The following is a 60,840-nucleotide window of genomic DNA, read 5'->3' on the forward strand; positions in this document are numbered from 1 at the left end:
TGTTTCTACTCTGCTGGAGAAAAAAATAAAGCAAGAAAAGAAAACACATAGAGAAAAAAATAGGTATAAACTAGCAGAATACCATCTATTCGCAAATTTTGGCCAACAACTCCCAAGAATAATCTTCGCATGCTTCTATTCTTTGTTACATTCGGGTCAAGACGACCTGAGTTGTGATGCGGTAGGATGCGTAGTTGCACTGGGAGTCAGATCGTTTTGAGCGACTATAGCAAAGTCAAAACCACATGAAGCACGCTGCAGTTGCGTAAGCGGTTGCGCAAAAAGCGGCTGGGTGGAGCGTAGTGGTCAGGATCAAGTATTGTTGAAGATTTTTTACCCTTTACACATATGGTCGAGCTCAAAACAATTTTAGGCAGGTTATCAGAGATAGGAATTTTCCTGACTTCGGAGCGAAACAAAAGGAAAATCCTTGTGATCTACGTTTCCTCGTCCCCGGTCCCATAACCTACGTTGGACTTATTCTCATCATCGTCATCAAGTGGGACATCGAGCAAATTTGGAATCCGTCGCGCATTCGATCTGCATCTTCGAGGCAATATCCTGTTAGTACTGAAATATACGCTGTCTCCCGTAACTGAGTAATCATCCAGAAGAAATATTGTGGACAGGCAAGGAACAGAGTTAATGAAATAGTGCAAGTTTCATGAACGGTAGAAAGAAGAAATGTGAACGGTTTGAAAGCATTAGAATAAAAAAAGAGCGTACTTTTAAAGTTTGTAATCGTTGCGACTCACCATAATTCAGTGCTGTTTTGAAATCAGTCCTCTCATCAACGCAGTGTTCGAATGTTGACATCGCATCATCATACTTTCCCATTTTGATGGACGCAACACCAATGTTATTCAAGACCATTCTGAATGTCTGGCTAAAGCCGGACCTCAGACTTTCTGTGATTTTAGCTTTGTTCCCTTTTACTGATCAATGAAAGTTCATAGTAGTGACATTTTCTGTAAAATCAGAATTCTCTTTCTCTAGCAACATTTTCTTCTTTCTTTTTTATTATAAATAAATGCAAAAGATCTCATAGTCTTCTTTCTAACGCGTCAGCTCTACATTTTGAGAATATTCGAATTTTAGCTTCAAACACTCCTTCGGTTTCTATATAATATAGACACAATTCTAAAGCATTACTCGATTTATGGGTGTTCTTCCTGTTTTCCCCAACAGCTATCAAATAATGATGTTTTAACATAAAATGACGTAAACAGCATCATCGTACTGATAAAGATAAGTTCCACATCAGATCATGTAAGCTGTTGGGTACTACTTAAGCAGCCGTTTGTGTGGGTGTTTCCACTTTTCGAAGAAGGCACGACACCAAGTTGAGAAAAACGTGCAAGGAAATAGACACGTGGAGGATTCATAGAGGTGCAATGCAACACGTGCAGTGGCCATGAATATGGAACGGTTGCAACGTCTAATTTACATCTCATCTGCACAAAGTTATTGCGCAGCGATTCGACGCCGTGGGATCCATCACACCCCATTTCAAAGCCACCTGGTGTTGGTGCACCAATTCGACGCCACTGGACCCGTCGCACCCACTTCTATAGTTATCTGGCGCCGGTGGACCCTTCACACCCTCTGCCTTGGGTATCTGGAGCCGGTGGACCGGTCACACCCGCTTCTATAGATGTCTGGCGCCGGTGGATCTGTCGCACCCGCTTCTGTAGGTATCTGACGCCGGCACACCCCCTTCTTTAGGTATCTGGCGTCCTTGGACCCATCGCACCTCCTTCTATAAGTATCTGGCGCTGGTGGATCCGTCGCACCCGCTTCTATAGGTATCTGACGCCGGTGGACACGTGGCACCCCCCTTCTTCAATTTCCTAACACACACACAGACACACACACGTGACAAAATAAGCACGTTTCAATATTATTTCGCTGTCCGGTGTCATTTCAAATTTCTTTTCTTTTTTTTTTGCTTTCCAGACATTCCTCTTTGCACATCTAGTTAAGTAAAAATGGCATCCAACGCCTGACGAGCGCCACTAATGTCTCGCAGACATTGCACCTAAAAGCTTATCTCACAGATACGGAGGTCTCTGTTTGCAACTAATACACCAAACCTGTCTTATTAATTTTATGCAGAGAATATATAGAAATGAAGCGGTAAAAAGGTCGAATGTTAAAAGGAGTTTAAAGAATGCATATAAAGTATTGAGAACTGATCAATATCCTTATCCTATCCTTTATTTCAAATCATTTAAGTCTTGTGAAAAATTAGGCGAAGGTGACCTGGTATAACTGGAAGTAATTGGACTTGGAAACTGCGGAGAATTTAAAAACGAAATATGTGGTAGAAAATTACTAGTTTTCTCAAGTGCCCATCATCAAATTGCATCGTATCTGCCTGGAATAGTGAAACTACCGTTCAAAAAAAAAAATGGTTTTCAGCTACTTTAATTGTTCTCACAGCACCTGTTCTCACCCTTAATCCTTTCCGACTTCAGGAACATTTTATTTTTTTTTTACTGTGATCTGATGTGATATCCATTTCGTTCGCTGTGTACTGAAAATTTATCAATCAGTAGATTAGCACCGAAGTGAAATCTCACTAGGACTTTTGTGCGAGGTTGAATAGTACTGCCAACGTGAGGTCAATACTCATGAATTCATCGAAACCCTTTTGTTCTCTGTATTCCGCTACCGCTCGCTTTCTTTTTCCAGCTTCATTTTCTTTGCCCAAAGTGTGAAGGAGGATTCCTTATGTGTAATTTGTACGTATAAGACATAAGTGCTGATCTCCCAAAAATGACCCCCTCATCTCGTTCCTGCCAGTATTGCTGCCCACACAGCAATCAAAATTTGGGTATAGTAAAAATAATTTAAAAAAGACAAATAAACGCCTAGTAAATAAATTAAAATAATACGATATAATAAACAAATAATATATTATTTTAAAAAATAGTAATTCTACAAGTAAAACAAAATATATATTGTAATACAGCGACATTAATAGAATAAATAATAACTAGAAATTATATGTTCATGTTAATTATATGTTCAATATGCCGCGTGACGTGTGCCAGATGGAAGAAGATCAAGAATAATAATCGAGGTAGAAAAGCATTCATTCTCTCGATGGACTGACCTAGACAAGGTTAGAATATTGTGTTTGATTTCCCGTAGAATTTCTGTAATAAGGTGTGTTCCAGGTAGCTCATATGGAGATGTGGAACAGTGCAGTGAGAAGACAAGAAGAGGAAGATGTTTATTGGAATTTACATATATAATAAATTTAATAAATGGTTTTAATCTTCTATTTCGAGCAGCAAGGACCTCGAGCGGAGAGACTTCTCGAGTAGCTTTTGATGTTCACGGACTTCGCGGTCACAATTCCTTTGCCGTTTCACAGCGTTTCGTTTCACAGCTAATCATGAACAGAAATAATGATAATAGCAGAAAACATTTTGAAACGGATTTCAAAAAGCTCACAAATAGACTGTAGGAAAAATAGGAAAAGAAAGAATAGGAAAAAAGTGTTTGCAAAAGAAACCCTTACCGCTAGCGCGATGAGCGTAATCAAAGCAAGGAGTCCGAGAATTGCGAAGAGAAGTGTAGAAGATTGATCAGATGGTGCAGCTGTTGTCGTCGTCATTGAAGGTTTTGGTTCAGAGTTAAATTCATCAAAACGCATGAAGCTCTACTCAGCAGAAAGGCGGAAATATCCTGGTACGTCTGTAAATACTGCAATTAGTGTATAAATAGATTCAGTAAATGATTACCATTAAGCGAGAAGATTAAAAAACGTGTCAAGATAATAAAGAAAGACTCAAGATAATAAAGAAAGACTAACTAGAAGGCAGCCAGATTGTCGAAGATGCTACCGGTAGGCCGCGGCAAATTGCACATTGGCTACTCACCAAAAATATCCTCCAGGTATATTTGCTCGAATCAGTACGAGGTAGACGTTACTGCAAGAATTAGAAGTGAGTCAGTACATATGTAGAATATTGTCCATGTTCGACTGTCTTTGAATCTCGGCATGTTGAAACGTAGTTTTAACTGATTTCCCTGAGCTGTGGCCAAGATTGGTATCGATCTTTATTAAACAGCGGCTAACGTTTCGGCGATATCGCCTTCGTCAGAGCCTGGAAAACTCGAAGCCATTAGTGACCTATCCCCTCAAGCGCCTCACCACCCTACAGAAAGCACCCAAACGGTAAGCAAACTCAAACAGCAACACATAGGCTAGTACTTACCTCATTAGCTAGACTTGTTAACTCAGCAGACCACCACGTACCACAACTACGAGTCACAAGGGTTTTATATAGGGACCTCACGGCCCGCCCCGTAGATCAAAATCCGCATAGGTCTTGATACGGGGATAACTCGTTTGTGATCGCAATGCAGTCATCCTTCTTGTTCATTTTTGGACTTTTGGCGGTTATCCAAAAGGCCTCTAGCGTTCTGCGTGCTGTGATTTCGGACTCGTAGGATAATATACGAACTTCTACCTCTACTTCGGAGTTTGGATGACATATTCTACGGTGTGCTCCAAGTGGGGTGAAGGTTTTTGATTTTGCGAGTCCATCTAGATGCTCCTTGACCCTAATACACAATGGGCGTCCCGTTTCCCCTATATAATCGTCACCGCACAACCTGCACGTGATACGATACACCACTCCCGATATCATGCAATCACCCTCTCTTCCATACGGGGAAACCACGCAGCTGGGAGTTGTGCAGAGTCGATCATACACACGGTTACGTACCAGCTGACCTTTGGGCAAGAGAACAGAATAGCTGAGCAAGTATCCTTACCCTCCATACCTTTCCCGCGTATGATGTATAAACCACCTGAACCCAACCCCACGGTAGACAACAAGTTTCGAGTGTTCGCAACATCGGTGTATTCCGTTTTGGAGCGTTTCTCGAGAAAACACGTAAATTTCAATCTAACTGTCGCGCAACGTCGAGGCCTACGTGAGATTCGCAATCTTATTACAGCTGGAGAAATCAAGGTTTCCGTTAGTGATAAGGGAGGCGAATTTGTTGTCCTATCACGTGAACTAGACAAGGCGATAACGAGACAACATCTTGAGGATGACAGTCTATATGTCCCATCTTCCGCCAATGAGTTTAGAAAGCAATATCGCCGCCTAAACAGGGTTTGGGTAGAAACGGCTGGAACAACAGGGCTCCCAAAAATCTTTATTACGCGTCTCAAGAACGACTTACCCGCATGTCCAGTCCTATACACGCTAATCAAAACTCACAAGCTCTCTGAAAATGGCCTCACTTCGAACGATCCACGTGACTTTAAAGTGAGGCCTATCATTAGTGGTATCGGGGGCCCCACGGATAGAATTTCCTGGCTGCTCAACATAATCCTAAATCAGCTGCTCAGATATGTCCCTGCCCACCTCAGCAGTTCTAGCAACTTCCTAAAACATCTCCGCAGTACCTCATTTGAGTGTGAATGTGTAGTAGAGACCTTTGACGTTACGTCACTCTATACGAACGTTTCAAACGATGTAGCGATGCAGGCTGTTCACGAACTGCTCACGCAGCGCCAGGCTTCTTTGAACATGTATGGATTCAGCATCAGGCAGATCATGACATTGATAAACGAATGCCTGAATTGCTCTATTTTCCGATGGTCGGGACAGTACTACCGACAACTTAGAGGCCTAGCTATGGGACAAAGGCTGGCACCCACTCTCGCCATTGTTTTCATGGCCAAGATCGAAAAGCCTATAATAGACCGCAAACCACTGCTGTATTATCGTTACATAGATGATTGCTGCGTCGTCTGCTCAACCCAAGCAGAACTAGACGCGTGCTTCAATCTTCTCAATCAGCAGTGTCCGCACATTAAGTTCACAAGGGAGAGACCGATAGACAACTGGTTGGCTTTCCTGAATGTGCACATTTACTTGCGGAATGGGATATGTAAGACTAAGTGGTACCGGAAACCCAGTAGTAAAAACATCTTAATCCACTATCTTTCAGCGCATCCTAGCAAAATGAAAAAAAAATCTGTTATAGGTAACGTGTACAGGACGGCGGCAAGAGTCTCATCGAGTAGCCAGGAAAAAACATGGTCTATAAATGTGGCCCATAAAGTAGCAATGTCCAATGGGTACCCAGCTGGAGATGGTGCTACCCGACAAGCACGGTATCCCTCTCGAAGACCCAACGTAGTGGATGGCCCAGAGAAGATCCCTTTCTGTTTACCTTATATATCTGATGATATGAGCAGAGCAGTACGGGGCTGTCTACGAAAAGCGGGTCTAGGGAATGACGTGAGGGTTGTGGAAATACCTCCAGCAAATCTCAAGGGTCAGCTGGTACGTAACCGTGTGTATGATCGACTCTGCACAACTCCCAGCTGCGTGGTTTCCCCGTATGGAAGAGAGGGTGATTGCATGATATCGGGAGTGGTGTATCGTATCACGTGCAGGTTGTGCGGTGACGATTATATAGGGGAAACGGGACGCCCATTGTGTATTAGGGTCAAGGAGCATCTAGATGGACTCGCAAAATCAAAAACCTTCACCCCACTTGGAGCACACCGTAGAATATGTCATCCAAACTCCGAAGTAGAGGTAGAAGTTCGTATATTATCCTACGAGTCCGAAATCACAGCACGCAGAACGCTAGAGGCCTTTTGGATAACCGCCAAAAGTCCAAAAATGAACAAGAAGGATGACTGCATTGCGATCACAAACGAGTTATCCCCGTATCAAGACCTATGCGGATTTTGATCTACGGGGCGGGCCGTGAGGTCCCTATATAAAACCCTTGTGACTCGTAGTTGTGGTACGTGGTGGTCTGCTGAGTTAACAAGTCTAGCTAATGAGGTAAGTACTAGCCTATGTGTTGCTGTTTGAGTTTGCTTACCGTTTGGGTGCTTTCTGTAGGGTGATGAGGCGCTTGAGGGGATAGGTCACTAATGGCTTCGAGTTTTCCAGGCTCTGACGAAGGCGATATCGCCGAAACGTTAGCCGCTGTTTAATAAAGATCGATACCAATCTTGGCCACAGCTCAAGGAAATCAATTAAAACTATGTAGAATATAATTTGAAAAATAAGTGAGCTCTAAATGTGCATTCGGCAACACAGTTGTACTGTTTGACGTTGATAAAGAGATGATCAAATGTTCGATCCCCCCCGGAACCATTATTTTTGCAAAACGAAAAAACAGCTGGAAAAGAAGGAGAACACCTTTTAAAACAATTTTTACACTATTTCCAATTATTAACAAACAATATTACTCATCGACAATGGAAATGAACGGATGAGAGTTCGATCCCCACAGGAATCTAGTTTTTTGCAAAACCGGAAAAAATCACTGAGGAGAACATTTCACCGGCAGTTTTTTTTGAAATTGTATTCAGAGCACTGCTTTCCACATACAAGTGTTATACAGAGGTTATTTAAGCGATTAGAACGAGGCCTTAATTGGAAATTACCGCTGGACTGGTCGGATTTTGTTACCTTGAAATAAACATGAATAACTCACTAACAAAAAGGCGCAGGAGGATAAAGCTGGCAGCTTTGTGTAGATGAAGATTTGCGCTACAAAATGGTTAAAAAATCTTTTTTAGGGACCCTCTTGTCTTTTTGAAACCTAGTTGAGAAAAAGTTGATAAATTTGGCGTTTTTCCCAACTTTTTCTCAACTAGTTTTTTTAAAGATGAGAACCACCTGTAAAAAATTAAAAACAAATTGTGTTAGCAAAAATCTTCCTCTACAACATGCTGCAAACCGACTTCGTCTTTATAAACTAAGAGCCGAGTTATGGAAATTTGTTTGAAGTCACACAGATTTTGACGCGTTGCCGAAAATCTGAGATTTCGCTCTTTTTCCAGTCGCGAGGATACGGTAGCGCCGTTGAAATTCGACTCCATATTTATACAGAGCACCAAGGAAAACCCTTAACTGCAAATTTTGGCCTCTGTAGGTGTTCTGGTTCTCTCAAAAACAAGTTGAGAAAAACTCGAAAATTTGAGGCAAAAATTGAGATTTTTCTCAACTAGGTTTCAAAAAGACTAGGAAAGCTAGAGGAAACAAACTTTGTAGAAATATAGAAGAAATCTCCCTCTACAGATCGCAGCCAGCTCTATTACATAAAATTCACTTTGAGCGTAGATATTCAGAAACTCGTGGAGCCTACTTTGTACTAATTTTAACCCTATTTCCGCCTGTAGATGTCTTTTTTTCGCTCACCAACAACAATTTTTGCAACAGAGCGTGTAATGGCCAATTAACAGGTGTCCTTATCGAAGCCTTTGTAATCGCACATAAATAAGCGATCAATAGTGAAAGGTCACGCATAATGCACTTTATCTGCACTACACTTACCAGCTTGAGCCAGCGTACTTGCTTTTCATTGCAGTTATGCTTCTACTTTTACTTAGTGCTCTTACACTTCGACCTTTCAACGCCACGTTTCCGTACCACTGCGGATCTTCAATATGTTGAACTGGCTGTAACGGAAGAGTGCCGAAGCAATGTGCAAGCTATGAAGATTGCCTCCTATGGTCTCCTAGTACTCAAAACGAAGTCACCTCTTGTTAGTTTCATTTCTTTCATATAAATTAGTAACACAATTTTGTAGTGTAGACTGTAATTTTGCAATTTTGTTTTGTAGAACTGTAATTTTGTAGTGCTTAGACCTGATGGGTTTGAAACAAGACGATTTTTTGAAGAATTTTTTTTTATTTTAGAAAGGATGCTATTGCCACTGGTACGTTTCCTTTGTCTACGAGCTTCTTCTTTCTCCTTTCTGAGGGACTTCCTCTTAGTTCAGGTAATGGGGACTGCCTTACCGCCTTGCACGTACGACGACATATGATTTTCCATGGTTTGTGCCACCGAAGCGACTCCGACATCATCAAGCATAAGTTGGAGCGTAAAAAAAACTAAGTCGTCCATCTTCAAGATTAGCTCAAAAAGTGCACTAGTTTCATCATCAGAATTATGAAGAATAAATTTGTTAAAAATCATTTTGTGGTTTGTGTACCCTCTTTTTAGCTTAATTATTTATGCTACAATAGTCTTCCTCAACCGCAACCGCGAGTCTTCTTCAATCATTTATTCAAATATGGAACAAATTTATTTTGAACTCAAGTACTGAATATGCATCATTGACGTTTTTTCTTCCTTGAGACAATTTTTCCATTTTTTAGTCCCAGATATCGGGACCTGAAAAAAAAACCTTAGAATACGTTTCAGTAGTGAATATATTCTGATATGCGGTGAAAACATAACATTCACTGCTGATCCTCCTTCAAGTTACAGCACTACGTCTGAAAAAAGCAGTTTTCACTTCTGTTTTTCTGCTGAATGTTGTATACCTAAATTACCCTAAATTTTGTATGCCTTAATATATGTTTATTTTAAATCGGCAACTCCGTCTTCCTTTTTTCTTTGCTCCTTACATTTTTTCTGATTTTCCGACCTCTAGTTTGATTTATTCTTAATTTTCCGACCTCTAGTTTAATTTATTCTTAATTTTCCGACCTCTAGTTTAATTTATTCTTAATTTTCCGACCCCCTCTTACGACCCCTTCCCCACCTCCTCCTCCCCTCTGATCCGACACTCCTCTTACGACACCCTGTTGGGAAATTCTCAACACACGCTTGATCCTGTTCATGACACGTTGCTATATTTCCCGACATTTTTCTCCGATTAGGAATTCAAAAATCAGCACACTCTCTCATGAACGGCTCCCTATCTCTAAAACATCTGAGCAGAGCAAGGATCGTAGCATTTTTTTTGCGGTAAACAACTCGACCAACTCGGACTGCAAACTCACGAGACCTTCATAGATGTGCTACAGAACCATGTTGTTGCATCAGACGCGTCAGATTGTCCGCTGCCTACGTCTTCTCGCGCAGTCGCAGTTTGAAGCAAAACCACAGAAATGAAATGGTTCAACATCTGCTGTGCTGCAATGATCTGCTCGTAGTCGCATGCCGCGGTTAAAAATTGCATTACCTCGAAGGCATCGGTAAACAGAATTTTATGCATCCCTTTGTGTATCGTTGTGTGAAACCAACATCGGAGGTCTCAGCATATTCAAAATATTACTTCAATCACCTGTGCTTCTATTGATCAAAAGTTTGCTTGAGCGCAAACCGGTAATACTCGCATTATTTCTGATTTTACGCAAAGGTTGCTCAGTGGTTTCTCTTCTCACAAGGGACTCGAAAAGCATCGTATCATTTCTTGAAGGACTTCGTGAAGAGGTCTGACCATCGGTTCGGCGGTCTCCCTTCCAGGTGTTTGATATCGTGTGACTTCCATCCGCTTACAGCCCTGCGATAGTTGTCGAAACACACTACTCAGCCGCCCTCTTACTTTCCTTGGCGTTTGCTACAGCGTCTCTTACCTTCCATCGTCGACGAAGGACTGAACTTCGTATCCTTTCTTTTACTTGCGGAAAGCGAGGTACTCCTGGGGTCACCTTTTCAATTGAGCTTTCGATAACTCTGGTCGTATTTTCCTGCTTCCGAAATGCCCAGGTTTTCCAAGCAGGAACAAGGTCAATTCAGGAAAAACGAGGGTGCTCAACATTGTTGTTGAACGGAAATATGTATCGGAACCACTCAAGTGACAGCAAGTAACCCACGATTCAGTGCTTTTTGGCCCTCAAGCAGCGGCAGTTTAAGCAGCTTGCACTGAAAAAAAATCTATACACCATAGTTCGAACCCAAATGGTAATTTGACATTTCTTATCTATCAACTCTCAAAAAAACTGCTTTTATTGATACTTTATGGAACATGATAAAGTAAACCAAGTCTAAGCTTGTAAGGATAACGCGGATCCAAAATGCTGGGGAGCACTGGTTCGGAAAACATAAGGAAATAGTTTAGATGCAATTTCTCTAAGTGTTGGACTGTCTTATGAAAGAAAGTCAAAAGATCGAAGAAAAAAAAAATAAAAAATAAAAATAGTGATCCATGGTTGTTAGTTACGGATCCACGTTCCTCAATAACACCCTACATTTCTGTTTTTCACATTGTGTTGTTTTGTGCTGTTGTCATAAATATGAGCCGTGGATAGGATAATTACAACATCCTCAATTTTGCAAATTCGGGATTGTATTGCTTTCAAAATACGTTGAAATCCTCCTTTCGCAACGTAATTTTTCGGCAATTGATTATTTATTTTTATCGCATTTATTGAAGATCAGAGTGTCGTTGTTTCAACTGTTCATAGTCCAGAACTGGTTACCAAAATCTTCCTTTAATGTAGAAGTGTAAAATGAAAGTGTATAGTTGAAGGAGTCGTGTACAGAAAAGCGCAAACAGATCATACAGATTTTATGTTTTTAAGTTGTCCTTGATAGTGCTGCATATTTCTTTCAAATCACATGCTTTTTAATCAAGCCGTTTGTGTGCCCTAAGAGAAAATATTCTAAAAATAAGAAAGGAGATCACCAAACGACCTGTTCTTAAGACGACCCTGTTCCTGAAATCTCTACATCTCGCCCTATCATTTTCTGAACATGTTATCCTATCTAATCTTCTCTTGTTATTCATCGTTATTTAGGGTTGAAGCTAACTCGAGGATTTTGGCTCAATTATTTATACCTGAAAGGTATACATTCTCTTAAGTTGAAAACATCTAGTTGATAAACAAAAAAAAGTACGAAAAGTTTTGGAAGTGCTTCAAAGAGTAGAATAATGGACGAACATTTGAAAACTGGGTCCCAAGCGAAGATGTGGGGTGGCCCACATTGATTGTAGCTTAAAATGTAATAAAACGATGTAAGTGCGGTTTTGGTCATTAGTTTTTTTTTCTTTTCTTTTTCTCTTCTTATTTCATGTAGTTACTATAACAGAGAATATTTTGGAAGTTAGGAAAGAAGATAAAAGAAGGACTTGCACTAGAGACAACGTTGTTCTTGAAACGTTCACCTCTTGCCTTATCATTTCTTAAAATCATGTACGATCTATTCTGCGCTGGTTGCTTGTGGTTATGTAGGCTTGTAGTTAACTCAATCATTTTTATTCAGTTTCTCAATTTTTGCTAAGCTTAAGTTATATGGTAGACTTTTCACAGTCTCTGGAAATCCCAATGTTCTGAAAAAAACCTGGGTAAAATGAAACACTAACAATTTCTTTTGGTTTATATAAAAGGATAAAGGATAAAGTCACTGGCGTATCAATCCACTTGGGATGCGCCAACGTCTTTTACTGCAATTCGTAATCGATGAGGTTTTGGAACGCGTGTTGGCCTATAGAATGACTTGCGGGGGCCAACCGATGATCAAGTCAGTGTTTTTATATTCCCAGACAAGTCTGGTGCCAATTTATCGACCTCGGAGGGATGAAAGCTTTGGTTTGCACTAGGGCGGTTTCGAACCCTCGACCGTGTGACTACAATGGCTACCGACTGCGCCACACCCGCCCTTTTGGTTTATATACAGGTATATATATCGTATTTCACTTGAAGACTATGGAATAAGGCCGATCCAAATATTCCCTCCTGCTTTATTTTTCAAATGTTTGCCCATTTTCCTCCTTTTTAAACATTTTAGATTCTTCTTGGACTTGCTCTTATTTTTTTCTTTGGATGATTTCACTTTGAACAGAACTATGACTATATGAATAAATAATTGGAAACACGAATAAATAACCGACCGAAAATGCTCGAGTTAACTACAAGCCTAGCAACCAGCGTAGAGTTTGATCGGATATGATTTTTAGAAAATGCGGAAGAGGAGAACGGAAGAGGTTTCAGATGGAGATTGATTAATTGATTGAGAGGTTGATTTGAGTTTTGATCTCCTTTCTTATTCCACAATATTTTCCCCTATAACAAACAAATGGTTCGATTGAAGAGAACGTGAATTGAATGAAATGTGCGGCATCATTAAACACTGTTCAAAAAACATTAAATCTGTTGGTGATCTGTTAATAATTCTCGAGACAGTACTTATCCAAACACACATTTTCATTTCGCACTTTAACAATGATGTAGGATTCTAGTGACTAGTTTTGAACTATAGATAGTTGAAACAACGTTATTTTAATCTCGAATAAAAGTTGCGAGCACAGTAATTAGCACAGAGCAAACCGGTAGTGACGACAGATTTTGAAGCAAAGTAACCCTTAACTATCAAAAGTGAAGACTTTGCAATAGTCCAGCCCTTGTTGCAACTGGCAACGCAACGTTAACAGCAGAGTTGTAGCCGAAGTTATCAAAAAAAATTAGCATGGACATTGTGTATTTATTGTCGAAAAGTTTTGACTGAAGAATAATGAGGAAGTTCTGGTGACAAAGCTAATTTCCAAAGACATTTTGCGCTCTTATAATCTTTTCCGCATGAAAAAAAACAATGTGCAGAGTTTCTAACTTCAGACGGTCATCTGGAGCCGGCTATACGAGCCTAATTCCTATTAACTCGCGATGGCTCTGCTTGTATTATCCTGATATTGCTGTGCTTACGTCCCAGCACACAGTCAAACTAACCGATGTAATGGAACGAGCATGAAAACTTTTGCCCGAACACTCTTCGACCTGGGCTACTCGGGTTTACCGATGTCGATAGGGAATTCAAGCGAGAGGTAAGTCTTGAAGGATATGCAACGGTGACAATTGGATGGATTATTTGCGTGCTCTAGCTGCAGAACAAAAGAATGAACAGAGCTGTTTTCAAATGGGAGGAACCTCCTGGAAGGTGCGGGCAACCGCGTCAGGAGATAATACGACACCCCTGATTAAGTTAACTCTAGTAAATCAAAGCAGTCAGTTTCAGCTTCAAACATGGGTGACCTATGAACGCTAAGAATCGCTAAGCACAAAAAAAAAAAGCCACATCAGTGGTCACGATAAGAAGGTACACCACAGACGTTCTAATCGAAAACACACTTCTGCACCAAATGTAGCCGATTGAAGGGTCCTTAATATCCCGAATGCCATAAATTAAGGAAGAAAGATCACGGAAGATTTTTTTTAAGAGGTTCAAGAAACTTTCAAGATGGTTCAGGTTTAAAACTCCGTGGATATCGACGGCCGTCAGCTAGGCAATGCAATTTTTGAACTTCTGAATGCAGTGGCATTTATTGTACTTTTTTTAGAGTTAAAAACATTCTCTCTTTATTTCCATCCGTTCGGATTTTATCAAAGGGAACACGTAACAAAATTTTTGCTGTTCGCGTCTCAGCAGATGTAGGTAGAGTAAAGGATTAAGCATACGAATACAAAAATTATCACACTCAGTTCTTCTCCCTCTTCGCCTTCCTCTTTTGACTCTTTGGATTCATTAATTGAACCCAGCGGATCTTTTAAAAGCAACTTTTGCACGGACATAACAACCTTCCATTTGATTTTGAGACACTCAGGGTAGGTGGATCAAATTTCATTGTTGCCTTCAAATATTTGTTCATTTTGCTCGTCTCAATAATTTAAAGGTTTACATTCCGCACTTGTTCTTACTGTTGTGAACTTGAGGAGCATCATAAGTATATTAGTTGAATAAGAATTTGAACTTTAACATGAGTCAGAACTTGAAAGGAAGAAGCTAATTCTGGAAGATAGAAGCAAAGAGGAAAAAAGAAGTGCTGTTTATTCTTTACAATTCATTATTCATTCATGCTTCGTTCTGAACGAGAATAAACATCACTTTAGGGAAAATGGAATTGAAACCTGAGATTAATTTTAATTAAGGGGAGTATATATTGTATAGTACACTGATTAAACCAGAGAATATGCTCCGTTTGCGAAGAAACATGTCGAATGAAAACAGTCGCATTACAAAAACCCTGCCAGCACAAATTATCAATGTTCAGCAAATCACTTTTTGAAAGAATGTTAGATTCAACAGGAAACAGGCAAGTTTCTGCTTATTTTGATCGGTATAAAAGGCGTGAAGTATTTTGAAAGCCAGACTTCAACAATGCACTTCCATCCTGTGGTAAGTTCTTTTCTTCGTTCTCTTACAGATCCAGGATCCACTTCAAATATTCAGAAGTTGCTGATCACCTTTGCCGTCATCGACGTTGTCAGTGGGTTCTTTGCTATTGTATTTCATAAATGCTCCTTGAATAAGTTAAACCACAAACTTGGAACATGGGTGAATTAACATCCGGTATTCTATAGAAGGTGTTAAGAGTTAGATTTGGCGAAGTAGATATTAGTAAGTTTACGGCAGCGGTGTAGTGGCAGTTTCCTATTGTTTTAAGACGGAAAGTTTTACAGCGGGACAATCCAACTCGCCTGGTGGAAGCGATCCTACCACAACCGCGGCAGGTGTGACTACCACCACGATTGCTCCGAGTGAGTACGAATTTTTCGGCCTTTCTCTGAAATTAATGAAGACGTTGCTGGTAAACTTTGCCTGCGAAGCATCTACACGAATTCCTTTGTACTCTTCGATGATGCAGCAGGACATCAAAAAAAGGGCAGTTGGCTTCATGTCTGCTTCTACAGAGCTAAGCCCGTATGTCAATGCTATTTCGGTGCTTTTCCTCCTCTCATATAAACCAGGAGGATCACCTGGAGGCTTTTTGGGATGAACGAGGACGTGCGCCAACGTAAACTTAAATCAAATAGTTTGATATGATATTTCATGAAGGACATAAACTGGAGAAATTGGGGAATACTTTGCAAATATCTGCTTTTTCTCCACTTACTTATTACACCGTGAATTTTGACAACCGAAATTTAACCGTGAATACCGCTCAAACTCTTATTCCAATCTTATTTTCAAGGTGAAAACACGATGTGCCCACAAAACCAAGTGATAACCGATGCTGTAAGGAATACATTCCTAACACGATTCAATCAGATAAGGTGTGCTGATTGCTGCAGCTTCTACCTTGATTGCTGTAACTTAACGGTAAATCCAATAGATCACGAGTTGCTCGAGGTCTTTTCGTCACTAGTTCAGGAGTGTATGCTCGTCAGGCATCGAAAATGATAAGGCTTGTGAGTAAAACCGTGAGATTTCTAAACGCTTTGTAGAACAAACATTATTTCCCATATTCTAGACCTACAGTTGCCCCGCAGAGACCAGTGCCAACAACTGGGCTGTACGGTGCCAGAACATGGACTCGGGGACAACTGCTTATGCTGAAACCAGATACATTTATCAGGGAACTACTGCTGTCTATGACACCGTCGCGAGAACGGTGGACAACTTCAGTTACATAGACAAACCTACCTCTCTTTTACATTCTTGTTCAGGCTGTGAACTCTTGGAGGGATGAAGTAAATACTGGACGTCTGCCCATGTCTGGGACGACACCACAGTATATTTACCAAACAAATCTTGGAATACCAAATTTTGCAAAGGTAAATCATAAGATTTTGACTCAGAAAAGAAGAAAAAAGATATTATAAAACTGAGAATATTTATGCCGTAACTTAAGATGGTTTGGGACACTGAGAGGCAAGTTGGCTGCTCGATAACAAGATGCTCTACATTTACGAACGTGGTTTGCCACTTTACTCCAAGGTGCGTTAAACTTCCGATTAAAATTAGATTTGACACGTGAAGAGTTTATTCTTCAGAGGAGGTATTGCTGGCACTCCAATGTACAAGGTAGGGCCTAACTGCAGGCGTTGCGCAAGAATTGCATTGCCCACCTGTTCTGAAGGACTCTGCAGCCCTTGAGAGGACTGGAAGAAACGGTGTCGAGATTTCTCCCACCTATCTACAGTACAAATAAAGTACTTGCAATGCGACTAGTGTATTGTAGTATTAGGGCGTAGACAGTTTTACAAGTCATCTCACATCTAAGTGTAATCACATCTAAGTATAAGTTAATACTTTGAGAAGCAACTCAAGCGATGTGCACAGGTTTTGCCAAAGACAATTGAATGTAAACTCTCCGTTCGCCGCGTGCAACTTTCTTAGCACACTGCTCATTTTTGTTATTTCTCAAGAAATGTGAAAATCGGGGGAGTAATCTGATATATTGCGCAGCACTACTGGTTATTATGTTGGTGAAAATTAAAGGTTGTTCCATGAGAGTAAGCACTCTTTGCTAATTCTAACTTTATTTTGGTTCTTTTTTTGTATAGAGCGGGTGTACCGCAGTCGATAGGATGTTAGGATGTGTGAGTGAACAATACGTTTTTTGTGGTTCGAAACCACCATAGTGCCTACCAAGCCTTTCATACCTGTGTGCTTGACAAAATATTACCAAGCTCTTCATGGAGGATAAAAACTCCGACTTGATACATCGGGCTAGTCTCCACAAGTCATTGTATAAGACAGACATGCGTTCGAAAACTGCAAGTAATGCTGGAATGAAGTGAAAGCTCATTATCGAACCGCAAGGGGATTGATTAGTGCCAGGCATATTGTCTCTTACTTGGTGTGGAGGACTGAAAACAAGCATTTTAGCGTTATTCAATCTCTTTGGGGTGCACTAGCGTGTCTTTCTTCGACTTCTGGGTAAATTGAGGAGGCTACACAAATTGCGGATGAATCCAGTCATTGTTTATTTATGTTTTTTTGTTATGCCAACGAGGTTTAGGTGAGACTCTATTATTAGTCTGACGTTTCGACAAACTCGTCTTTATCAAAGGACTGAAAACGGTTCGAGGTCTTTGATCTCATGCATATCTCATCAAACTCGTCCTCTCTTCTTGCCAAGCCTCGAGGTTCTTCTAAGTGCACCACGAAAGACCTCAAAACCTCAAAAAGGAAAACAAATTGACCTGTCTCCTTATAGGTTGACCCTAGGGTGAATAAGATTTACGCACTGTGCAGTATCCTGAAGAACTGATGTCTGGATAACGTTAAGGAACTGTATATGGGACAATCTTATAACTACAGAGAGCTACGGACGACATGACGTAACTAGCAACTGATAAGCATTCATTTTTGTTATTTATGGCTGGATTTCTGACGGAAATCCAGAATGCTTATAATGGCTTCCCAGCAGTTATTTCTTTCTCGTCCGATACTGTCGTACACTTTAATTCAAACTTATCTCCATCATGCTTCTCATTTTTGTGGCGCCTTAATGGTGTTGTCGAACTTCCACGCCTTTTACCAGCCAAATAATCTTTGATACGCAGGTTCAGCAACCTTCTTTTTTTTCTCAAATATAGACGGCGTTGCACGTCAGACATCTTATTTGGTGGATGACTCCAATTTGCGTGCAATCTCCAGTCTTACCTAATGGACAAACCACCCAACACTCAGAAACACATTGCCTTTCGTAGAATCTGTTGCAAACTGACACAATTTTGCTCGAATTTGGCATTTTTAAGACGTTCAAAGAGTCGTGAACTGCTTGATAAATGAGATGACTCTTTTGGTATATATTACATCAATTATGTTATATCGAGTATTGTTTTACTTTGCTTTGGTTGAATTATATAAGTGCTCAAATAAAACTGCGCAGTGGCATTGCAAGTGTACAAGTGTGAAAAGGTATCGCATGGAAAGCTTGAAAAACATACTGATAAACGCAGCGTCAGCTCATCCTATTGGCATGAAAAAGGCAGTCATCCGAAATATGGTCAAAACATTAGCATTGTGAGCCGATAATGGTACAGCAGAAACAGAAAGTCCATCCCATGAATCCACCTGCGTCTCAGGGCAGGTACAAGGTCGTTTTTGGTCCGCGATTGGCCCCCAATCCGGCATGTGGGACGCTCCACGTAACCTCGCGATTAACCGGCTGTGATCCCTCTAATGAGGGAGATACGTACACGTCGGACCGGCCAAAAGCCAATCAAGTGACTGGGAGGTGCAAGGGAGGCGGGGTGAAGTCCCTCCAACAAATGAGCTCCATTTGTCCAGTTTCTACACATTTTTCCAGGACACTTCTTTTACACGGAAAAGAGAAAAGGCCGCTAACTTCACAAAGCAAACTCCCAGAACCATCATCGACTGGGAGTTCTTCGCTTCGTTTGTCGGCTTTTGGGAAGATGCCGTCATGGACAACATCGACGACGAATATGGACGGCTTGTAGAGGATCTTCAGGATTGTACGAGGAAAGCGAAGAGTTTCAAAACCACGAAGAGACGTCTGTCTCCGGAAACCCTAGAGCTTATACGTCAGCGTGGAGCAGCACGAGCCACAGGGAACCAAGAACTCACGTTCGAACTCGCAAGGCTTTGCAGAGAAGCGATAAAAGAAAACCCAAAATGGCCTAAAAAGCCGTAACATCTGAAGTACCTACCGTCAGTCCTCATCAATACACTGGCAATGCTCTTCATTCGTTATCTGCTGAAATGCAAATGCAAGGTTACTAAACAATGTGAACCCAGCAAAAGCATGCTGTTGTCTAAGAAATAAGATCCACAAGACACCGGCAACTATCGCCCAATCTGCTTACTGTCTCTCATCTAAAAGCTCTTCACAAGAGTAATCCTAAACAGGACAGAAAGAACATTAGATGAAGGACAGCTATGCGAGCAAGCAGGGTTTCGGAAACGGTTCAGTACGATTGACCACATACACACGGTTTCAAAACTCATAGAAGTATCGAGAGAGTACAAGATGCCGCTGTATCTGTGTCTCACTATCATCGATTTGAGGAAAGCATTTGATACAGTTGAGACCGAAGCGGTCATGAAGGCCTTGCACAACCAAGGCGTCCCTACTCCAAACATAAGGATACTTGAGTTGTATAGGAACTTCACGACCAAAATTTCCCCATTTTACTTGATCGACGTGAAGAGAGTGCTTCGTCAGGGTGACACCATTTCACACAAGGCATTCAGTGCCTTTCTGAACACGATGCGAGGATTGGAATGGGATAACATGGGAGTGAAAGTTGACGGCCGGCATTTACACCATCCTCGTTTCGCTGATGACATCTTATAATGTCAAGCGTCAATCAGGAGGAATAATGCTAGGCAAATTTAATGAAGCGTTTGAAAAGATCAGTCTTCAGCTGAACCTAGACAATACGATGTTTAACGGATGGTTCTCGGATTCCCCATTTACGTTCAACGGAAAGAATATAACCAGCTACGTATATCTAGGTCGGGAAATCAACAAGCTGAACGAGCGGATTGGGGAACATTTAAGAGCATCAACAACGTAGTGAAGAGGATCAAGAACCTTCGGCATTCAATACCGACGTTCCTTCTGATTTGACCTACGCTTCAGAAACGGGGGTGTTTCGCAAGCAGGAGGAAAATGCGATCAGCGTCATAAAATGCGGAACTGAAAGGGTTATGTTAGGAGTAACCCACTTTAGGGAGGGTGAAGTAAGGGATTAGAAGTTCACTCCTATAACACCGATGGAATATCGGAGACGCTGCCACGTATGCCAAGGAAAGCATAATTAGATGGGCCGGACACGTGATGCATTTCGACGACAATCCTTGGACCAGAGCTGTAAGCGACTGGACACCACGCGACATCAAACGCACAGCAGGAAGACCGTCGACCCGATGGTCCACTGGGCGACATTTGCGCGCTATCAGGAAAAATGGAAGTATTACTGGTGCTCTCTCGAGCAAATCGATGGACAACGGGAGTACAAGTGAAAGACGATGCAGGTGATGGTCAAAACAGCAACAGCAATGTGCACAGGGAATAGAAAACGGGAGGAATCGCTACAACTTGTCATAAGCATACCTAGTTCAAAAGGTTACACGAGATCTAACACCAATCTCGAATTACAAACAAGACAGTGAGAATTCCACGCGAAGGTAGAATTCCTCTGTGCATACCCTTTGTCTCTTACTCCTTAACTGCTATTATACACCGGACTCTTTTGCGAGCACAGTTCCAAGTTGGTGTTGCATTGGTGAACATTCCGTACGACAGCATTAAGCGACAGTTGGTTCGCACAAATAAAATGTCTGACGTGCTACGCCGTCTTTATCTAAGAAAACACAAAGTTGCTGAACCTGCGTATGAAAGATTATTTGGCTGGTAAAAGGCGTGGAAGTTCGACAACACCATTAGGGCGCCAAAAAAATGAGAAGCATGATGGAAATGAGTTTGAAATGAAGTGTACGATAGTGGCGGACGAGAAAGAAATAACTGCTGTTAAGCCATTATAAGCATTCTGGATTTCCGTCAGAAATCCAGCCATAAATAACAAAAATGAGTGCTTATCAGTTACTAGTAACTTCATGTCGTTCGTAGCTCTCTGTGAGCTATAAGATTGTACCACACACAGTTCCTTAACATCAGTTCTTCAGGATACTGCACAGTGTGTAGATCTCATTCACTCTAGTGATAACCTAATAAGGTGTTCGGAAAGTATCCGCCGGAAACTTCGCAGTAGCGCAGATTTTTTGAGATGCTCTGGAAGTTCCCGTTTTAAATATATTATATAGGGACACTACCGCTTGTATACAAATAACATATCTGGCTCTCACTTCCTTGCCTATTTCATCCTATAATGGCCGAACATTCCACACGTATTCGACACGTACTCCTTTACGAGTTCGAATCTGGCCACCCCGCTGCTAAAGCCCATCGGAACTTAAGTCAAGTATTCGCCACTGAAACCCCTTCTGAGCGGTCTGTGCGCGCCTGGTTCTTTTCGGGTTTTTTTTTTCGCGCGCCCTCACGTCGCGAAGAAGACTTTCCAGAAACTTCTGGAGCGAGGGGAAGTTCTATCGCACCCACCGTACAGCCCGGACCTGGCCCCGAGCGCTCCATCTCTTCCGATCTTCATTCTCTTCAGCATCACCTGGAAGAGAAGCGCTACGATGATCGTGACCACCTCGGAAATGATTTTCAGGTTTTCTTCGCCTCCAAGTCGCCGGAGTTCTACGCCAAAGGAATCCGCGATCTTGTGAGACGTTGGCAGAAGGTTGTCGATGTTGATAGAGATTATTTCGTCGAATAATAAAATGTTGTTAAAAAGTGAAATTTTGCCGTATTTTGGCAGATACTTTCCGAACACCCTAATATAAGAACGCAGTGGTTCACCAGGCCCGCTAGTCGGTGAGACAGGTCAGTTTGATTTCGTTTTTGAGGTTTTGAGACCTTTCGTGGTGCACTTATAGCAACATCGAGGTTTTGCAAGAAGAGAGGACGAGTTTGATGAGACATGCATGGGACCAAAGACCTCTAACCGTTTTTAGGCCTTTGATAAAGACGAGTTTGTCGTCTAATAAAGTTATGATATAATAATAAAAATCATAATAATAATAGTAGTAATAATAATATGATTATGTACATATATATATATATGTAACCGATAATAATTTCACCTATACCTCGCTGGCATAACAAGAAAACATGAATACACTTACGCCGAGGTTCAAAAAAGAACTTAATAAGATTTCTAGTCAGTGTTAATTAAGTATGTTTAGTTACTGAGTATGGTTATTCAAGAAACCGGACTATTCAGTTTTGTTCTAGCTGATTTCGCACTCGTCCATCAGTTCTTTGAAAACTGATCTAGTTTTATTCAAGTCAAAACTTTAAGTACGTTTTAGGATTCATAAGGATGGTTGATAATTAAAAAGTTTTCTTTATTAATGAGCACAGCAAACATAGATAACAGTAATATCCACAAATTGCTTTGTGTGACGTACTGTGGTGAGATCTGGGTGGAATGAAATCACTCCAAAATAAACAGCGTGAGCAGCAACAACGATTCATAACCATCAACTCTAAGATGCACAAGTGATTTTTTCTTGCGAAAAAAAGCAGGACTAGTTCTGTTCTAGGCGACACGAACATATTTTGCAAGCAACAAAAATCATGCTGTATAATAACGGCCTTAGTCTGTCACATGTGTGTATGTCTGTGTGTATGTGTTTGAAACGAAATTCTAAAATGGGGATGCAACGGGTCCACCGGTGTCGGATTGGTGCGTCGGCATCGCTGGGCGGTGAAAGAGGGAGACATGGATCCAACGGCGTCGAGTTGGTGCGCCGACGCCAGATTGGTTTTAGAGGAGGTGCGACGGATTGCTGTGTACACAGATGCAAGCACCTGCTTAAATAGTAGTCAACAGTTTACATGGTCTGATGTGGAACGTTATATTTATCGGTACGATGATATCGTTCACGTCATTTTACGTTGAAACAGCATTCATTGATAACTGCTGAGCGAAAACAGGAGGAGAACCCATACTTCGAGTACTTCTTCGTGCCTGTATTATACTGGTATCGAAGAAATGTTTAGAACCGAAGTTTGAGTGTTTTCTGAATGTAAAGCTGACACGTTTAAAAAGAATACTATAAAATCTTACGCCTAAATTTAAACAAAAAAGCGCTGTTCGGAAAACACAAGTCTAATTTTACAGAAAATACCACTACTATTAATTTCTATTGATCAGAGAAGGCGAGGGAAGCGAGCACCACAGAAAGTGTGAAGTGCGGCTTTAGTCGGACGTTCAGACTAGTGAATAAATATCGTACAAAGTAGGTCTCGCAAGATCAAGATACGCGTTCGTAAATCTCAAACGATTCTGAACTGAAGTGAACGCGTTCGCGCATATTAAGCTGATTTCTGGACTCACTAACACCATACATTTTATCATTTATCACAATGATCAGCGCAAGATAATTCTAGTTATTCTATGGTGAGTTTATACTATTTTCCAATTTTAAATTCTGTTCTTTAGTTTGCAACCTCAGAAAGAGGGGAATCTGAAAACGTCGAAACTTCATGCTGATCAGCTTACTAACAAGCAATGCTACAAATGATTTACAAGTTTCCTCTTATTTATTGTGGTAGCAGTGAATCATCGAGCTCTTCGAATGAGTCCTCTGTCCTAGGTCTTCGTTGGCCAGTCTTCGGTCTTGCTGTTCCTGCTCCTACTGGGTCCGAATATGAGAGATCCGCAGATTCTGAAAAATATCAGCAAATTTTGCAGGAGGAAAAAAACTACGAAATGCATACTCATGTCTCGTGGAGCGATTGAGAAAGGCTGGTCATCAAAGTTGAACTTTGCACTCGACATCCTTAGACTGTTTAGTGAAGTTGGACGTTCACCTTAACGAAGCTTACCACATATCACCCATCTACTTGAAATCATCTGTGCAAATTTCTTATTTTTGGCCCTTAAGTAGTAAACCTTATTTGAGATATAGTTTTCAAGTATCACAGTAAAAACAATGAATATCGGCTACAAATCTTAAAGTTTTTAAAAGTCTTCAAAAATACAACATGGCATTAGTTTCTCTATCCTTGCAAATAATAAAATGAATCCTGCACAGGTTCCACCCTTATTTTATTTTTTTCCACCATTTATATAGATGTAAAAAGTTGTTTCATCGAATAATTTTCATGCTTAATGAATCATAGGGGTATGAAATGTTGCCTTGTTCGGCTGCTTAATGCATCAATTGCTTGGGGTGAGTCTGAATATTGCATTTGTAGAGGATGTTTGGTCTTTCTGCTGGGATATTGCATGTTTTCCCGCGTCGCCATTTCACAACACTAGCAACAGTATACAACCATTTCTCGATCACTGCTAGGATGTGCGAGGACTTTTTACGGTACCTTTGAGACGGATGTTTGCGATTGTTTGTCTGTGAACAAGAGCGAATTGTAGGAATATCGGATCCGTTGGGATCTAGTAGTTACCATTTATGGCTTTTATCTGTAAGTCGCGGGTTCGACTACCGATAACGGAACTCTTTTTCTTCACTACTTCCATTTAACGTCTAAACAAACCTAACCAAGATAGAAAAATACAAAATTAGAGCATAAAAAGCGCGCTCATTCGAATGATGCCCTATTTAAATCTTACTTTCGTGAAATTTAAATGTGAAATGTTTGTCGATGCTGATCAGCTATACTCATTTTATTTGACATTCTAAGAATTAATAACGAAATGTGATATTACATCTATTTATACCTGCCATACGCTTAACAATTTATAGAGTAACCGCTTTCTTCGAAACTCTCAGTATTAACTATCCCTCCGAACTCACCTGAGCCCCCTTGAGGCGGTGGCAAGCTGTGAGCTGAATGTGCACTGTGCCTCTTTCCTTGACTACTATCAGACTCCCGCTGCATTTTCAATTGTCGGACTCTCTCAGCTTTGCCTAGCTTCTCCATATATTCCTTCGACTCCGGCATGCCGAGATCGGTTGTGATTCGCACGAGGAACTTCAGACCTGAAACAATGATTTCCTAGATGAATGACGTTTAGGATCAGCAGACGTTATGCTTTGGAATCTTCAATGATTCGGTTATTATCCATATATAATAACTGCGAATAATGACCGCAAACTTCACGCATGAGCGCAATCGGAGTAATGCGAAGCGTTCGTGACGAGATCGGACACTAGTGCCGCAGTTTTCCTGTGCAATCCATCAGGAAGTTCGTAGAAACGAAGTGCTCGAGTGGGCTGCGCACGCGTCGCGTTGGTCCTGTTGAACGAGTTTTGGGACGTCTGTCACATATGTTTAATCTGGCCCTTTACAACCCAAATCTCTTTTCCTTTCCTTGATTTAGTAGTAAAACACTTCCCGATGGTCATTGTGAACTTCCCCATTGTATACACTGTAACTTACATTCAATATTCGCCGGAAACTTCTTATGAATATTTTTGTAGAGGTCAAGAGCTTTTTGGTAGTTTCCGGCTCTTCTGTGTGAAGATGCCATCATCAGCTGCCACTTTATTTCATTCGGTCTGGAAAATACGTGGGTTTGGTAGTACAGTCATTTATGATAGAATATGTATTTCGCTCGTCACATTTCAACGGCTATGATTAACCGTAACCATTTTAATGCATTTCTCAAACGATTTAAAGCCAAAACGAACTGAGGAACTGATCAAAATGGGAATCTTCTCTGGAAATTCAGAATGAAAGACTACTTTTGCTTATGGGTGGCGATGAGTATTTCTCAAAATTTCTGAGTGCATCGGGTACTGATGGCTAATTGTTTGGAAAATTGAGGCAACGCGCTTTTTTGCATATGTGACGCCAATCGGCTTTTACGAGCTATTTCTTTGAGAAAGAAATGAAATTAGTGGTAATAAGTCCATGAAGTACAGAAGACGTTTTCTAGAGGGAAATCATGATAAATAAAACGGAAAGTGTGCGGGTTGCAAGGGTGCCGCATCGTCCCATGCGACCAAAAAAAGCGCGGCTTACAGTCGAGTTAGGCTCTTGCTGAAGGGTTAAGCACAGTGTTCTCTGACGAAAAAATTTTTCTCGGCCCCAGAATCTCTGACGAGAAAATTTTCCTCGGCTAATTTTTCAAACAAATCCACGTATAAGTTGTCACCAATATGCATTTCACAATGTTCGAAAAATATTTCGTCTGGATGTCTTTAGCTTCTCTTAGGTTTTTCTTAATCCGTAGAATTTTGGAAGCAAGAAACAAAAATGTTTGATGAAGTGAACAATTTCTGCTAACAAAATTTAAAGATATACGGAAAGTTGAACTACATCAAAACTTACTGCATAATTGATGCTTTCTCGAAGTAGTTCACTGCTTTTTCCGAGAACTGTGCGTCGATGTAGTAAGCGCCTATCCACTCGATTACCTTTAGATCCGATGGGTAATAGCGATAGCTCTACAATACAAATTATCTGATCCTTGTATCTACTAGTGTCTTTTGGAAATGAGTTGAATTCAATTTACGTCGTAATTGCTCTGGAAAGCTTGAGTCTTATCGCCTTCCGCATCATAGATGGCAGCGAGGCGAGCAAGGATAGCCGGATCCGAAGGTGCCAAGCTGTTCGCTTGACTGTATAACTCTATAGCTTGTGCTGTGTCTTCCAACGATTCGTAACTGTAATGGATAATTACGGATTTGGGGAGAACAAATTTATTCGTTATCTGGAATTTCCAGGACTGGAAGAGTGAAATGAACTCACATAGCTGCCAACTGACACAAAACCTGCACGTTATTCAGCAAAATATTGTGCAGCTTATAGAAACATTCGAGTGCTTGTTCCACGTTTCCTTGTTGACGACACACCAAACCCAAATTATACAAAGCCTAAAATATTTAATGTGGACGTTTCCGGAAAATTTTAACCTACATTCTGTCACTACAAAGCTGAAGGATCCATTAATGGATTCACAACTGGATTCTAGATTGATAGATTTGCCATTGATCATTTGAAGAGCGTACCTGAACGCAACTGGCATCATTGCTCAGTGCTTCTCGAAAGTTCACATAAGCTTTATCGTAGTCTCCGCGCAAATAGGCGATGTTCCCTAATAAAACACGTATTGTAATGGTTTTTGAATAATTATACTTTCTACCTACATTCTTTATGCAGCAATGATATAATTAGTACTCGGAATAGTTTGAATATACGGGCCGTGTATACAAATGTGATTGCTACCTGCCTCCGGTGGCCTTCCTTTAACTTAAGTAATAAGGCGTTAGAGTGTGCATTGGGAAAGTACGGACTATATAACCTGTGTGTTTTATGGCAAAAAAAATCCCGTACATTGCAAAAAGGTGCTCTCGTCCAACACATCGCCAAACCCCATAATCTGAAATGTCAACCACCTAAATGAAGCATGGGATATTTGTCAACAACCATTCGTTTCGTCACGCTGAACTTCCGAACACTAACTATCGAGTGAACTCCAACAAACCGCCCTGCCTAGGCATCTGCGATATCTCTCTGTGCCCTTTGCTGCACTGCAGGAAACACGCATAAAAGATCGGCCCGTCATCAGCATCGAAAATTACACCATATACAGCGGTGATGCTAATGAGAAGAAAGTGGTTGTTTGGGCGATAGCTATGAGAAATGATTACAACAGCCTGGTGGAGGAATTTGGCTCAACGACATCTAGATCCGCCTTTGTACGACTGCGGAATCGCGAAGGGCGTCAACTCTGGATCATCAGTGTCTCAGCACCAACCGAAGCCGCTAAGGAAAACAGTAAGGACGTCTTCTATTATGAAGTCAGTGCGTTTATCTCTAAAATATCCAACCAGAAGGTGATAACTATCAGAACAGACGCAAATGCGAAGATGGTACTTGAACAACAAACCGATGTGCTAGGAAAATGGCATTAACCAGCATAGTGCACTTCGGACAACGGTGACGGTCTGGTCGAATTATGTGAATTGACGGCACTCATCACACCTTGCACGTTTAAGAGGAATTATGAACGCCATTAGCTCACGAGGCGGGGATTAATCCTTTTGGCGACTAAAGAGCACAAAATCCGAAGATGAGGACTCTTAAACTTCAGCTCGGCTACGTTCTAAAGAGGAACATTTCTCAGTCGGATATCCAAAAGAGGAAAGATGAAGAATGCAGAACGAAATTCCGCTAACGTGTGTCTTTCATGCTACAGAACTGACCATGAAGAAGCTTTGTGTGAAGAAGATTGCCTCTGCATCTGTGGAGACAAGATCCACACACAGTTCTGTATATGTTGCCCATAGCACTGGCGATTTCAGTAAAGAAAAGCGTCTCAGAAGGAACCAGCTTCATCAACTGCATAAAGACAGCAAGAACGAGTGGACGCCAAGAGAAAAGGAATTTGAAAAGGCGAGTGAAGACAAGAACCCGCAAAAAGCCTATGCTTTACTGAAGCATTATAGCGGGAAGATAAAAAGGATGTTCTCCAGTCTTCAACACTGCCGATGGAGTGGCTGTCGGTGAAGCAACCCTTCCAAATTGAAGTGATCACTTGAAGACCTTGCTGAACCAGCAGGCCCCGTCAGCTCCTGAACTCGAGCACGTTTATAGGCTGACATATGTGGCTGACGAGGAACCAAGTCCCCGAGTCGAGGTTCTGGTCTGTATACAAAAGATAAATAATGGGAAATGTGGTGGAGCCAACGGGATTAGCGCAGAAATGCTGAAATATTTTCGCCGTCTGGGATTGGTAAAACTACAAAGATCATCCAATCAATATAGATTGACGAAACGATACCTGTAGAGACGCGATCATGATTCCACTCCAGGAGAAGTTATCCGTCATGGACCCTAGGGACTATCGAGGAAGTATTTTTTTAATGTACAATGTTTTGGAGCGGATTATCCTGGACTGAATTACTAACTACCGTAAAGAAACAACGCGCGATGAGCAAACTGGTTCTTGTCTTTGCCGAAATACGGTTGTTTGGTGTTCATCGTTAAGAGAGTGAACGAAATCTGGGAGCAGTATTCGAAGTCAATGCAATTAGCCTTTCTGGATCTTGAAGTCGCTTTAGATTCTCTTCATCAAAGCCGCCCGCGCCGATCTAGTACCAGAAACGTTCATTTGCTTGGTTGATGACACGAATCAACGAACAACTGCTGCAGCTCGAACACCAGCCGAATGTACAACTACGTCTGAGATGGTGACTGGAGTAAGACAAGGGGCAGTGGAGGGATCCTTCGTGTTCAACTTCTCTATTGAAAACATCATTCGAAGATCACTGTTCTGGCGACATCGTGGTAGCACCATCAGGGTGCCCCTTGACTGATCTCGAGTACGCCGACGATGTTGTTACATTCGTGGAAAGCAGTACAAAACTTCAGCATGTTGTCAACCTTGTATCAAAGCTAGCTGTAGCCTATGGACTACGTCAACGCCTTGATAAATGCAAGTAGATGTGGATCTCTTCGAAACCTCGAACGGGAATCAGGGTGGGCGGGCAACCGATTGTTGTTTGTTTTTTTTGTCGGTGAATTTGTCGGTGAGTTCTCTTATCTCGGCTGTATGCTGAAGAACAACAGCAGCTATGAGAAAGACATTCGAAAGATGCGCTGCGCCATTTCTGCATGTAACTCCTTAATGAAATGCCTGTGATCGACCCCCTCACTAACGAAGTCAAGCTGCGAGTCTCCCTATCCTTAGTTCGCTTCATCATTATCATACATGCGATAGTCGAAGCCGCTGCTCTGAGCCCTTTCACTTTAGGACGGTTGACGAAAAGACCTTCATCACTTGCGCTGCATCTCATGAGCTGAATCCCCTTCAGCAGAGGAGGGCCCGGCTCGTTCCTGTGGCACCTATGATTATTATGTACGGATCGGAGAATTGGGCAGCCCGTCTAAGTTGATGGAGAGGCTTAACTCCACGGGAAGGAAGCTCCTTAGACGGCTGTTAGGCTATTTTTGACATAGGGTATGCCACAATAAAGATCTTTACGCGTACATCGATGTGGCGCATCGACGGTTGACACGTGGAGAATATCAACGTCTTGCACCGCCGTCGAAGGTGGCTGCAGAAAATCATCTTCGCTTCTTTGGTCATATATTAAGGAGACCAGCAGATTGTCGAGTTCTGAGGAGTTTGTCGGGTTCACGCTGGAAGAGGCCACCTTGCCGAAAACGGAAGTTCTGGACTGAAGTGGTGAAAGAGGACCTGAGGACATTCGGCCTGGATAGGTAGTTCAACGAGACGTAAGGTTTCGCAGAATATGGAATAGCGACGAATGATTCTGTGCCTGTGCCCTCGCAGAAGATCGAGAAGGTTGGGTAGAGCTGTGTTCAAGGACGGCACACCTCGGCGAAGATGCGGGTAATCACGTCAGGCGATAACATCAGCCTGCCGACTAAGTCGAGTCCATAGTTTAAAGCGATAGCCTTCTGTGGAACTTCTGTGGAAAATAATTTCCATTGCGTATTAGACAGCTATGATCGCTTCCAATCTGCTTTCAAGGACGTTTCAAGATATGCTGAACATCCTTTCGACAACGATTTACAGACTACTGATCGTCTAATCCACAACAGGTTCAAATATGTCAAAAGCCTTCTCTGGACATCTATACATGTGTAGCAGAACTCTCTTCAAATGGTACCTTATAAAAAAAATGCCAAGACCAATTCTACTAATGTAGTGTGCTAGATGCCGCTCTGTTGAGATAAGTGTCCGTTCTCTTATGATAAAAATAAGATGTACGAAAAGTTTCAAAGTGCTCAGTTTACCTGACAAAACAATTATTTATACCCCTGAAGGACGATGAAGAGAAAGCAGTGAAGGTGACTTCGTCATTTTGGAAAACCTGCTTCAAAGGATAAACTGAGCAGCCTGATGCTTTTGATTCACCTGATATCTGAATTTGTCTGTTTCATATTTTTGTTGTGACATTCACGAAGAATGCGAGATACGTTGCACGTGCTAGTCTTGTCTATCCGCCGCGTCTACGAGCGAGCGTTTGAAGTCAATGCGGTCTCCTCACCGGGGAACGGTGAAGAGGTTCCAGTCGTATTCTCCGCGAATGCCTTCGAGACCTTACGTGTTCGGTGAAAACCCCTAGGAAATGCAAGCATGCCTCTACACGGCCAAGCTCCACTCATTCATGGAGACGAAGACAACTGTCTTAGACCTTCTTCTGACCACAGAGACGCAGAAGATTACATAGTCGCGGAAAAATATGAAAAGAAAGATGGTGAGAGTTGTCTAAATAAGTCGGAACGAATTAAAAATAATGCTCTTAATAATACGTGATATTTGGGGAGGGCGAGGGGCGGTATTAAAACAGAGGAAGGGCGAACTTTGTTTAGGTGTTATTAAGTTACATTAAAGGCGTATAGAAATCTTATCAAATTAACTGTTTTTCATGCAAGGAATCAGAGATACAAAAGGTCCTTCTCTTAATCACCTATTTGTCATCCACACCAGCCAATTATATCACTTTCTTCCATTCCTATTCCTTCCTCTGTTTTTTCAAATACCCACATTATTCGAAGGTTTCACATGGAAACAGTGTTGGCCAACAAGAAGCTTAAGACTTGCAGGATTCCGATAATCCCCACCTCTGTTATAGTTGAATACTGCAATGTTCCGTTTTTAATGAGAATTTTCATAAACGTAATTCCAAGCTATTAAATCTGCATGTTTTCCTCTTATTTTTCGTAAGGATTTCTCTTTTCTTTCCGGCTATGTCAGTTCCGTGTTAACAAAGCGAAACTCACCAGCATTGACAAGTGCGTTAGCGTTATAGTGGTCCAGTGCTAATGACTGTTCGGAGTATTGTTCAGCCTCTTGAAGTTTTTCACCACCTTGCTAAAAACAATATGCAGCTTTAAATTGCAAGAGACTTCATCAGAAAATAGTTATGATTAGCTTCAGTTCAAAGTATCGTAATGACCTACCAAAAGTTTAAGCATGCATAGGTTATTCGCAGCTGCAGCAGCAATCTTGGACTCCTGAGCGTGGAACACTTTCAACACTTCGGTCGCTCCTTCGAGATCGCCATGCCGTAACAGTTCGCCCGCTTTGCTCATCTCCAATTCCGTGGCTAACGAAGCATGAACGGACTGCTTGATGGTCTCTACGCACCATTCGTAGCCAGCAGCAAAACTTAAATAGAGCTCTGGCTAAAAACATCTTCACATCACAGGAGGACACCGGATAGGTAGAATAGGTGCTACTAACTCTGAAGCAATAGCAGGACTGATCGTCTTAGCAGCCGTAAGGATCGCTCGTTCTGCCTCCGCCCGTTGGCGCCGCGCCAACTGCCGAAGACTGTCACTGTTAAGCACTTCCGTCACTAACACATCATCTTTGTCCTGAAATAATATCACAGAAGCAAAGATAGAATTTAAAGGTTGAAAAAGATGTATTAAAGTAGAGAATAGATTGTCTTGAAGTGGACTATTTCCGTGACTGAATAGCTGGCACAAGAAGAGCTTGTATCTTATGATACTTTTCCTGTATTATATATTATGCTTGAATGCAACATATTTTAATTGCGTCTCTTATTAGAATAGGACCTATCAGTACAGCAAGATTTTAGAAAAGATTTGATGAAGTGGTTCATGTTGTCATGTGGGGTGGTTCTAGCACGCTGTCGTCTATTGCAGGGTCGTTGAAGTATTGCGGAACGCAGCACAGGAAGCGCGAATTTTTGAATCACTCTATTTTTTTGTGGGAAGAATTCTCTCCAGTATTTTCTAGTCTTGTGGAAACTTATCGTTCAACCAGTTGTCTCCGAATGCTTTTGCTATCTCCGTCGCGCCGTTTCCACAACTCCATCGTGCGTCATGTCGCTTTATATCGTTGAAGATTTCTTACCCTTCACACATATGCTCTATCTCACAGCTCTCTCTCAATAATAATAATAGAAGAAAAATCCTTGTGATCTACGTTTCCTCGCTCCTCGTTCCCCCGGTCCCATAACCTACGTTGGACTTATTCTCATCGTCGTCGTCAAGTGGGACATCGAGCAATTTTTGGAAACCGTCGCGCATTCGATCTGCATCTTCGAGGCAATATCCTGTTAGTACTGAAATATACGCTGTCTCTCGTGACTGGATAATCATCCAGAAGAAATGTTGTGGACAGGCAAGGAACAGAGTTAATGAAATAGTGCAAGTTTCATGAACGGTAGAAAGAAGAAATGTGAACGGTTTGAAAGCATTAGAATAAAAAAAGAGCGCACTTTTAAAGTTTTTAATCGTTGCGACTCACCATAATTCAGTGCCGTTTTGAAATCAGCCCTCTCATCAACGCAGTGCTCGAATGTTGACATCGCATCATCATACTTTCCCATTTTGATGAACGCAACACCAATGTTATTCAAGATATTTATCCTTAATGAATCTTAAGGAGTGATGACGACTATATTATCGGGAAAAACCTAAATAATGTTGTCTGACAATACTTGGCAAATATTTGCAGCTAAAGCGGCCTTACAGATTTTTTTTGTTGAACGTGTTGTATAGTCACTTCAAAACGGCATGAAGCCCGGTACCATGAGCGGTTGCGTTCGAAGAGGTGCTGATGGGATAGAAGTGGGACCGTCGCGGACTGCAGGGATGAGTGATGCTAGCAAGGGTGCTTTCTAGATCTTGACGGTTATGCTGCACCACATCACTTCGATCGCAACAGTTTATGCAAGTGCACCGAGCTTCATATCAACTATGGCAAGAGTACGAAAAAGATTTCTGGAAAACGTTCGATTTCGCGCGGGCTCAGGCAATTTTGTGGCAGAGCTCAAAAATAGCAGATATGGTCGAGTCGAAACTCTTAAATGCAGCGTATCACGATTTTGACGTGGTGCAGAAGCTACAGCGACAGGAGGAGTTCGAGTAGCAGATTGGAGAAACCAGTGTGGTTCCGCTCATCTTTTTCTAATCGTCGTCCAAACGGCATGGGAACCGTTTTAGCTCCTACGAGGTACGCCTTTGTGCCCTCAGCAGCCTATCCATTGGTTTTACTTGAATAGGCTGTGAGGAGACCTCATTAATCTGCAATCTTTTCATAATCGTCGTAAAAAAGGTGTCTTCAATGCCGTTTTCTACGACGATTAGGAAAAGGTGAGCGGAACAATGCTGGATTCCAAAATCTACTACCCTCTCTTTATGGTTTCGCTGTAGGTTCCGCTCCACGTCCAAATCGTGATACGCTACCTTTAACTTGAGTGCAGTTGCGTAAACGGTTGCCTTCGGAACTTTGCAGTGAAGATGACGTTTTGAAGAGATGATCGCTTCTCCTTATCTCTTCGGTCCGAGTCACTCGCAGCTGCCAGTTCAACCATCCGCTTTGACCCCAACCGCTTACGCGATCTTCACAAGTAGTCATGTCGTTTTGACCAGGCGATGGTAACCACTGAGAGCTAGTATCTGTTTTTCGGTGGCCAACACTTCACAGCGCTTTTCGGGGCTGTAGGCAGCGCGCAGCGCATGGCTCGGTCAGACAGCGAGGTGATGCTAAATCGCTATCTGCAAATACGTGCTTTAAGCGTTTTTGGGGTTTATATGTTGGTTCATCGTCATATTCAACTGGAAGTTTGTGTTACAGTTAGTTGGATTTGTGAATGTACTGTTATGGAGCTCGTTTTCCGATCAAAAGATGCTGAACATTGATGAAGTGCTCGATCAAAGCACATCATCACGAACCTGGGATCGGATAGATTTCCGATATCTAAGAACTATACGGGGTCGTAGAAAGAACGGGTGGTATAGCGCTCATTTCTCGCTTATTGACGTAAAAAAACGGCCCGGAAGATGCTGCGCGTACACAAGGGTGGCGCTCTCCAGTAGAACTTCGAGCGTTCCGGGACGTTGTTTTCTACGACCTTGTGCACGCGTCGGATCCTCTGGGCGTTTTTTACGGCTAGGGAGAAATGAGCGTCATCTCACCCGTTTCTGCAATCAGCCATCGGAAACCCATACCATACCACATTCGTGGGGTGATGCTTTTAAGTAACAAATGGCTCTCCATTTTGAAAAGCGGAAGAGTAGTTGAGGTGGTGATAGTTCATCAATCGACAGGTCATTCATGGAAGTGGGTGGCTGATACAGTCGAGGCTTCAAAAACCTAAGCGTTAGTCTTAGAAGACCTATGACATTTAGGCCAAAGCTACAAAGAAAAAAGAAAGAGCTGTAACTACTGCTTCCTCAACTTTACAAAAGCTTCCAAACAAGCTTACCAAAAGTGAATAGAAAGTTATATTATGCAGTATTTCCAACGAAAGAAAAACCAGATTTCTCTGCATTGATCTGGCTTACCAAGGTAGAATCTTGAAGAGAGCCTTTGGATTAAGTAGTGTAGCATTTATGAAGACTGTTGGGTTCCTCAAGAAATCCTCACGAAATGGGATACTTTGAGCCTTTATCTTCTATTATTCTCTTTAGTCTACACGACATGGATCCTCGAAGACCAATGCTTAGGTTTTAGGACCTCAATTAACTCAGCTACTGACTTCTAGTGATGACTTGTCAGTTGAACTATCGGTTTCTCTAATGGAAAAGTGACACCATACATAAGGGAAACGGTCGAGGTACCCATATAATGTATCCATGGGGCTACTAAGCGCTGATAATTGCACCGGCCGATGCCTAACAGCACCACAATCGAGACAGCAGCTTGGTCGCTTTCCGTGTGTTACGTCTTGCTGATCTCGCTGCTCATACTATTGTTTTTTTCGTTGCACCTTTAGCTGTTACGATGCGTAACAGCTAAAGCGTGCGTATGCGTAGCCCCTCAGATTCGTGAGATGATCCCTTTAAGAAATTTACAAAAGTGAAATACCGTTTAAAAATGTAACTGGAAGTGCTTATTATCATTTCTTATCGTCTATTCTGAATTGTTACATGGAAAGCACCCACTCATCTCTTAAAATACAAGGGATTTTTTAAATATTGTTCCGCTGTTCGGTGTCATAAAAACTTCTTTTCTTTTTTTCGCTCTCCAGACATTCCTCTTTGCACATCCAGCTAAGTAAAAATGGCGTCCAACGCCTTATGAGGCGCCACTAATCACTTCGCAGACATTGCACCTAAAAGCTTATCTCACAGATACAGAGGTCTCTGTTTGCTACTAATACACCAAACCTGTCTTATTAATTTTATGCAGAGAATACATAGAAATGAAGCGATAAAAAGGTGGAATGTTAAAGGGAGTTTAAAGAATGCATATAAAGTATTGAGAACTAGTCAATATCTTTATCCTATCCTTTAATTTAAATCATTTAAGATTTGTGAAGAATTAGGCGAAGGTGACCTGGTATAACTGCTAATTTCGAACACAAAGTCACTGTGCGTATAGTTTTTAAACTAAAAATTGAACATTGAAGTCGTTGAAAGACATTGTGACGAACAAATACTCATGCGCTGCGAGTTTACTTAAGACAGATAGGGCGTGAAATGTGTGAAATTGTTGTATGTGTTAGAATATATGCGTGTTAGTGTTTTTTTCTGGAGCATCTTTTTTGTTATAATCCTTATGTGCAGAATTTTTCAAATGAGGTCAGTGTAAGTCACACATATCACTTTTATCACTCAACAAATCAATCTTTGAAATCTCTCTGACGTATCTTTTAATTGTATAGAAGAATTCAATTCCCTTCCTTAATTTCCAATTATATACGCTCAGTTTACTACAATCGTATATCAGAACTTGCTGCGTCAATTCGCTTTTCATTCCTATTTCGGTTTTCCACAGTTTTATCGCATCGCGATTATCGCGCGCCTGTTGGTTCGAGGGCACTAGGGAGGTGGGGGAACGCAAAAACGCAGTCTTCGCGGTCGCAAACTCTGAGCTGCTAGCCTGACATAGCGCTGGAAAGCTGTAAGAACCGCTATAGGGACCGTAAGGTTCTAATACATCAAAATATGGAAACAGTAGAATGAAAATCGGATTAGAACCACTTACCGGGTTTCCTTTTGAATGCTGGGCACTTGATCTAGAGCCATTCGGTAGTATTTTATTGCTTTGTTGTAATCTTTTTTCTTGAAATAGATATTTCCAATATTTACCTGAATGGGAAAATTCGGCTGGAACATGTCTTGTCTCTTTATCAATATTCTTATTCTTCTTTTCTTCTTTTTGTTTTTCTTCTTGTTATCTTAACAATACTATTTTTTCCCAACGTCCAACATGCAGAAGAATTAGGTGAAGCGTCCATAGAGCTTTTCTTTTTATTGAACAAACTAACTTGAAATAAACAAGCTGTGCACCTAAATTTCTATAAATAACTTTCTATCCGCCTCAGAATATGAATAAAAAGAATTCAAGAAAAACTCACTTTCAACTACTTTAATTGTCCTCACTGCACAGACTCACCTTTAACCTTCCCGAGTTCGGAAACATCTTATTTTTCACTATAATCTGATATGTATTTAATGCCTCGTTGGCCATTTCATTCGCCATATACTGAAAATTCGTCAATCTGTAGAGGAACATCGTAAGGAAATCATAGGAGGACCTGTTGTGCGAGATTGAATAGTACTGTGAACGTGAGATCAATATTCATGGATTCAACGACACCCTGTTGTTCTCTGTACTTCACCACCGCTCGCTCTCTTCTTCCGGCCTCCTTTGCCTTGTCCAAAGCCTGAAAGGAGTTCCCTTATACGTAATTCAAACGCATGAGACATAATTGACGATCACCTCCTTGAAACTTCTCCTTTCGGATGCAAAAAGGCTTTCCTTGAGCATATCCATGACACGTTGCTCCATTTCTCGACATTTTTCTTCGATTCTGAATCGAAAAATGGCCACACCATTTAGTAAAGATTTTCTACCTATAAGACAGCTAAACAAAACAATGATCCTGTTTTTAATTCTACTTCTACTCCACCTGTTCTCACTTTCTTACTTTTTACGCAGCTGCATGCGCTGTTTCACATGCAGCGCAGTCAAAACTATGGTAGCGTCAAAAGGACATGCAGCACGGATCCATTTCCTAAGGTGCTGCCCTCGTAGCGGTGCGGCACTGTTAGGGATCGAGGTGGGACCATTGCGAACTGCAAGGAATACTAGTGCCAGCAATGTTCCTCCCTCAAACCCACTTCGAGCGCAGCTGCCTATGCCACCGTACTTCATGTCGTTTCGACTTTGCTATATCTCCGTGTTGTATTCTACTGCGTTTTTGTTGCAAGACCCTCGTCCAGCTTGAGTACTGAAAACCGAGCAGACTCTCGTAGTTCTGTTGCACAGTCGTATTGCGGCATCAAATGCATCAATTTTTCCCGTTGGAAAACTAAAAAAGTGAGTCAAAAGCAAGATATCATGGAAGTGACGATGCCTAATTCTTTGTGGGGGAATAGAGAGTTCGAGATGTAGATTACGAGTTCGAATGTGGCCACGCTCAACTCCCCCTAATCATTCTGAAATATGCGTTTGGAATCACCTTAGTTATTACGAGGCACGTTAGAACGCGTCATCCCTGTACACTCTCCAGTTCCCTCAGCAAGCTATTCCTTAATTTTACCTGAATAGGCTGCTGAGGAGACGTCATTCTGACTGTCGACCGCACGCTCGTGAACACTGTGCGTTCTGATGTACGTCAACATCAATTAGGACCATTTTCCACGTGGTTTTTCACAATGATTAGAAGAAATTAAGCGTGGGTTCGCTCGTACGCGCATTCGACGAGTTCAGCTCTGTATTGTCCCATAGAGACCCCAAAATCGTCAATTTCGTGATACTCTGGCTCTAGCACTAGCTGCATTGCAAGGATGTGCTCGAAGTCGTCTGCTGTAGTTGAGAACTGTCTTGCTTCGAAAGCAGCAGCTTACAACAGCCCTATTGCACCATCTTTCAGCTCATTCTGGTCAGATTACGGCTACTAAACACTACAGTTAAAGGGATCCCTCCACGAATCTGAGGTGGTACGGATTTCAGGTGGAGTATTCGTGTACGGGATCGTAGATTAAGGAGATTGTGAGATAGATTAAGGAGAGGGGGGTGATTCCGTCCATTACCTCCTAATTGCCGTAAAAAATGGTCCGGAAGATACGGCTTCGAGCGTACCGGCGCGCTATTTTCCACAACGAGTTCGGTTGGAGCGCGGTAGCTGTGTGCACACGCCGCATCTAACGGGCCGCTTCTTACGCTAGTTAGCGAGAAATGGACGGAATCACTCACCTCTTCATAATGTACGATCCCGTATACGAATACTCCACCTGAAATCCGTACCATCACAGATTCGTGGGGTGATGCCTTTAAGTACACTTCAAAATTGCTGCTTACTTCAGTAGAAAAAGATATAGAAATAACTCAATTAGTAACAATATAAGTAACTCACGACTCAGTGCTTTTTGGCTCTGAAGAAGCGGCAGATTCAGCAGCCTGCACTGAAAAAAAAATCCATTTGAGACAAGCACAAACAAAACAGGCAGCAAAATCTTTGACACACATATACTCCACTAGTTCTAACCTGGTTAGTAACTCGACGCTTCTTATTTAACAACTCCCAAAAAAACTGTACTATTATTTACATTTCAAGGAATATGACAAGTTAGATGAAATATGGGCATGTAACGATAACGTGGGCTTGAGATCTGGAAGACATTTGTTCACAGAGCATAAGGAAACGGATCTCAGGTGGTCTCTCTAATTGTTGAACTATTCGATGTAAGAAAGTTAGAGTTTAGCCTAGAAAGTCTGGGGAAAAATAGGAAGATCCGTCAAAAATAATCCTTACGAATGCCAGTGTAAGTAACATTTCCTTCCGAAATAAAGGCCTATCAAGTGAATAACAATGAACAATCCAACTCGAACGAGGTCATCGCCTGAGCTTCAAGTATGCTTCAACGAAAACAGAGTAACGTGATTAGGCAGCTTGAAATGTAATTACAAGTGTTCGACTTATTTTCCTGCCTGAAGACTAAAGTTGTTTAGCTTCAGGCAGGAAAATGAGTAATTTAGTAAATAAGCAAATAATTCCGTCTCGTGGTTCCATTGCGCTTCCGGCGAAGCTGCAGTCCATTTTATGATCTATTTTATGGGATCTCCGCTTAGCTCCTTCTCTTTAGCTCTGCCTCGGGTTGGAGGCCAGATACTTTCTACGCTGACTCCTCCGTAACTGCTTATGTGATGTTATCCTGGGAACGATTCCTACAGACTGTAAACTTCTGGGCAAATAGCGTTCTGCGGTATGCCCTAAAGTGCGCTTTACGTCTAGTTCTTTTTTTTTTTTTTGGTTTTTAAGACGATTTCAGGACAGTAAAGTTTGCGAAGCATTATGAAGAGGTAAACTGTCTTTAAAATGCAGACTGGCAACTCGATCCAGGGTGGGCACTCTAAATTTGAAATCTACTTCGACATCGCTCGTTTTCAAGCCTAGTTTTGACTGCACACCATCTTTGCTCAATTTGTGGTTCTTCGAAAAATTCTCAGTAATCGGCCTCTTCACAAATGGAATTGAAGCAGGTTGTTTTCCATTTCACAACCCGAAAAACACGCTTAAGGGAGATCTTTACTAGTTTTGCCTATGTTTGGTTTTACAGCACGTCTGAATGATCAACACTTAGAGATTTGATTATGGAATGAATAATTTCCTTATTATAATCACTTGCGCTTGTTTTTTTTTTTATTTTGCGATCCCATCTACGTTCTGATGAGCTATTATCACAGTAGAGACTGAATCGAATTTGACCTGCAAAGGCAAGGTTTGGTGAAATTTCCCATGTTCTGTTCCCTTTTGTGGTGTAGTGTAAACACATAGTCGACAGGAATAACTATGAAAATGCAAAACTAATTCTACTAATCCAGAGATCAAGTGTTTAGTAGTATCCACAAGGCTCAAAACTCAAAATGCTGAATAGATCAAGGGAACGCTTTAAATACAATAAAATAAAAGCACATAATAATATAATAATAAATAAAAAGAATAAATCTGAATTACACACCTTTGTTTGCAAAAGACGTGTAACCAGCGGCCCTGACAGCCGTCATCGGTCTGACTGGTTCGTTTCTTGTCCCTAGTGCTGTTCTGCCCACTCGACTACCGTATGAAGATGCACCGCCATAGCTGGAGCTCGGTGCCCTTCCAAAAGCGGATGGAGGTCGTCCAGCCATCGATGTGGTCTATAAAAAAACTCTGTGGAGTAAGGTATACTGGTCACCTCTAAGACAATATATTTGTTTTCCAGGAAGAGATTATTAGGAAAATTCCGGTGTTTTATTTCTAGAAAATGTTTTACCAGAAAATTTGTTCTGTATTCGGAACAAATTTTCTGGTAAACTTTCGGAACAACGATAGGATTAACTGTGAAATGTGAGAAAGTTTGTAAACATAGAAAATGATTAAAAATTGGAAAGAAAATTACAAAATATATTTCCATTATATTGTTAATGTATTAATATTTATTACTATAAAATTATATAATACATAAATTAAGAACTAAGACATTTCCCTCTAAATTGCTGTTTTACAGCAGCCAAAACAATTCATTTGGATAATGATGCTTATTTTTTAATCGTTTCTAGAATCGCTTGTTTGTTTTTTATAGTCTTCCTATTGCAATTGCACTTTTATTGAATCATGCAACAAACTCCGACTATTAAATTCACTTTATTCAATAATAGCACACAGTGTAAATAAATAAATAAATAAATAAATAAATAAATAAATAAATAAATAAATAGAGTTACCGGTCTTCTTCCATGGCTTGACCTGGCCACTGCCTGCTGAAACGCTCGATCTTGTGCTAATTGCTGCAAAAGAAAACGGCGCGTAGTAAGCTATAACTCCATTAAATTGACGAAAATTTTGCTGACCGTAGTATCGTAAGCAAGAACGTAGTCATCGAATCCTTCATAGAGATCATCCACGGCCTGAATTGCCATTGTTTTTAGATTCGGTTGACGATGAGCGATAGACGCGATAGGGAATAGCGCAGCTGCCGTGCGCCACGTTTCCAAGGTGACACTCCTCGTCCCAGCAGCTATGCTGCAATTGTGAATTAGGTGTTTACCCTAATTTTTACCCTAAGGCTAGTGACTGTTCAGAAAAAAAAGAAAGTCTAATGAGTGATGAAAAGATGAACGAGATGTTAGATCCAAACTGCTCTGGTTATTTTCATCTACATGAGATTTCAATCGAACATCATCTTTATAGGAAAAGAAATCAGAACTGCCCCGATTCCGTAACGCGAATATTCCAGGAGTTTGTCGTATGAACCAGTTATCTTCTACTTTGGTGGTGTGAAACAAAGTTTGTTACGGTTCTTGAACTTGCATTCCTCTTTCATGACATCGCAGAAATTTCAAATAATTCAAGAAATACAAACGAAAGAAACGAAGGATCTGTTAATAACAGAGTTAGGATGTGAATGTGACAAATCCGGATTACTGAGGGGAAAAAGAAAACTTTCTCAGAAGAAATCTTGAGAGAGTCAATTCTGTTAACGGAAGCAATTCCTGAAAGATGAATCAGTAAAGAAAACGGTACATCCCATTGCACAAATGCTCTTGAGAGAAGTGCACAAGTTCTGCTTAATGTCACCAAGTAATATACGATTTAAAAGTCAGTGTTCGTACATGAATTTAATATCAAAAACATCGAATAACCTTTGCAACGCAGCGAAATATCCAGTCGAATCAAAACGACATGAGGATTGGTGCAGTACCGAAAGTGGTTGTGCTCGAAGCGGCGCGGTAGAACTAGCGGTTGGAATCTAGGTGAAACCATCGCGAACTCCAGCGATGAGTGGTGCTACATAGAAAGGGCTTCTCCTGAGGTGTAGTCGCTACGCTCCATCGCCTCGAGCGTAGCCCTTTCGCAACTGCCCGATCTTCACGTCGTTTTGATCCGACTTTGAAATCCGAGAGAACAACATTTTGAAAATTGTGGCATTTGTGAAAAAAAGGTCACAGCGAGGCATCAAATGAAGGTGCTTGCGCAGCTATATAAGCGAAACGCATACGTTTGCACACCTTCTTTGTTTCTCGGTTCTTTTTTCCATGTTAGGGATCACAATCAAACGATAGTGGCTGCAAAGGATTGATATCGATTAGTTATGCAAGAATATCGGGAGAGATCTGTTCACAACATTAAAGGCATCACCCCACGAATCTGAGGTGGTACGGATTTCAGGTGGAGTATTCGTATACGGGGTCGTAGATGATGGAAAGGAGGGTAATTCCGTCCATTTCTTCCTAATTGCCGTAAAAAACGGCTAGGGAGATGCCGCACAAGGCTGGCGCGCTCCACTCGAACTCCTTGTAGAAAATAGTGCGCCAGAACGCCCGAAGCCTATCTTCCGTTTTTTACGGCAATTAGGAAGAAATGGACGGAATCACCCCCTCTCCATAATCTACTATCCCGTATACGAATACACCACTTGAAATCCGTACCACCTCAGATTCGTGGAGTGATGCCTTTAAAATTTTACTCATTCACAGAACGCACTCCCTGATTGCATCGTACGGAGAAGCCTTTCATAACCGTTTGTCCGAAGAGTACGCGATTTGCACCATCACTAATGATACTCCACACCCATATTTCTCTGGATATTTCAGTCCCTCGAAGCTGTTGCTGTTGTGGTACATTCAACGTTCCATTTATTTCTACGATGTAATAGCAACGAGAACAAATGACAGCATAGCGTTAAAATTTCCGAGAAAATGAATCTCACAGATCTTCCACAAAAAAATATTAACTGTTTAAAAGTACCGTTTGCTAGTGACTTTCATCAATTAGCAAAATAGACATAATTAACTGTGATTGCTACGAATTGATTCGTGAGAAACACAGTGTTGAAATTTTGAGAACATCGAATCTCACTTAAAAATAAATTACTTTCTACAGCAAAAATTTATAAGCAGCATTTCTAAAATGTACGTGTGATCAATATAATCACCAACAAAATATTTTCGACAAAAATTGGAAATGGAATTGGAAATCTATTACGAAAAAAAGCAGGAACACAGTGTAAAGACAAAACAGCACACTAGCGACAAAATGCGAGCATCATCATAATGAAGATAGATCAATTCACCTGACGAAGCCACTCTTTACGCCCTTCTTGCACGAAATGGACCAGCGCCATCTGGATTCGTTACTCATTTCAGAGTAAGGAGTTGCCCTTGATCCACTTTGCACCTGTTCATTCAGTGAACTGATGACTGTGAAGAGTTAGTTGAATTGATCAACCTATTGCTTCAGATTTATATGCTTTCTTTAATCAGATGTTTCATGTTTTCGACATGATACTTGCGAAACACATCCTGAACCCCTCCCAGTGGGAGACAGAAAGAAACATCGAAAATCTCCAAGAATCCCTCATCCCTTTAAATGCATCACCCCACGAATCTGACGTGGTATGGATTTCCGATGAACAAACTCTATACGGGGTCGTAAATTTCGGGATCAAGGGTGGCTCCGCTCACGCTCTCTCTCTCTAATCTTAGTTGAAAAAAGGCGTGAGAGAGTCCGTTTTTCAAGACGATTTGACTTGCAACGGTCCACACTTGTACACGCGTCTCATCCAGCTGCGCAGCGGTCGAAAGCCAGTGAGTTCTCCTTGACCGCTTATTCAAGCGAAACCTGTGAATAGGTTGCTGAGGAGACCAGAACGTATACATAGAGGAACGTTCTAATGGTCATCGTAGGAACTAAAGCGGTTCCCATGCCGTTTTTAGAAAGATTAAAAAGAGGTGAGCGGTACCACTTCGGTTCCTTAATCTACAACTCCATCCCTAGCTTTTGCCGTGGATTCGCCACGGCCAGTCACCACGTCAGATTCGTGGTATGCTACCTTAAGGACATTTGTAGGACCAACACGTGCTTTTTGGTTGCCAATCGACGTTAGTTGTGCGGTCTCGCTATAAAGGGGCTGCCTGCCTTCTTCATTTGCTGCAATAGTAAATATGTTAAACGGTTTTTTTTTTATTTTCTAAAGAGCGATATGGGCATAGGGCCTTAAAGGCATCACTCCACGAATCGGAGGTGGTGCGGATTTCAGGTGGAGTATTCGTATACGGGATAGTAGATGATGGGGTTTTTAAAAAAAAAAAAGAAAAAAAAAAGAAAAGTAAAAAGTTTTGTTTTGTAAATTCTGTCCATTTTATCATGTGTAAAATTAGCAACGCAAATAATTGCAATTTTTTTTTGGAAAAATAAAAAACGGCCCGGAAGATACGGCTTCGGGCGTTACGGCGCTCTATTTCTTACAAGAAGTTCGACTGGAGCGCGTCAGCCCCGTGCGCTCGCCGTATATTAAGGGCCGTTTTTTGCGGCAATTAGGAAGAAATGGACGGAATCGCCTCCCTCTACATAATCCACTATTCCGTATACGAATACTCCAGCTGAAATCGGTACCACCTCAGATTCGTGGGGTGATGCCTTTAAGAGTCTCTGCAAATGTGCAGTGGACCCATGAGTGATATCTTTTGGAAAGTAGCGAAAAGAATTCAACGATTTCCTATAGATTCGAGCAGAAACGGACAACTTCACACGCACAATCGTGTTGAGTCGTCACGACCTACGGTTCAACATTCCGTCGGCGCTTTTTCTTCTGAAGTGACACTGCTATTGCTATAGACCGACGAGTGACGACAAAAACGCCATAGCTCCAAAAACCTCCAATGACGTATACAGCATCACTCGCTGAATCCCCTATTCAAGTTTATATAGTAAGGTTAAAAGGACATGAAGCACAGTGCAGTTGCGTATGCGGTTGCGCTCGAAGCCGTGCGGTGGAGCGTAGCGATTAAGTTCGAGTGAGGACCCTTGCTACCACCGTCCATTGCTGCAGTTCGCGACGATCCTAACTCGATTCCAACCGCTATCTCCACCATGCCGTTTCGAGCGCAGCCGCTTACGCAACTGCACCGTGCTTCATGCCGCTCTGAGCCTACTATAAGTGTGTATCTTACCGTAGGGATAATGTCGAGATGGCGAATTGAAAGCAGCGTCTGCAGGTATTTTTGATTTTGGGTCCCCCTCCACTTTTCAAGAATGCGGACAAAAACGCGAGATACCTTCACATATTCGCAAATCAGAGGCATCAATTTCTACAACCAGGTAACTCCTTACAAATGCACGAATAATGAAATGAGATCGCGTTTAATGTAACATGAACTTAGCCATTCATACAGGTGTAAAGAGTTGTTTCGTCGGGTACTCTAGTGCTAATCCACCGCATGCGACTCATTCGATTACCGCTAAGATAACAAGAAACTCTTTTGAAATGACGCCCTTGCACTTTGTAGGAAATCCCTCACGTTTGCGCTGAGATTCCTAAAACTACGGTCCTGTTCCCACGTGGTGGTGGAAAGAACCGAACATCGTAAACTTTCTCGAACGTTCCCGTTCGACACGTAGGAAAACTAACCACTTTAATCAAAACATGAAACACAAAACTCGTGAACATTGGCGCCAACAGCTCAGATGTTACAAGGCGGGAATTATCGTATGATTCCCGTATGAAATAACGAAGTCATAAACGTTGTGATGGTGGTCCGTCCCTATAGCACCTTTCTGGACGTGAAACTTAAATGTAATCTTGTTAATTATTATTCTTAAATGTATTCTTGAATATTGGTAGAAATATAAAGGAAATGTTGCGATTTTTTCAATGGATCTCGATCTCTTCCTTAATATTTCCAAAGTAAAATTATTGAAAGATTTTTCTACAGGCTGCGATACGCAATCTATCCTATGCCTATTCCAAATCTGAGCCAAACCGCGAATTGAAATGAAAGATGAAGCGTTAGAAAAAGCGCTCCATTCTCCAGTGCGTGGGAATTTGATTTACAACACAGCACTAGCACATAACATTTGAAAATAACCTTCCATGAACCAATAGCTTAGCCTTTTTTGGTGCCGCTTAAAGGGTCCTAATCAATTTTAAGATCTCTTCAAGGCGAAGATCCGCGGATCAGATAAGTCTCCCGACCTTTGAAATTGTCTCCGAGAACATGGCCGCATTGTTCCTGATGTCCACATCAAACCCATAGCATTTGTAAGCTGAACGTCAAGAACGTTCTGAGAATAAAAGCAGTCCTCGTGCGACCTCTGTAATAAAGGCTGCAAATCACCGCCGACGCGTAGGTCCCAAGCGGAGGTGCTCGCGCCGTGACGGGCACATTGCCAAGATTCGAGCGCAGCTTGTTTACCTTCGTCGCGTTTGTTGTTTGTCGACGTCGATCAAAATTCGACCTTGTTTGGTCAGAACTTTGCAGTTAATATTCAACCAACGTTCTTCCAGCCGTTCTACCGCTTTATGATCCTTGAATATTACTTTCTATGCTGAATTTGGTGAATGATACATGGCGAAACGAAAGTATCTGCATTGTGCAATGTTCAGCACTCGTTGGTTCCTATTCTTTCTTCTTTTTTCAATCAATCACAGCAAGTATAAATATTGAGAATTCCATATGTTTCGTTATTGTTGTTATTTTTATATGTACATTGTAGTACTCTAATTTATTGTGGCAACTATTGTGGCACTGAGTATCTTACGCATTAGTTTTTTTTTTTTCTTGCCGTGAAGTGCCATTAATCGTGCTTGTTGTACTGATATATTTGGAAATAGTTCAATTTGACTAGGTTAAATCCGAAACTACGGTATGGGACCAAAACTGAGCAAGAGTATTATTAGTTAACAGAGGTTTTTTTTGTGCTAAATGCAAAGAACCTATATTTGAGCGCCGCTGATAAAAGTGGACTTAGATTTTGTGTGCGTGTTTGCCACTGCAAATATTGTTTACATATGGTAGGTTGTGCTTGTTTTCTTCATTTTATTCTGGTTGCTGTCCTTTTCTACTAATGTAAGGGAATGGATGTAATTTTCATCCAGGGAAGACTTTTTTTCCGATTCCTTCGGTAAGGTTATAAAGTTCTTTCTCTTTGCTTATTGTTGTGTCCTGTCCTCCATTATCCTCTCGGATAGTGACGCCACTGAACTTTTTCTGGATATAACCAACAGTTTTATGCTTAGTGCCATTTATAATTTTTGCCGAAAAATATTTTGTTGGTGATTATATTGAAGTAGTTGTGGTTTCACTTCATTGGTGCATCCTTTAGTGCTTCTGTGTTGTCCTATGTTCGTCCTCACGCGTGGCTTTCGTGGAACCTTAGCAACCGCCTTTGGGGGCTTTGTCGTTTGGTGAATGCGCTCATTCGAATCGATGTGTCGGACCCACATAACAAGGTCATCCAGATCTAATTTTAATCACACTGCCATGCCTTTACGAGTTTCGTGTGCATGACGACGATTCTTGAACGAGAGGTCTCCTGGGAATGGTATGTTCTTCTGTTCATTTGTTGGTTCCTTGTCCATCTTCATTCAATCGTCGCTGAATTTCCTCCCTCTTTCCCGCGACGATGTTTCCAGAAATTGCTGTTATAATTGCATCGAGTTCGCTTAGCTAGGCCGGCTAGGACAGGTCCACATAGCTATCCAGTTTCTGTGATAATCTGTGATCGCATCGCAATCGTGTGAATCGCGTGCATTATTTGCGTTCGTGTGTCTCCCGTGAGGTTCACTTGATGGCCAGGACCCGGCCGTGCTATTGTTTGCGTTCATCCGCGATCGTTTCCGGGAGAAAGCGGCTACGATCAGCATTCTCACCTTTGTTGAGCTGCTCTCGATCTTTATAACACTCTCCTATCATTTTGACGTTTACGTTACGCTTTACTTTGTGGATGGTTCTTCAACGTCGATGAGAAATGTCTTCTTTCTTTTGTAAGCTTAAGAATTTGCGTTTGTTATTATCGTTCGTTCTATGAGTAACGTGTTTTTTTTTTCTCGTTGAGAAAGCTTCCTGGTTCCCGAATGGTCCCGTTATATATTTGGACCTGCAGTTTCTAATCACGCAGTACTGTCTTCGTCTTATTTTTTTTTTTGTTTCTTCCCCATTTTTTTGCTAAGGTCGTCTGCAAATTCCTGTTCATTTTTTCAGGCATAGTTCATTTCTTTTCCGTGAATTCTTTTCCTCACTTTTGGTAATTGGTGAGAATGCGTTTGCTTAGTCTGATTTCGAATCAGCTCGTTTTTCTTTTTTTGGTCTTTAAACATTCTAAATAACACGTGTACTCTCGCTCCTTTTTTGCCTGTTTGACTTTATATTTTTCAAGATTACTGCAATTCAATGGTATCTGTTTTCGTATATATTTATTGGGAAATACACCATTATGGGCTGGGGATTTAATAGATTTAATCGTTATTCTTTTAGAAGAGTGGTGATCAGGGTGCGGATTCAGTTAATTTTGAGGTTGTTGAGTATTTTTTTTTTAACTTGAAGTACACTCCGAAAAGTGATGTGACTTTAAGCATCAAAAGACGACGTAGTGATTCTGATTCCAGTCTTCATTAGCAATCAGTTCCGTTCATTCCTGCCTTCAAATTCATTATTAGTTCAATTGAATGTGGATTCTTTTCCTGAGACCTATGTGCATAAGTGTTGTTTTTTTCCAGTGTTTAGGTGCTGTTTTTTTTTCAAAGATAATAAGTTCCATGCTCTCATATTCTTGAATCTAGGCGTTCTTTATGTAGATTAGAAATATATTGTCCGCGCAGCTTGTTAGGTATTTTATTTCGTCATACTGCCTGACATTTTCTTGACTACATCTTCTTTAGAGGCCTGAAAATACGTTCTTGTTGTGCTTTCTCGATCTTACCATCTCTTCAACGAGAAGGAAAAGATAGATATAGAACAAGGCAAACTGTAACAACTTTCCACCCTCAACTTTCCGAAATTGTACTTTACGTTAGGTATAGATCATAATAACAAAAGCACCAATAGCAGTACTCCCAGTGCATGAAGACAACATCAACACAAACTCTCCACGGGGATGAAATTATAGTATGTCGCTTCAGAAAGGAGTATGAATAATCACTGTTCCAACGCGGAACGTTGACCAATCTGGGAAGTCCGGTCTTAGTGGCTAGATGAAAGTTTGCCTAATCATGAACGTGAACTTGCACTTCGCAAGAAGCGGAACGCAACAAATTTCAAGTCTTTATTCGCGAAGTGACGTAAACTAGCTGGAATGCTGAACCAACTGTGATGTATAAGGGGCTAATGAACAAAGGCGCGTTCATTGTGAAAACTGGTGAATCGAATGGTTCTAAGTATCATCAGTTCTCACAATTAGTTCTCAAACGTTTCCGTTCTTTCAGATGTCCCGTTAAATTAATGTCTAGGTTACTTCAGAAACACATGTTCAAGGATATGTCATGGATACACTTTTTGTTGTGGTTTGAAAATTAAAAGTTTTTTTTTCGTGTTAGAGGAACGGTTGAAGTGCATTGTGTTTGTTTGTCACTTGTGAGATTGTTGCAGTTTTTTTTTTTGAAGTTACATCATTGAAGGTTACTTTGGAGAAACTTTGGCGAGCAGTTTGATAACCTCACGAATAGACCCCGTTCATTCAGTTGCGCCATTACGAACGGCCTAGTTTTGCTGACCTAATAGTCTCGTTTGTGAGGAAAATCACTGAAGGAATTTCTAGGAAAAAGTCTTGAGAGAAACAGCTACATGTACGATGTATGTAGATACGTATTATCTAACAAATCCTTTCTTTTCATAAATTTCTTTTTTGCGATCGACCTTGTTATCCTTGTATTTCTTTCTGAAAGTGTTAGTCATCTTTTGTGTCTTTGTCTTCATCTTTTTGTATAATGTCATGCACGCCGTGGCTTCATTTAAAAGCGTTGCAGTAATTGTACTGGGGTTATATGAACGTCACAGAAAAATATGTAGCTTGCTTCAAATGGCATTGCTCCGTCAGCTTCTTACTCTTCATCCCTTTCTTTGTGTAACTCAATTATTAATTATTGCTGCTCCAGTGAAATGAAGATTGCACTGATCTTACGAATTTAATGTGTTGCTGTAGCAAATTCACTTCCTTCATAATTATCTGTTCTACATACGATACTCGACGAAAGGGAGTGGATAGGAAAAAAAAAATTTTCTTGCTACTGACAGCGCACGATGCCGCAGCGTAACCAAGCGCATTTTTTGAGTTCCGTCTTAGCCACGTTCGTATTTCATCGGTGTCCTACTGAAGGAAGTGGTTGAGGATATGGGATGGGGATGCGTTGCGATAGGGGCACGACAAGATCGTTACTGTGAACGCAGTCTTGTTCGTTAGATTTCGTACCTAGCACAAATACTCATTAAGCTATCGGTCATTGTCTGTAGAAATTGTTGTATCGGACTCTAGTTGGATTCTGACGATGATTCGTTACTCTAAAGTAATAATAGTCAGTCTTCAATGGATTCTAGTCCGGAGATCTTTGTGTACAGCCTGTCGTCGTGGAATTCCAACGCAGTCCAGGATAAAGTCCAGTCAAAACGATTTGATGCGTTGTACAACGATGGAATAGCGAATGCATGCTAGACTGCGTAATTTTCAATGGCGACAGTCGTTGACTTCCGTCCCGAGGGTGTTGTCAAGTCTTATCGAACACATTGGCCTACTGTAGGTGGGACCGAAATGCGATGAGGAGCACTGCGCAAATCACGTGTTTGTAGGATGTGCAAGAAGTTTGTGTTGACATACACCCAGTAGCATAAAAATGAACTCGATTGACGTCAAGAGAAGCTTGTGGTACAGTAATTCCGTAAACTTCTCTGTTCCCTAAAGGATAGAGACACAGAAGATGTAGGACTTGTGAGTTGTCTTGCAGGTTTTTTTTGTATGTTTGGATTCTTTTCCTTAAGTACTTTATTCTTTGGCCTTCTATTTTTCCCTACAATTTTCATCTTGATGTCATCAAAGAACTCTATCAGCTTGTGCACTAATATTGGAACTTCTACTGCTCAGCCCAGGAAGCAAATTCAGAGGGACGTGGAGGGGGTTTTTGGAAACACAGCTGCGTTGATTTTGTACGGATTTTGCAGCGGGTAAAAGTACATTTTCAGTTCTTTTCTGGTGACTACTAGCTATCAGCTTGCTTTGAAATTTTGCATTGCTGAAATAAGCAACCCAATCTTGTTTGCCGCTCTTGTCAGGTCTGACATGGATTCAGTGGCCTATCGAGTTTCTCTTCGAATGTGAATCTTTGAAAAATCGTTCCTCTTTCTCTCTTTCCATGTGATGCTAAGAATTCGTCGTGAGATGTTTTCATCTTCTTTCCTTTCCTGTTTTTTTTTCAATTCTTGTTGATTAATTGATTTTAATTAGAAATATTTCATGTCCTTCTTATGGTCCATTTTCCCTTCTTTCTATTTGTGTTCATTAGCTGCATGTTGTTATGGATTCTGTACTATCACGCTCTGGTATTTCTTCACGACATATGAGTCCCCTTTTCTTCGAGGTTACGCTGTCTTTAAAATGAAGATCGATTGTCGAAGCGTCGAATTGCTGTACTCGTCCAACAATGCAATACCGTCTTTGTTCCACGTTTGTTCCGTGACTCACTTTCGGTACTTCCATCGATAAAACGATGATCATAGCTTGCTCGATTTCGGAAAAGTCGCGCAACGAACAACTCCATTGTCTTCACTGAATGATTTGTGGCGACGGATGTGCACCACTTTGCTCTCTCTCGATTTCTTAAACCCTCTTCCTCCGATCACTTTGATACAGCCGATAGTGGATTTCATTTGTGCAGAGTAGTTCCACTCATTTCCATTCATAACTGCTTTTTTGCGTTTGATGTTTGCAGTGATAGTCACAAGGGAAGTATTTTCGGGACGAATGTTTCTGAAGGCTCCTTTTTTTGCGACTGCCGAAATTGACTCGAGCTAATCAGAACTCTCCTTCATCGGGAAAACATAGCCGATTTCACGAAAATGCTTACATGAACCCAACCATAATTGGATATCTCTTTGTTCCTCCGCAAAGATTATGCCAGTACAAAAAATGAGCAATTTACCTATTTGTGCTTCGCAGAATGTGGCCGCCTCAGTTTTCTTCTAAGAAGTTTGATTCGGTGGCTAAGAACTTCATTTCTTCTCAAACTTAAATTTACGGAGAAAAAAGAACAATATTCCGGATTCGAATTTCTTATGGAAAACTAAATTCTGCAGAGCACAAATTGTAGAGAAGTAACTCAGAAGTATTATTAGAGGTGAATAAGTCCATTTGAGGTGGTCAGAGCAAGGAAATATGATGCTAAATGTTATTGGTTCAGATTAACATGCGCTGGATTTTAGCACCGCAGGTAAGGTGGTGAAGATAAACATTCTTTTATTTGGGGTTTAGCACTGGTTAGATATTACTTTTAGAAAGTACTATAAAGTGGCCTTGTAGTCGTGAGTGAATTACTGATTCTGTCTCATCTCTAAGTTCTTTCTAGTTTTCTTTCTATGGTAATAGGACTTTGCATCTAATCGACGCCGGGTATCAGTGGACGAAAGTTAACGAGTGTGCTTCTGCCCGTCTCGCCCGTGTGGAGAATTCCTGAATCATGTGCCATAGGAAGTTATTGTAGTAGTCCTTTTCGTAGTTTTTTTTCGCGAAGATTCTCGACTTAAAGCAGGAAAATTTATGGCGATCATTACCGCTTCAATATGCTGCGTTGCTATGATGTGGAAATATACACGTCCATCGAAAGGCTACGTTCGGGGAAATTTTTATGTTGGGTTTTTCCACTAATAAATAGTAGTACGATGCAGTTAGTCGCGTATCACAGTGGAAAGGCGAATCATTCTTCGAATCCCGAAGTCATAAGGAGCAGATGCATTTATTCTGATCGACTCTGTTGCTTCTAGCATCAGTTGATGAGCTCATATGCTTCTGATCCGTTTGATTTTTGCATTTATAGTATGTTTCGCTGCGACACTTCTAAACTTTTTCTGGATCCTATCAACTTACTGTGAGGACCCATCACCGATATTTCCTCAGACGGGTCTTTCTCCCCGAATATTTTCTGGGAAATTCTTTCCTCAGTTCTTATTCGACGTTTTCTGTAGTTCTTTAACTATTTTCTTTTCTTTAACTGCATTTCTCTCCTCTAGCAAGTGAGGGGTTAACCGTAATAGAGATTTTAAGAACCTTTATTGTCCTTCTTTGTATCCTTGCTGCGTATTCTCCTTCCTCTTGAAAGTCTTACCATTTGTCATCGGGATTGTTCCTCTCTCAGGGCTCTGTATTTTGCTTATAGAGGACTTTTTGGCAGTGGTTCCAAGTGAAATGTACTGGTACTAGTTGGTTACGTTGGCATTAGTTCCATAAAGGATAAAGTCTAAAAAGTCTCTGGCGTTAGTCAATCCGCTTGGGTTGCGCCCCCCACGTTCACTTCAATTCAGAATCGTTTGAGATTTACGAATTTGTAACTGGCCTGTACAATGACTTGCGAGGCCTAGCCGATGAGTAAGGTCAATGCTTTTATCCTCCCAGACAAATCTGGCACCAATTTATCGACTCCGGAGGGATGAAAGGCTTGGTTGGGCCCAGGACGGATTCGAACTTCCGACCGATCAGTGGAACCTCTACCGCTACACTACACTCGCCCTATTAGTTCCATAACAGAGTAAAGCTATCACCGATTATCACAGATTAAATGATGCTGAATAATCGACTATGTAAGACCAGTTTCCGTAGCGGTTCACGTTGTATGGTATCTGCATAAAAGGCGGCAAATATGCATCATTCCCGGCTCAATGGATACGATTAAGAGAATCATTTCATCCGCATTCGAAGGAATGTTGCAGCATTTTTTTCATACCCATCCTAGGGGAACCCGTTCCTACCCATTTCACTGTAGTGTTCAGTCCCAATGGGTTCTGTCACATCACCGTCGTCGCCAAGGCATCACCCACGATTGTGAGGTGGTACGGATTTCAGGTGGAGTATTCGTATGGAGAGGTGGATGATTCCATTTCTTGCTAATTGCCGTGAAGAACGGTCCGGAAGATGCGGCACGTGCACAAGGCTGGCGCGCTCCAGTCGAACTCCTTGTAGAAAATAGCGCGCCAGAACCCTCGAAGTCGTATCTTCAGGGCTGTTTTTTACGGCAATTAGGAAGAAATAGACAGAATCACCCACCTCTCCATAGTCTCCCATTCCGTATACGAATACTCAACCTAAAATCCGTACCATCTCAAATTGCCTTTAAAGGAACCCCACCCAAAAACAAGGGGGGGGGAAAAAAAAGGTGGAGTTTTTTTAAAAAAGAGAGGAGAGGAAAGAAGGGGGGGAGGGGCCAAAAATTCCCAAAAAAAAAAAAAAAAAAACCAGAATTGGGTTTGATTGGGGCCCCCCCGTCTTTTGCGGCCCCCCCTCTCCCGGGCCTTTTTTTTGGGAAAATAAAAAAAAAAAAGAAACCCCCCCCTCATCACCTAAAATCCGTACCACCTCTGATTCGTGGGGGTGATGCCTTTAAGCTTTTCTCTGCAAAGCAAATGAGGTTCTTAACGATTTTTCTCTTATTTGAAACTTCTTTCTCTAGAACTTTATTGTTTCTGGTTATTTCATTAGAAACTGCTTACGAATTTGATTATGATCTACAGGAGTATTTCACAAATGTTGGGGATTTCAAATAACTAGGATTTATGCGCACTCTTCGTCGTCTTGGTAGTGGAGGCCGACAGTGCATGCTTTCATATTTATGATTTTCGTTTCCTTTGAAGAAAAATATAATCCTTGGTGAGCTTATACTTCATTGATATTTTCAAAATTTTTAGTTTAACTATTTTAATAATTAGTTATTTTTAGTTTCGGAATTTTTGGAATGAAAAACGTTTGAATTTAATTATCGGAAAGTAAGAGCCACGAGTTGCAATGTAGCCATATAAAACATGTCTTTATGCATTAACGCTCTGAAGCAGATTGGAACAAATATTCTTTACTAATAGTAACTGATTACATAAGGGTAGCAGTAGTATTTAGATGGAATGTTGTGCCAATGTTATTTTTTTCTTCCAATAGCATCGTTAATGTTTGATTCGCTAGATTTTCATGTTTTTTTTTGTTCGTATTTAATATGTTGTTAAACTTCACTCCAACTTCGGCTCGACTTCAATGATTTTATTTTTGATTTTTAAGAGTGACAAGATCCTGGTCGAACGAATAGAGGTGCTGTTTGTATCATGTAATTTATCAGGATATTTCTTGCTGAACTGGAATACCTTACGCTACGAACTCATTGTTGAACTTTTTGGGTTTCACTCTGGGTACTCCCTTAATTATTGCTGAACATCGGTACGGTTATCTCCGGGACCTCACCCAGTTTTCTCCCTCTCTCCTGCTCTGTTTTCTGTTGGCCGCGTTTTCACCAACTAGAAAGCTTTCTCGTAGAAAGAGAGAATACTTGCGGTAACACTTTCTCCCTGCGAAATTTTTGGGTTCTACTTTATTAAACCTATATAGTAGTCATTAACAACAACAAAGGATCTAAGTATAAAGTGTCTGACGTTGAACAGTCTATCTGGGATATGCCAATGCATTCCTCTTCAATTCAGATTTTTTTTTTTGAGATTTTTGAACGCGTGTGCTGACTGTACAATGGCATGCAAAGGCTAGCGGATGTAGTCAGTGTTTTTATACCCGTAGACAAGTCAGTCAGACAGTTTTATTGAACCAGCAAAGATGAGAAATTGATGCAGGTTACTTTTAAAAGTAAAACACTGCTAAAAATAGGTGTTGCGATCTGATGATATCTTCGTTGTTAGATATTTGCAAAGATTCGTAACAAATGCAAACTCACCCTCTGCGCACCCCAATTATTCGGAGAAAGCCGTTTCGACCCCGCTGTAATTTGGGCAATGTCTTGAAGAGTACTGGACGAACCGCCGACAATGATCCCAGGGGACCACCTCACTGGTGGAATGTCCGCCGAGGAGAAAAGAAGGCTAAACGGAAACCGATATGACATATTTCAACAGCAGAATTTGTCTTTGAGGAAAGGAAAGTATGCTAACGAGAAGACTGAACTATTGTACTTCATTTTAAAGCAATTCAATTCCTCGACATGAGGCATCCTGACACGTGACACGTCACCAGTGCAGATGTCAGCTCGAAAAAAGGTCCAATACAGCTGAAGTTCTTTTTTTTGAAGGTGATTTGTGTAATAATGACACGAGTGTGAGGAGAAAACATTCAGAAACAATCTCATTAGTCTAGGGAGATGTATCTTAGTGCATCAGAAGTAGTTAAAGACACTCAGATGCCTTTTTTTTTGTAAATTTCGTATACAGCAGTGAAAATAGCTTTGCGGACAATATTTCCTATAGCGAGTTGAGTTTTTTTTAAGCTCACAAAATTGTTCCAGTCATTTTCCGGATCCTGAAATCTGCTTGATAATATATGTACTTAATCCACAAATAGAACAAAAAATCTCTCTGGTTATAGGGAAACCTCCCGTCAAGTGAAACTTTAAGGAATTTTAGATTTTTTAAAACTATGGGAAGGAAAGAGAAAACAATCGATTCAACAATTCCAATGGAATTTAAAAGTGATGATGATGGAAACATTTGGTGGCCAGTGATTCAAATGTTCAGTTGTTTTGGACAAGCCTTCTTTTGATTCTCTCCATCAGCAATGATGCAAAATTTATGACTCATCCTGAATTCGTGCATGCATTGAGTCTTCTATTTTCCCCTCTAGATCAATTCTTTTTTACTGTTTCAATAATATATGAATTGATTGATTTCTTTACCCTTTATGCAAGGCATCAGAGAGATTTTTTTTGTCAGGAATGTTAGCAGAAAATAGGAAGAGAAGTGTAATAAAATCATCAGATTAGCAAAAAGTTACTAAATTAAGTGGAACTGATTTAATTAACTGATTGTGGTGACGAGTTAGTGAAGAATTAAGCATCGTGTGCAGTTGCCTTTCTATTTTCGTCTGTTATCATCACCAATGCTTTTCGGAATGTTTTAATCCCAGAAACCATTCACAATGACACTGTTCTGTCATTCTGATTTGTAGCTATTAATGTATGGATTTTTTTCTTGTTAATGGTGTCATCTGTCCACTGATTTGTGACTATTTTTATTGCACCGTATCTGATGTTGGGGTGTCTAGTTCAGCAGCAGATTTACATAGCTAACTGCCTAGCATAATAACTGCAATTTGCATGAGAGCGAATAACGTTCGAGCGAGGCGAAAAAAGTTCTTGCTCTTTACTTCGAATTTGTTCCTGAAAGATTTGTGATTTTCTGGAACTCGTTTCTTCTAAAAATATCAAACCTCTGATATTCTTTACCATTCTGATTGTGTTCATTTACAATTAAAAACCATGTGAAGCATAGATATCTGGTATGTTTACAAAGTATGTGCTCGTCATCATCTTAGAAATAAACTATTTCAATAACAATGAGAGAATAGAACTTCTCGATAGTCAAATTGAAGGAAGAGTCGGGATTGTTTACACACTTTATCTTTCTATGCCAAGATTCAAGGAAGGTCGAACTTTTGCGCTTCTGGAACACAGAGAATAATTGCAGCTCAGTTCTCATCATGCAGTTATAATATAATCCGGCCAATGGTTTGCGCGGGCAGAAATGAACACAGCCGGCGATCATTATCTCGGCGCATCACCACATGACGCTTCGTTTCCATCATTTTCCGTTTTTCATAGTGTCCTTGAGTGGACGAAAACATTTCCACACAGGCCGGGTTTTTGGAGTTAACCCTCGTCTTATTTTGTTGTGAGTGAAATTGGAGCGTATTTTTCCACTCTTTTTTTTTCTTTTCGTTCTCCTTCGGTAGCATTCTTTTTAAAGTGGGGATTATCGAGGTAGCTGTAAAATGCATAAGTAAAATAAGCAAAGTAGTAGAATCTGCATAACCAGATAGTTGATTTCTTCAGTTTTTCGAAACAAAATCTCCGCAGTCGTTTTTTTTCCTCAAAATTTAGAGATTGGCAGACGCTCCTCTTCTTGTGTTTATAGAATATCGGTGAACGGCCGTGTTAGTTCTTTGGCACTTTGCTGGGAAAACGAAAGAGCGAACTTTCCATAACTGAACCTTCTCAGACCGTTATCATCTCTCCGATCTTAGTGTTATTCACAAAAGGTTCTTGTCTTGAACAACCATAGGTGGCCGGAAAAGAGCGGCCCGAAATTGAATTTCTGGATGTTGTATGCGCGAAGACTTAGGAAGGTGACAGAATAACTAAAGCAACCACAACATTGCATGAAAAATGTATTCTCATCAGCTATCTGCATAGTATTCATCCTATTGTTCTGATAAACAGTGATTCTATCGGCTACATCCTTCCTACATTCATCCTGTAAGCGCTCGGAAGTGGTTCCACCAGTGCTTACATACACCATAAGGCTATCTGTCTTTCGCTTGAACCATTCCAACGAAATTGTGACCATCGGAAGCCTAAACATTGCTCATATTCCCCAAAGCTCTCTATCCTATCAACAATCATATGTCATGGCGTTTTTTTTTCTCTTTTCTTTCTTCGCTTTCTCTTCTGTGTTTTTATCGCAGATGATATTCGTCATACATACATATGACGTTTTGGGCTTGGATTCAGATCTATGGTTCTATTGATTATCGTCCTATTGACATGTGGAGCGGGTCAGCCAACAACAACAGTAGGGATTTGTTTGGACTGTTATCCCAGTATGGTCCCTTAATAATATGTAACAATTTCTTCTTCTCTTTTCGATCTTTGCAAAATCTTCGAGCATCAAAGGTAGTTGCCACGATCCAGTATTTGGTGCGCACTTTTCATATGTGAGAATTGATTTGTCAATGTGTCCGAAAAGAATCAAGGAAACTACATTAGAATTTCAAGGAATAGAATCCTGGGGAAAATGTACCCACTCAATGTCATTCCATCCATACAATTAATTCGCAATGTATCACATTTGTCTTGCACTTCAACGAATCATATCTTTCGGTTTGAATTCAGAATTTTCACTTCGCTTCACTCCTTAGAACTAGTTAGAATAAGGTTTCCGAAAAGCTGCAGTGGTCTGCAGGCGTAAGGTTCTCGTTAGACGATTTGACAGTTTCTCCGTTTGTTGTTGTGAGAACAAACGCCTCTCTTTCTCGTGACAAATTCAGGACTTCTTTGTGTCCTGGATGTTTTTGCATACACCGCAAAGCATCGTACATAAGCTGTTAATCATCTGTGAGTGGCACTCAATGACTGCCAGAAAGGTTAACAGCGATTGAAGTAAAAAGATATATACAATGCAGCCATGAACTAACGATGTAAACAGATGTATTTAACTGTTTTCAGCTTTAGTTCATACGGTATTTGGATTGTATGAATTTTACTTATATACTTTTTTTTATTATACTGCTTTTCTATTTATATGTATTATTATATTTATTAATTTTATTTGTTCGCAGCAACAGTAAATAGAAGGCCTAAAATGAAGAAAAAAACACCGAAAATTGTTCCCTATCGTTTCTGTAGTTCGAAACTATCAGGTTACTTAATTGTCCTACATCTTTTAGAGATTGTTTTGAACTGTAGCAACGAGAATTATTAACAGTTTTCTCGCCATGTTTCTTCATTTTCTAAATATAACACCTTGTGTTCAATTCAATCACTCAAACAGTTGTAAATAGTGCAGTTAATGTTCTCTTATTTCGCTAACAACCCATACGGCTATCCGTTGCTTTTAATTGCTTCATTGTTTTTTTTTCTTTCTCATGATTCTATGATTGGAACGAGTTCCGTTTCATTTCGTCCAGTTTTGGAGTGCTCATTTCTTCCCTAGAATGAGGCTACTATGTTATTATTTTGCCTATTCTTTATTAGTTATATAGGTACGATATGGAGGAGCGGACCCTCCTTAGGTAAAGGGGGTCTTGCTCGACCGCCCAAAAGTGAAAGGGAAACCGATCGACGCGAACTGTCCAAAGGTGGAGGTGTCCCTCCGCTAACCATCCAGAAGGAAGCGGTCGGGAGCACCGGCTCCGACTATTGCATCTTTGATTTTGGATAGAAAGAACCACTGCTCTCTTCCCTTAACGAAATGGCTGC

At 41.0% G+C, this 60,840-nt stretch overlaps 5 protein-coding genes across 8 annotated transcripts in view; 3 read left to right on the forward strand and 2 right to left on the reverse strand.

Annotated features, from left to right (window-relative positions):
• Window positions 1–873, reverse strand: part of RB195_007251 (uncharacterized protein) — a gene marked incomplete at both ends in the record, with an annotated part of 6,610 nt that extends 5,737 nt beyond the window's left edge. For both annotated transcript variants that reach the window (XM_064180783.1, XM_064180784.1), the window contains one exon: window positions 756–873. In XM_064180783.1, the coding sequence (XP_064037625.1) occupies window positions 756–873 (118 nt within the window). The remainder of the gene's footprint in view (window positions 1–755) is intronic.
• A 3,692-nt stretch (window positions 874–4,565) lies between these two features.
• RB195_007252 (uncharacterized protein) lies at window positions 4,566–6,737 on the forward strand (the record flags this gene model as incomplete). Its single annotated transcript, XM_064180785.1, has 1 exon — window positions 4,566–6,737. One exon carries the CDS (start codon window positions 4,566–4,568, stop codon window positions 6,735–6,737), a length of 2,172 nt encoding a protein of 723 aa, XP_064037627.1.
• Window positions 6,738–14,885: 8,148 nt separating this feature from the next.
• Window positions 14,886–19,116, forward strand: RB195_007253 (uncharacterized protein; the record flags this gene model as incomplete). Of its 2 annotated transcripts, XM_064180787.1 has the most annotated exons (10): window positions 14,886–14,903; window positions 14,958–14,994; window positions 15,188–15,265; window positions 15,700–15,781; window positions 15,841–15,916; window positions 15,979–16,119; window positions 16,175–16,282; window positions 16,360–16,445; window positions 16,502–16,532; window positions 18,769–19,116. In XM_064180787.1, the coding sequence occupies 10 exons, from the start codon at window positions 14,886–14,888 to the stop codon at window positions 19,114–19,116; spliced, it is 1,005 nt and encodes a 334-aa protein (XP_064037628.1). The 2 variants fall into 2 exon arrangements, with proteins under 2 accessions (XP_064037628.1, XP_064037629.1); XM_064180786.1 differs by lacking the exon at window positions 18,769–19,116 and having other exon boundaries at window positions 16,502–16,604.
• Window positions 19,117–19,452: 336 nt separating this feature from the next.
• RB195_007254 (uncharacterized protein) lies at window positions 19,453–19,779 on the forward strand (the record flags this gene model as incomplete). Its single annotated transcript, XM_064180788.1, has 1 exon — window positions 19,453–19,779. One exon carries the CDS (start codon window positions 19,453–19,455, stop codon window positions 19,777–19,779), a length of 327 nt encoding a protein of 108 aa, XP_064037630.1.
• A 3,822-nt stretch (window positions 19,780–23,601) lies between these two features.
• RB195_007255 (uncharacterized protein) lies at window positions 23,602–48,270 on the reverse strand (the record flags this gene model as incomplete). Of its 2 annotated transcripts, none has more annotated exons than XM_064180790.1 (22): window positions 23,602–23,726; window positions 23,779–23,871; window positions 24,816–25,001; window positions 25,402–25,520; window positions 26,296–26,411; window positions 26,480–26,630; window positions 26,716–26,840; window positions 26,976–27,061; window positions 31,483–31,581; window positions 31,723–31,813; window positions 31,903–32,110; window positions 32,186–32,319; window positions 32,935–33,035; window positions 33,221–33,342; window positions 36,908–37,011; window positions 37,319–37,408; window positions 37,461–37,589; window positions 37,646–37,736; window positions 38,620–38,734; window positions 40,891–41,068; window positions 41,762–41,933; window positions 48,167–48,270. In XM_064180790.1, the coding sequence occupies 22 exons, from the start codon at window positions 48,268–48,270 to the stop codon at window positions 23,602–23,604; spliced, it is 2,739 nt and encodes a 912-aa protein (XP_064037631.1). The 2 variants fall into 2 exon arrangements, with proteins under 2 accessions (XP_064037631.1, XP_064037632.1); XM_064180789.1 differs by lacking the exons at window positions 38,620–38,734; window positions 48,167–48,270 and adding exons at window positions 39,285–39,333; window positions 41,636–41,698 and having other exon boundaries at window positions 41,762–41,830.
• Between the last annotated feature and the right edge of the window lie 12,570 nt (window positions 48,271–60,840).

The sequence above is a fragment of the Necator americanus genome, chromosome I (genome assembly GCF_031761385.1).
Source record: "Necator americanus strain Aroian chromosome I, whole genome shotgun sequence".
NCBI classification, from domain to species: domain Eukaryota; kingdom Metazoa; phylum Nematoda; class Chromadorea; order Rhabditida; family Ancylostomatidae; genus Necator; species Necator americanus.